General features: G+C 49.0%; 2 protein-coding genes across 4 annotated transcripts; one reads left to right on the top strand and one right to left on the bottom strand.

Moving 5' to 3' along the window:
• Nucleotides 1-4846: 4846 nt before the first annotated feature.
• On the top strand, nt 4847-14482 carry Slc16a3 (solute carrier family 16 member 3). Of its 2 annotated transcripts, XM_021213366.2 has the most exons (6): nt 4847-4930; nt 9811-9903; nt 10875-11118; nt 11495-11638; nt 12063-12830; nt 13578-14482. In XM_021213366.2, the coding sequence occupies exons 3-6, from the start codon at nt 10896-10898 to the stop codon at nt 13853-13855; spliced, it is 1413 nt and encodes a 470-aa protein (XP_021069025.1). In that variant the 5' UTR covers nt 4847-4930; nt 9811-9903; nt 10875-10895; the 3' UTR covers nt 13856-14482. The 2 variants fall into 2 exon arrangements, with proteins under 2 accessions (XP_021069025.1, XP_021069026.1); XM_021213367.2 differs by lacking the exon at nt 9811-9903.
• Nucleotides 14483-17474: 2992 nt separating this feature from the next.
• On the bottom strand, nt 17475-43468 carry Csnk1d (casein kinase 1 delta). 2 transcript variants are annotated; one of them, XM_021213372.2, is made up of 10 exons: nt 43070-43468; nt 35268-35378; nt 29634-29782; nt 28698-28926; nt 28128-28298; nt 27308-27456; nt 24840-25011; nt 23658-23797; nt 20665-20727; nt 17475-19612 (listed from the first exon to the last, which is right to left on the bottom strand). In XM_021213372.2, exons 1-9 carry the CDS (start codon nt 43143-43145, stop codon nt 20695-20697), a joined length of 1230 nt encoding a protein of 409 aa, XP_021069031.1. In that variant the 5' UTR covers nt 43146-43468; the 3' UTR covers nt 17475-19612; nt 20665-20694. The 2 variants fall into 2 exon arrangements, with proteins under 2 accessions (XP_021069031.1, XP_021069030.1); XM_021213371.2 differs by lacking the exon at nt 20665-20727.
• Nucleotides 43469-70883: the final 27415 nt, after the last annotated feature.

Genomic DNA, 70883 nt, shown 5'->3' on the forward strand with positions numbered 1-70883 from the left:
TTCTAATGCTAGAAACGAGTCGCAAGAAAATGTCCACACAATCCAAAGAATTTCAGCAAGGCAAAAAAGTTTCGCTTTTGCACAAGGATACAGAGCAACATAAATCTAGCAATCCGGCATCCCTAGGTGTTCCCGCTAGGTTTTATTCCTAATGCAAAAAAGGGGTTCTTGCCCCTCACTCTGATTGGTCAGAGCTCAGCCTCACATTCTCTAAGGGATTATGGCATACCTGATCAGCAAGGAGCTACACCTAAGGACAGGATGCCACCCCTGAGCACATACATTTATCCTGGAAAGGGGCTGAGTTGGGGAGGGATTCTTGTCAGATGATGTCTTTACTAATTTCTTTTTCGGGAGCTAGGGAGATGGCTCAGTGATTAAGTGCACTGACTGCTCTTCCAGAGGACCCAGGTTCAATTCCCAGCAACCACATGGCAGCTCACAACTGTCTGTAACTCTGGTTGTAGAGGATCTGATGCCCTCACACAGACACACATGTAAGTAAAACACCAGTGCACATAAAATAAAAGTAAACAAATTAATTTTTTTTCAGATTATCATTTTATATCTATAAGTCTTTTGCCTGCGTGTATTATATGCTCATGGGCACGTCTGGTGGTGCCCTTGGGGGTCAGATGACAGCACTGGATCCCCTGGGATTGGATGAAATTACAGATGGTGTGAGCTACCATATGGGTGCTGGAAATCTAACCTGGGTCCTCTGCAAAAGCAACAACTGCTCTTAACCACTGAGCCATCTCTTCAGATTCTGTCTTGACTAAGTTCTTTATAGATGAAATTTTCATGGTCTCATTTAACCCTTTGATAGTGAAGACAGTACATTTCATCTTCTACATTTCCCACATTCATGCTCGTGCAGAAAGCATTTTCCTAGTGAGCCATCCCAATTTTACCTTCAAGACGGGGGGCTTCATATATGTGCATATATGTGTGTGCATGTGTGTGTGTGTGTGTGTTTGTGTGTGTGTGTTTAGCCCAGACTGCCTCGTACTCCACACTCAACACCTGGGTTCTCGGATTGCTGTGTGTGCTACCACACCCCTTTGTATACAAGCAATCCTAACAGGAAGACAAAGCCCCACCCTGCTAAGTCTGCATCTTGCTCTCTACTGGATGATTTTCTCAGTTGTGGGGCATGTCCTGCTCATACAGACACTTGACTGCCTCAAATGGTCTACACCCAGCTGCTTCCTCTGGTCCTGGTATTCCTTCTCCCTTCTTGCTGTCGAGATCTTCCGTGGACAGCTATGCTAAAGCTGACCCTCCAGGCCCTGTGGACACTTGGGGTCATGGGGCCATCTGAGATCCTGTTGTGGCTTGTATGCTTTAACGTGGTGACTCAGTGTGGCCTTGTTCAGAGACAGGACTTTTGGGAGGTTTGTGGATCATTAGAAATGGACTCTAGGAATGGATTGATTCATAACTTAATGGCACTTCATGGCATGTTGGGAGGTGTTAGCAACCTTATGAGTGAGCCAGGGAAGGCTGTAACCCACTATTCCTGCAAGCGCCTGGAGAAAAAGTGCTCTTGGTGTGGAGTAAAGATTTCAAGTGTTCCTAGATCCTCTGGACAGAGCTCACCCAGGCAGCCGGAGTAAGAGACAGGCAGCTGCAGATCTCAGGAGGGGAGCTGTGCTTGGGACGGAATGTTTGTCCCAGTGACTTGGCTTTCTTTACCTGACCCAGCTTGTCTTGGCCCCAGTCCATCATGGGGTAGCAACTGGTGCTGGGTGTTTCATGCAGGCTTGTCCAGGCATAGTGACGATCTGTAATCAGGTTGATCGTGAAGAAACCCCATGGGCCGCCAATGTGGCATCCGTTTGGCTCTACAGAATCTGAAACATTCCTTGTTCCTGACCGGAGAGGAGGTTTGACCTTCCACCCACCTTGGGGTAGCTGACAGGGAACCTTCAGATAACTCTGTCCTTATTTCTAAGATCATTTTGGAGACAGAGGAGGAGCCAGGAGGCCGTCTGGGAGACTGGATGGTTGCTTAAGACTGGTGATAGATCCTTAACATCCCATGGTTCCTAGGGTCAGGGATCTTGGGAAAGCCCATGTCCCCCAGGGTTCCCGCACTGAGTTGCCTCAGAGCACATTCCAGGGCCTAACGGGACTTGAAGCTGTAGACTGGAGTGGAAAGAGGTGAAAAGGGTAGGCGGTCTGGGAGGACAAGGAGTGTAGAGGACAGGGCCAGATCTGACTGGATCTCTGTGCAGTTTCTAGGAAACTGTCACCTCACCAGGGATAGTTACATCTTCCCAAGTACCTTCCCTTGGGACGGGGACATCCTGGGCCGGTACAGGGTCATGGTGGGTAGTCTGGACACTAGATCCAGGTCTGAAGAGAGCTCTCACATCATTGCTAGGTGAGCCACAGAACTGTAGCGGCTGTACTACAGATTTATTCTTCGGTTCTAGGTCCTCAATGCTTCTAACTCAGAAAACGAACTATTGGGTCCTCTAGGGCGACTAGGTCGCCAAGTCTGCAGAAACATGGTTATCGATGGTGCTGCTTCTAACCTTTGGGAGACAGGAGGAGGCACCAAGACCCTGGAAGCATTGGCTTGCCTTCTGTTTCCCTGTTGGGAGCACTGTGTTATTTGGTCTGAAGGCAGGGTGGGGGTGGCCAGCACAGCTGGCTATGCCCCAGCATCTGTGGAAAGGTGTCTGGGTATCTGTGACATACCCAGTGACTGAGGCTGAAGTTTGTCAGCTACCTGTCACAGGTCTCCATCTCTAAAGATCAAAGCCTCCCTCCCCCCTGCCACCCCCCCCCCACAGTGCCACTTGCTGTAGGCCATGAGGTCCTCACAAGTGTGATTTCTGAAGCACCTTTTGAATAACAGTCAGGCCCTAGGCAGGGGTGGAGTCTGAATGACTCTTCCTGGAGGGCAATTGGAGAGTTAACACGTGATAGAGCAGCTGGCCTTACCAGGTTGGGCATCTCTGTAGGTAAGGATTCAGGATGGTGGACTATGGGAGCCATAGCTAAGGCACATGGTGCCCCACCTCCCCACCACCGTTACCACGGTCAAAAGAATGGGCAGCTGTGACCTTCTGGACTCGGAGGTCACCCTTTCCCATTCTGGCTGTGTTGAGATCTTTGTCTAATGTTGAGTTATTATCAAAATTTCCTAGCTTCAGGGGACTTGGGGTCATTTAGGAACCACATTAGAAGTGAGATGGACTGGGCGCTCAGGGGTAAGTGTCCTGGGCCCTGTCCACCAAAGGCCATGCTCCGAGATGCCTCTTTACCTCCTCACCCAAAGTGCCCGGTCATTTCTATTGTGTGGCATGGGGTTGATGCCACACCCCTCGCACCCCTCGGAGGAGTGGAAAGAACTCTCCCAGCTCAGAATGACTCTACTTTCTCCCAACCTTGTTCCTTTCGGGGAAGTCAGCATTTGTGGAGCAGCATGCAAAGCTGCTGTCCTGTCCTCATCTCCCACACTGGGAGATGATGCTGGGATCGATTGCTCTTGTGCTCTGAGTATTCAGATGCCCCAAGAGTTCTGTGCCCCAAGGTTGCAGTCTGGACATGGGCAGCGTATTGACCAATGTGCTGTGAAGAATGCTCCCCAGTACCTTCTGATTGGACAGTAAAAGGCTAGAGCCTGGGTGGAGCTTGAGATGAGTAGGGGTATCTCTGCTAGGGACCAGGAAAAGGAAAAAGGCAGGGGAAGAAAGAGGCCTGCCATGAGGCAGGATGGTGCTGGAGGATGGACCATGAGCACATGGCCAAGAGAAAATCCGCTCTGAGGACACTCATGGGGCAGAGCAAACACAGCAAGACACAGCAAGACTCAGTTGGCAAGACTCAGCGCCTATAACTTGGATGTTATAACAATCTCAGAATCTGCCTGGTTTAAGCATACAGCTTGTTATTAAAAACACCAGTCTGGCGGTGGTGGCGCACGCCTTTAATCCTAGCGCTTGGGAGGCAGAGACAGGCGGATTTCTGAGTTCGAGGCCAGCCTGGTCTACAGAGTGAGTTTCAGGTCAGCCTGTCTTGATAAAAAACAAAAACAAACAAACCCACCAGGTTTCTGTGTCTTTTTTGTGTGTGTGGGGGAGCTATACAGGCTAGAGTGGAGCAGAAATCCCCCATAAAAATCACTTCTATAGGAGTTGAGGGGTGACAGAGCAGGGCTTTGTCAGTGCCTGTATTTGGCTTTGTTGCAGGGCCCCGACCACAGGGGAAAACGGAAGTTCAGAGAGGTTGACAGCCTTGCCCAAGATCCCCGGTCAGTCCAAGGTGCCTGGGTCTTGCTTCCCAACCAGGGGAGACAGTTGCCACAGCCACGCAATAGCCCAGGCTGAGGCACGAACAAGGTATGGTAGTTTGGATGGGGCGAAAGTCCGAAGTAGGCAGGCGGCAGGAGCTCTGTGTGCATGAGGTGTGGTGGGGGTGTGTGCCACCTGGCAGAAGGCGCAGGCCAGCAGGCCAGGGTCTGGAGGGCAAAAGGAGATAGCAAGTCTTGGAGATAGCAAGGACATTGCCACTCTCTTGCGGGAATCTAGAAGGAGCCCCCAGCCTTGGGAGGTGATAAATGGAGGGCAGAATGGGAAGCAGAGGTGAGTAGTCACGGCCCAAGGGCGCGGAAGAGAACAGTGAGAAGGTCTGCGTTGGGTGGGGCCCGGGCCTCGGGCGCCCTTAGAGCGAGTTCCAGCCTGGTCTCCCTGTTAAGTGGAGAATGGCAGTGTCCGCGCCGTCGGGGCACAGCGGCCAGGGCGCCCCCTCCGGCAGCGGCGCGGGGTCCGGGTGGGGAGGGCAGGGGCGGCGCCAGGCAGCGGTGACGTGCGCGGGGGACGTGCCGCGCGACGGATGAGAGCACTTAAAGTCGCCCCCGGCGCGGCGCCGGGCAGCCAAGGCGGACAGAGGCAGACACAGCGGCTGGTGGTAACAGGTAGGCGCGGCGGGATGCTTGGCGCGCGGAGCGAGACAGGGACCCCCCCCCCCCTCCAGTCGCCCAGGGTTTTGGGCCTTCGATCATCAGGTGCCGGATTCAGACCTGGAGCTACCGGCTCCTGATCCTCTCCCCTCCTGACTCTCCAGCCCCATTCTCTCTTGACTTGGAGAACCTTCTCACCATTGCGGCTCCACCAAAGGGCTCTTAACACCCAGTTGCGCGTTTGCATCCTGCTTCTCTGCCCTCGTAGAAGCCATCTATCCATCCGGTAGCCCTCGGGGGCTGGGCTTCGTCCAAGAGGCAGCTGCCCCGGGCGACCAAACGTCCAGAGTATAAATAGCTCGGCCCAAGAGGGTTGGAGCGTGGCCGGACGGCCGGGGAGCCTGGGCTATATTTGGTGGGAATGCTACAGCGTTCCTGGAACCCCGAATCTCCAGCGGGCGTCAGCAGGCCGCCCAGTGAGAGAGAGAGGGACACGTGCGCTTCGGAATGCCCTCGGGTCTCGTTCTTTCATCTCTTTACATCCACTTTTACTACCATCTTAAACTCATTAACCTTTACCTAGCCAACACTATTAGCCCAAACTAGGCACATGAAAGTGGGGTTTCCCTGAAGAACGGGGTCTTTTTGCTCTGTTCTCATCCGGTAGGAAAACCAGACACACGGTCTGTTTTCTTACCTGAAAAGTGGGTTGACTAGGCGCCTGCCTGGATGCTGGTCCAGTCAACAGACAGGCTCAAGAGCAAGGAAAGCGGTTAACTCTGGACAGCTGATAGTGTTTGGCATCTGGGTGACAAGCAAGGAGGGGGCAGCAGGGTCCAGGCCAACAGGAACCCTTTCTGTGGCGATCTGAGTCAGGGCAACAGGTTGATCTGAGCGTAAACGGCAAGGCTCTCCCCACAACACAGGCTCATTAGCTTTCCCAAAGCTGGGGATGGACTGTGTCGGGAGCAGGTTATCCCCGAGGGCTCCTGGCATCATTGTACAGGCCCAAAGTTGGCTAGTGTCCCGTGGGTGTTGGGTCTGTCCGTGTTGAGGAATGAGGACAGTGCTGTAAGTGTGTGCACTCAACTCAGGATGAGCAGTGACTAGTGCACAGCTAGGATGGTGTGCAAAGGATGGGTCTACCCCTCAAGGGGCACTGATGACACTACCGAGGTACATGTGGCCCCTTCTTGGCAAGGACTTTGAATAACCAGTGGTTTGGTTCCAAGATGGACTTGGCCACATCACCAGTGACCTTGGGCAGGACTTGCTCCCCGTAAAAAACGATCTCACTGCTTGGACGCCTAAATTTCGAGGGGCAGCGAGAAAGCACAGTAGGTCTTAGAACCATCAAGAAACAATGTGGAAGGGGCCAGGGCGTGGGACCCTACAGTATGCCGGTGTTCTGGGAATTTAGGACTCTAGTCTTGCAGTGAACTGGTCAGGAAGGGGAGGGCTGGTGAGGGCCAGAAGCAGACGGCACCTTGGGGCCCCATGCGGGACTTTCTGGATGGTGATGCTAAGCAATTGGAGACCTCTGGACCAGGCCTTGGTCCAGCTGGCACTGAGCACTTGCTCAGGGGCAGATTAGCAATGGAGACCGCCCTAGCGGCAAGAGCAGACTTCTGGCGGTTGTTCCCATCAGTGGAATGGGCCATGAGGGGGTAGATGGATAATGAATTAGCTGAGAGACCCGCAGCTCATCTTAGCATCCCAGAGGCTCAGTCTCGCGCCCTCGCTCGCTTTCGTGAAGGGCAGAATGAACTGGCTCGCCTTGCAAGAGAATCTGCGGGTGAGTCTTAGGGCATGTGGAGCAGTGAGCTGCAAGTACGGTAGAAGCAGAGGAGGACCGCCTACTCCAGGCAATACGGCAGCGGCTCCTCCCTTGGCGCGGTCACGTCCCCCACGTCCCGAGTCCGCTTGGGCGGAGCTTCCTTCCCTAACCCGACTCACTGAACCCCGCCCAGGTCGGCTGGACCACTACCTCCAGTCGGTTGCCGCCTTCTGATCCAAGCCCCACCCCCACCCATACTTAGGCCATCTCCAAACCTGTATCTCCTCTATGCCAGACAGTGATGGGAGTTGGAGGGCGCTTATGACTTCCGAGACTCCTGGCTTTAGGGAGGAGGGCTGCATGGAATCGAGGGCTCCGTAAGATGCTCTTGTGGAGGAGTGGCCCGTGCAATCCTCAGCAGGGCCTTGGTGGAACCTTGCATAGAAGGGTCTCCCACATTAAGCCGGAGCAGGTCCCTAGGGCTGCCCCATTTTTGTGACAGCCAAGGTTCCTCACAAGAGGGGGGATCGCAGGGCTGAGGTGGTGTGGTGTTTGGCTCTGGGCAACAGTGTCTATTTTGGCAAACAAGGACAGTATTTCTATCCCACTGATCCCTGCAAAGTTGATGTGAGCTGACAGGACAAAGCACAGGGGAGCCAGGCACGCACTGGAGGATGGGCAGGCCAGTAGAGACCGGATGGAGAGCCAGGCAAGGCTGTGGCCCATCCTCTGCTGCCCACGGAGGCCTCTCCAGGAAAACCCCCTAGGGACTTTTCCATGGTATACCTTTGCACACTGGTGGGCTCAGAGAGGAGAGGCCCATTGCTACACCTTATTTATTTATTTATTTATTTGGTACAATGGTAGGGGGAGGGAGGGAGGGAACTTGGAAGGGGGCCTTTTAGTAACCGCCTGCCCCCGCCACCCTGAGATACTGGGTGCTGGTCTCAGCTGGCTTACTTGTTCTTTGGGGATCTGCAGCGAAACACAAGGGCTGTAGTTGCCTTAGTTCCTGCCGCCTACTTTGACCACAAAGGCAGGGCCAAGGCTGGTTCCCTCCTCTGGTGACAGGCACTTAATGGGCACCTCGTCTGCCTCCCTTGAACTGGGAGTCAAGGTCTGAAGACCCCAGCTGGTGAAAGGGATGAAGTCCAGGCCCTCAGATGCAAAAGGCTGTTCCAAAGGACTTCCATGTACCCCTGTCATAAGACACAGCCCTTGGGAGCACCCCGGAGCCTCTCCTGACCCAGCCCCCGTCCCCAGATCAGTTTTCTGTGACCTGGAGGCTGAGTTATTTCTGGGCTGCTTCACATGCTTCCCTGGGAGGGTAAATGTCACTGAAAGGCCAGATAGCTAGGGTGTGCCCATGTGATACGCTGCTGGGGGTGGGGCCCTGGTGGAGACAGACAGGGAATCCCTAGGGCCTGCATTCTGGCCCGTCCATGTTCCGTTACCCCGTGGACCTCATCTCTGAGGCAGGCTGGGTATCCTAGCCTTTTAATTCTATTGGGATGTGTTCAGGCCTGGGTCGTAAACAGCAGGCCCAATAGCAGGCTTAGACTCCACCCCGGTTAGGAAATTGTCATCTCCTTGGTCTCTGGTGACAGGCTGGGGTGGGCACTGGTGAGGTGCCATTACGGTAGTTAGCGCCTGGACTGGGTAAGGACAACGTGGGTGCGGGGCCTTGGCGAGGAGCTTCTGTCTTCGTGCCGTCACCTCCTGGCACTGAAGGTGGCCCCTCTTGTGTAAGCCTTCCATGGCAGCTATGGGACAGAAAAGTCCCAGGACGGGTACTCTTCTGGCCCTGACTGCCCTCTAGGACCCTAGTTCAGTGGGCACCTCATCTATAGCAAGTAATTATGTCCCCGTTTGTCCCCTATGGCTCAGAGCTCCAGCGAAGGCCAACCTTTATAATAAACAAGCAAAGGTAGATGAACTTCAAAAGACTGGAATGCCTGTTGGTACCGTGACAAGTGCTAGGTATGTCTGATAAGAGCCAGGAGCTCGGGGCTGGGAGCCCGGGCTCCTGTGGGGACCTCAGGCGTCCAGGAGCTCGGGGCTGGGAGCCCAGGCTCCTGTGGGGACCTCAGGCGTCCAGAGTTAGGCTGGTTCTGGGCATGCTCTTCTTTTTGTTTCACATGGAAACTGGATTTTATTTTTTTAATCTTTATTTTGTGAATATGCGGGGGAGGGCGGGGGCCCAGGAACGTATGTGCCTGTATGTGTACGCCATTGCTTGAGGTCGGAGGACAGCCTGCAGGGGTCCGTTCTCTTCTTCCATCATGTAGGTCATGGGGATTGAACCCAGGTTGTCAGTCTCAGTTGAAGGTGTCTTTACCCAGTGATCCATCTGGCCCACCCTGCATTTATTTTAAAGAGTGCAACAGAATTAATCCCAGCAGTTAGGAGAGTTCAAGGCCATCTAGGGCTACAAAATGAATACTGTCTACACACATGCACAGGTGGCAGACAGAGAGACAGACAGGCAGACAAAAAAGGCAAACTTCTGTTAAGGCCACAATCTGAACCCCCACTGAGTTGGCCATGCTTCCCCCCACCCCATCCTCTCCATGACCTAAATTCTGGGCCTAGGGTGATCCTCATGTTTTCCGTCTTTTGATTTCATCTCTAAATGGTATATATCTAAAATATAACCACTCCAGTTTTTAAAGACTCCCTTTTAAATAATCTTAAGGGCCTTTCAAACTCAGGGCTAATGGATAAGAGGGCTCTGGGGCTCACTTGGGGCTCCCACTGAGCATGTCCTGTCAGTGAGTCTTGGGGGTGGGGCTCAGGTTGGGCCAGGGCCAGGTGGTCAGATGTAGGGTGCAGCCTTTGAAGGCTGGTGTGCATTCCTAGCAGAGCTGTGTGTTCTCTCTGAGCCCCAGGGACACCTGGACAGAGAGTCACACTGGACTTCCTAGGACATCTGTGACCCAATCACAGGACTGCTTGCAGGAGAAAGCCAGCAAAGCTGTGGGGTCGGGGGCAGGGCTGGAGCCCAGAGGTCCATGCTCAGCCCTCCAGGTTGAGCTACCGCGGTGGGCAGGTCACCTGGCCAGGAGTTTCCATCCCAGTGCAAGCTGCCCTTCTACACATCATGGCTTTCTCTCCCCAGAGTACTGTTTGGCAGCACACCATTTGTGGAGAGACAAGTAGGCTGGACTGAATACTCAGGTCCGAGGCCGCCCTCGTTCCAGCTCAGCTCTTGGTGAGATGGGGGATGAAGCTAACGTGGGATTAGGAGACCACTGACTGGGGTGCCACTGGCCAGACAGAAGCTTGGTCCTAGCTCTCAGATATGCTTTGTCTCACATCAGTAAGGCCCTGAAATTCATGAAAAGGGAAGTTAACGCTGGGTGGGTGTGGGCTTTGGGTCAGCCCCCCCCACCTCCCACCCCCACCCCCGTTCCCGTAGATTAGGATGTGAGTTGCTTGCTGCCATGACTGGCTGTTCTCCCCTAATCTTAGACCTTCCCAGAATACATCAGGATCTTCAGCTACTCCGCAAAGCCAATGTCACACACTGTTGTTCCAGGCAGAGTTAGAGCTACCAATCTCTCTACCCAGGGGTACTGGGAAGCAAGCCCCCCTCAGATACCACACAGCCTGCTTCATCATGCTCTAGAGGCACGTCCTCCTGGTCAGCCAGTGCAATCCTCAGAGTAGCTTCTCAGGGGGAGGAGAGCAGGGCAGGGCTGACCCAATTTAGACTCAGAGGTGGGCAGAGTGCTGGATACCCACCCGAGACATTCTAGGGGAGGATTCAAGAGTGTGCCCCGAAAGGGACAGGAAGTCCAGGTTATTGCCAAGATTGCCGAGTGAGAGTTCAGAAGATGCCAGCGAGGCTGACTTCTTGGGCTTGCTCTTCCCAGGCAGTAACGTAGAACGCTGCTTGAGCCCAAAGTCACTGTACTTTATAGCCACCTGTGTGGGGATTGGCAACTGAATGAGGAGGGGTCTAGACAGCTTCCCAAGATACCAGTTAAGGGTAGCCAGGAGTGGGAGCCCTGAGCCAGCAGGAGCAGGCTGCCCCTGGCTGAGCTGCTGTTGGAGCAGCCAGGTGCCAATGCTGGCACTCTCCAGGTGCCCTGCCTGTTTCTGACCCCACCCTCCTCTGCTGGGCTGTGGCTGAGATGGTCACCCTGGCAACCCAAGTCACCGCCATTTCTTTCCTTTCAGGTGAAAGCAGCCCTCCTGGCTATGGGAGGGGCTGTGGTGGACGAGGGTCCCACCGGCATCAAGGCCCCCGATGGGGGCTGGGGCTGGGCCGTCCTCTTTGGCTGTTTTATCATCACGGGTTTCTCCTACGCCTTCCCCAAGGCGGTCAGCGTCTTTTTCAAGGAGCTCATGCATGAGTTTGGGATTGGCTACAGCGACACAGCTTGGATCTCCTCCATCCTGCTGGCCATGCTGTATGGCACAGGTGAGGTGGGGGGCCACAGGGAGCATGGTTGGGGGGGAGTGGGTTAAATCGCAGGGCGGGGAGGTGATCTTGCCAGAGAACTATTGGCTCTGTCTCAGTGGGTGGGTTATGCGGATACTCCCAGTGGTCAGGTTCCACAAGCAGTTCCTTCAAAGGTGGTTGATGCCTGCTGCCCTGCTTGGGCATCGTGAGGAGCTGAGCCATGTCTAGTGTCCATGAGTCGTCTGCACTAAGGACCTGACCCCCCCACACCCCCCGCCCTGCCCCGTGCTCAGCACCCCTGTTAGGCTGAGGGCGGGTCATATTCTGGTGGGCAGGGAGAGGGCAGAGCTAAGCTGGAGGCCTGGGCCTGCCCTCAGCTACCTTCCCCTCACAGGCCCGCTCTGCAGTGTGTGTGTGAACCGCTTTGGCTGCCGGCCCGTCATGCTTGTGGGCGGCCTCTTTGCGTCCCTGGGAATGGTGGCTGCGTCCTTCTGCAGAAGCATTATCCAGATCTACCTCACCACAGGGGTCATCACTGGTGAGTCTGGTGGGACCTGCAGACCTCAGGGTGTCAGGAAAGATGAGTGGGCTATGGCAGTTGTACTCATCAATCAGTTCCAAACTTTGGGGGAAAGTTGAGGACTCTTGGACCCCTGGGCTGTAGCCTTCCTTCCCATCCACAATAGTCCATGAGAGCAGTGGGGACAGCCCTGCTGGGGATGAGTGGCCGGTGTCTGAGGGCCTGGACGTTGAGACCCATTAGATGCTCTTCATCATCTGGAGCCCATGTCCAGGGGAGTTGGGGCATGGACAAAGGTCTGGGGAGACACAGGGGCCTAAGCTGCCTTGCTTGGGAATCTGAGTCCTGAGGTCTCACACTGCCTTCCCTGTAGGCTTGGATCTTAGGGTCTCACGCTGCCCTCTTTGGAGGTCTGGGGATCTTATACTGTCCTCTCTTACAGGCTTGGGTCTGGCTCTCAACTTCCAGCCCTCCCTCATCATGCTCAATCGATACTTCAACAAGCGTCGCCCTATTGCCAATGGGTTGGCAGCGGCAGGCAGCCCAGTGTTCCTTTGTGCACTGTCTCCGCTGGGGCAGCTGCTGCAGGACCACTATGGCTGGCGGGGTGGCTTCCTCATCCTGGGGGGCCTGCTGCTCAACTGCTGCGTGTGTGCTGCGCTCATGAGGCCGCTGGTGGCACCGCAGGCAGGCGGAGGGACTGAGCCCCGCGGACCCCAGCGGCCGTCTCAGCGCCTGCTAGACCTGAGTGTCTTCCGAGACCGCGGCTTCCTCATCTATGCTGTGGCTGCCTCAATCATGGTGCTGGGACTCTTTGTGCCTCCAGTCTTTGTGGTGAGCTATGCCAAGGATATGGGTGTGCCCGACACAAAGGCCGCCTTCCTTCTCACCATCCTGGGCTTCATCGACATCTTTGCCAGGCCCACTGCTGGTTTCATAACAGGCCTCAAGAAGGTGCGGCCCTACTCTGTCTACCTCTTCAGCTTTGCCATGTTCTTCAACGGCTTCACTGACCTGACAGGCTCCACAGCCAGTGACTATGGTGGCCTGGTGGTCTTTTGCATCTTCTTTGGCATCTCATATGGCATGGTGGGAGCACTACAGTTTGAGGTGCTCATGGCTATCGTGGGTACTCAGAAGTTCTCCAGTGCCATTGGTCTCGTGCTGCTGTTGGAGGCCGTGGCTGTGCTCATCGGACCCCCATCAGGAGGTGAGTGCTGTTGGCAGGGGAGACTCAGGGCGAGGCCTGGCCTCCCTGAGGAGCTGGTCACCCCCTTCCTCTTGTACCTGGCGTTAGGAGACTGGGGCCAGCAGATGTCCCAGCAGCTAAGTACTGGCTCAGAGTCAGGACAGGCATAAGCTTGACACCTCTACACACGGGGCCTGGTGGCAGGCTCACGAGTCTGCACACCACATGGGCAGCTTTCAAGGGAATGGGGCAGTCAGTGTCTGCTACTTTGGTCCTTTTACTTTTTAAAGACCAGCTGAAAAAAAAAAAAAAAAGACAAACCACTCCGTTGAAGGTTAGGCTGTAGAGGGCAGCCTGGCCATCCTGGACTTGGAACTCTATCTGACCTTACACCCTCTGGTTCCTTCTTTTTCCCAGAGTGGTCTTGGGGTCCTCAGTTACTAGATACAAAGGACCTTGGCTAAGCCCTAAGCCATGTCTCTTTCTAGGGGTCCCAGTCTGTGACAAACCCTGTGTGTACAAACCCTCAAGGCCACTTCTATCCATCCTTTTTGATTCAGCCTTTGCTCCCATGGGGAGGAGAAAGAAGAGGAGACTGGAGAGGGCCGGGCGGGTGCCACTAGGGATAGAGATCAAGACGGACAGGGTGACTGGACAGGATGACTGCACATCTGAGGCACTTCCTCAATGCCAGGAGATGGAGCCCTGACCCAGGGTGGAGGCGGGGCACTACCCCGGAGCATCTAGTGACCTGGGTCTTCTTTGCAGGCAAGCTGCTGGATGCAACCAAAGTTTACAAGTATGTGTTCATCCTGGCGGGGGCCGAGGTGCTCACCTCCTCCCTTGTGCTGCTGCTGGGCAACTTCTTCTGCATCGGGAAGAGGAAGAGGCCTGAGGTGACAGAGCCTGAGGAGGTGGCCTCAGAGGAGAAGCTCCACAAGCCCCCTGTGGACGTGGGGGTGGACTCGAGGGAGGTGGAGCACTTCCTGAAGGCAGAGCCTGAGAAAAATGGGGAGGTGGTTCATACCCCGGAAACCAGCGTGTGAGCGGCCTGGCCAGGCGGGCAGGGAGCAGGGAAGAGGCCCAGAGACTGGCAACGCTCATATTTATTTCACAAACAGGACCAGCTGAGGCGGGCGGGGCCATCGGCTCAGCTCTTGGCTGCCTGGTCAGCGGGTCAGTGTTTTTCGGGGAGAGGTGGTGGGGTGGGAACCTTGTCATTCCAAAGTGGATCTGCGGTGAAGCCAAGGAAGGCCCACAGTTATCAGCCGCCTAAAGCAGGGACCCAGCCTGCTGAGCCCAAGCAGCCTGTGGCTCTCCCGCCCCCTCCCCACCCCTCCACTGTGGCCAAGGACCTAGAAACCCACACTTAGGAGACAACACGACTTTTAATCAGAGGGCAGGGCTAGGACAGGCTGGCAGGTGGACACTGCCTGCAGGATCCTCCCTGATCCCGCCATCCTACCCCCAACTCCAGCCCTAGTCTCCTTCATTGCCAATTGTCCATCTCTGTCTAGGGGACAAAGAAGTCCTTCTACCTGAGAAGGCAGAGCTAGACCTGCCTGTGGGAGGAGCATCAAAGGGCCTGTCTCTAGGAGCTGTGTGGTTCTGGGCAGTGGTCTGTTCACCCTGAGTCCCACCCTTTGTTAAATAACAAACTGCTGATTCTTAAACAGTGGTTCTGGCCCTCATTAGCTCTTCCAGTTCTGCCTGCTGTAACATTCTCTGCTGCCCTAGGGTTTGTTAAATAGCCACAGCATTCATACAGCAGGAAGAAAGGGGGAGAGGGGAATAGCAAGGGAGGGAGCCCCATGTTAGAGAGGGGTGCCTGGGTGTCATTTGGAGGCCATGGGGAACCCCCAAGGGTGAGCTGAGATACAGCATAGGCTGTTCATTGTGTGTGGGCTTCCAACATAAGTTTCCTGCCTTCTGTTTATTCGCCCCTCTGGAGAGCTGGTAAATTTCTCTATGTGGTCAGCACCTGCTGACCTCTGTCCAGCCCATGCTCAGCACTCGGGGCTTGCCCTGGGCACCTCACACCCACCTGCCCTGTGGCCAGTGGCGGCCTGTGTGGCTGGAAGCCCGGTCAGAGGCCGCTGGGGCCGCCTCAGTAGGTGGTACGTCGTGGGCGCTGGGGACGGCAGCGGGCACCTTGGCGGGCCGCGTGCAGCCGGAGAGACGCCATGTCCCTGCTCCTCTGCAAGGAAAAGGAGGCGAGTGCTCATATCTGGGCCCAGCCTCCCATGCCCCATGTTGGGTCTGGCCTTGCTCACTCTGGGATGCCTCTCCCATCTGGTCTGTTCTCTGTACTAGGAGGTCAGTTGGTGGGCACTGCTGGTAGCAGCAGTGGTCACATGCATCCTCAGAGTCTAGTTTGCCTTCCTTACCAGAGCTAGTGGCAATGGCAAGGACATAAGGCTTCAGGATAGGCCAAGCCCCAGAGGCAAAGAAGCAAAGTGGTGGTAAGTGGGTAGCATTCTTGTGTAGACACACTGGGGCCTCTCCACATCCCTGCTCTGCCTACTCTCAGCACCGCCCCCAGCCTTCCCCTCCCCCGCCAGGCTTCAGGCTTCCTAGTTCTAGACCTGGCTGTGGAGAGTGGATCTTGGAGGGGCAGGCTCCCAGAGCTATCTGTACTGATCAGGCTCAGCCTGGATGAGAGCAGTAGGCTGTGCTGCCCCTCCCACCTGTGTCATCCCATGCTTGCACCCAGAGCATGTGATGAGAACATGAAGCAGCCAGGAAATGGCAAAAATGGGTCAGGTTTTCTGCACATGGGCAATCACTGAGATGATGATGGGATCACTTTCTAGTAAAGTTCTTCATAGGGGAGAAACAGTGGAGATGCTGGGTATGCTGGGTGGCCCCAAGGCTCCCCTCAGGCCCGCGTGTGATGGGGCCCCAGGGTAGCAGGCCCTATAATGAACAGCTAGTTCCATCCGGTTCCATTCCTGGACTGGGATATTTTCCAATTGGATAAAAGGATATTTCCTGTCCTCAAAGTATGGTGGCTGGGGTTCCTAGGGTGGCAACCAATCCAGGCAGATGATGCAAGAAGCCAGGAAAACTTAAGGCCTGTGACTGCTCCTACAGCAGCTGAGGACATAAAGAACATACTAGGAACTCTATAAGGGCTGAATTGACTACCAAGGGAAGGTTGTATTTAGGATCCTATGAAGACCCAAGTCTGAACGAGAATGGAGAGGCCTGTCCATCTAGACCCACCTTTAACTGGGCCTGCAAAGGTCCAGGGGAAGAGATTAAGATAACCCATGATCCTCAAACCAGTCTGAGGCAAATGAGCTAGTTCACAGGCTACTGCTGCCTCACCTGCTGGTCTCTCCCCAATCCCCATATCCTATTCTTGGCAGAGAACATGGAGGTGAAGATGTGGCTGATTCAGCAGCCTAGTGTACTCAGATCCTACACCATCTGAAGTTAGGGGTGGGACTCCCGGAAGAATGTTGCTCAGATGTGCAGGGGACTGATTGTAGGGCCAGAGTTTTCAGCGTAGACAATGGCCTCTTGGATGTGCAGTCCATGAAGCTCTAGCTCCAAGACTGGTCCTTCCACCTTTAGCCTAAGTACCTTTATAGGAGGGAAGTATAGGGTCCCCTGTACTTTGTCTGGCTAAAACGGCAGGGAGCGCTAGGCTGGGGAAGGAGCCCAAGTAGACATAGCCTGTACCCATATTTCATCTCCTGGCTCAGTGGTTCTCAATCTTACTAGTGCTGCGACTCCCAACCATAAAATTATCCTGTTGCTACTAAATAATCAATTTTGCTCTTATGAATCATGATGTAAATATCTTTGGAGATTTGTACAAGTGATGTGACCCACAGGCTAAAAAACACTATCTTAGCTAATGAGTGGGACAACAGATTCCCTTCTGGAATACACCAAGCCAGCTAGAAGCCAACTTGGAATGTTTAAGGTACAGAGGTAGAAAAGACTGAAGAGTAACTTTTAAGAGAGGAGAGCAAGTTGAGGGTGGTGGGGGTTAAGAGCAGCAGGATAGGGGGAATTACTCTACCATGTGAGTAGACACAGGCTGTGGGGCACAGATTAAGAATTCCCAAGAGGACAACAGGTTTCCAAACAGGAACAGACCTAGTTCTAGCATCCTGACACAACTTTCCATGTCTCCCCAATCTGGTGCTGCTGTGGAAGTCAGGTCTACACAGATGCCAGTAGATGTGTGGATGTAGAATCCTTCATGGATTCTCCCAGTGCATGACAGGATAAGGGCAGTTGGACACACCCGCTTCAGAGCTTCCCTTCCAGGCAAGGTGAAAATCTAAGGCACTAACACAGAGGCCTGCCTAGGTGGGCTTAGGAGGGCTCACAGAACTGTCACAACATCACTAAGGGAACTCATACACATATCTACCTACCCATGACACCAGAGTCCAAGCAGAAATCATCTTTCTGGCACCTACTCCACTAGCTTCTCAATACCCACAAAAGGACAAGCAGGGATGTCATCCTTAAGTTGACTCTGTTGGGTTTGTAAAACTAACACACAGAAGGTTGATGCAAAAGGATTGCTCAGAGTTCTAGGCCAGTCTAAGCATAGAAACTCAACCTTGGAACCCCAACCCACACCGTTAGCTTTCATAGAGCTTACACATGCTGCTGAAAGAAACCACACAAAGGGGAGGGAAGAAAGGTAGAAGTCATTATGAATTTATTATTTACACAATTGTTAAAGTACACAAATACAGTGGTAGTACAAACGCACAGCTCAGAGACTGGTCACCAAGACACAGGTTGATACACACATTCTAACTACGCTTCCTGCGAGTGACGATGGGATTACATATCGGGCAAGAACCGTCAGAACCACACCCTGGAGGACTTCCAATGGTCCTAGTCTCGGCACAACCCAGCAGGGCCAGGCTGAACCTGGATTAGTCTCAAGGCCACCCCATACCCCTCCAGCACCACAGGTATCTACAAGAACACTTGCCAGGCAGGCCTGCCACTGGAGAGGGGAGGACCAACTCTGATAAAGGATTTGCAACAAAAATCTCAAACGCGCCCGACCCTCCCAACCTCCCTCTGCACTCCTAGACACACAGGCCCACCAAGTCAAGTCTCTGCACCCTAAAATGCTTGCAGAGTAACCAGCTCGGGATTCAGAGAGAAGCACCCACAGGCTCAGATGGCTGGCAGGCACAGTTAACAGCCACATTCTGGGATGCTATATAACACATCAGCAGTGTGTCCCCCCAACCCTGGGCCAGTGCTCAGAGCCAGGGAACTCTGGGAAGAGGGGAGAAGCCATGGTGGCACCATTAGAGGCCAAACCTCCAAGGGAGCGAAGTAACCAGCATAACTCTCCATAGGCTGACAGGGAAAATCAGAGATGGACCCACACATGTACTGCACCCCATTTCTCAAATGGGGAGCTCAGGTCCTGCTGTCTCTTCATATCCGGTGCACATGGTTGGGAAGAGCATGGTGACATCCTAACCGCCAGCGGCAGAGCAGCCCAGCCCGCAGTGTGTCCAGCTGAAGATCATGCAGCGTGTGGCACCACACCTTTCTGGAGGTGAAGGTTTGAGAGTCAGGTAGGCAGTCACCTGCTTCTTGGCACTTCAGGGTTGATTCCCTTTGGCCACTGGTCCCTCTGGGTAAACCACGGCGTGTTTCTAGGACAGCCTGCTCCCTGGCTCTGAGCAGAGAAACCATGACAAACCCAAGTGGCATCTGCATGGGACAATTCAGTCTATTCTGCAACTTCCCAAGTTCAAAGGCAAAGAGGAAACCAATCCTACCAAACAGCAATCCTCTCCCTAGAAACCACAAACACAAGCTCAGCTGTGACTCTTGGAGCTCTCCAGCAGCCCAGAGGGCTCCCGGGTCTCAGCATGTGGGTTCTTCAGTTCTGACTTCCTTCTTGCCTCCTTGGGAAGACTGCTGTGCCGCGCTGTGCGCGGTGCTTTGCCGAGCCCTCACGCCATGGCAGTTGTGCCTGCTCTGATGACTGCAGGCCTATCAGCTTACAGTGGGAAAGAGTAAGCAAGATGCCCAAATTAGGCTGATGGGAGCCCACAAAACACACACGCGCTCGCACACACACGCACACACACACATACACAACTGATGAAAAGTTCCTTTCCAAAGTGAACAGCACAACATGAGAAAACAAAACAGAACGCCACACGCATCCTCGACACTCACGTGTGCCCCTCTCTTGCCTGCCTCCATTTACACAGAAGCTCCAAGCCAGCGTGTCTTAGGACTCTTTAAGGTCAACATCTTTTTTTTGTTTAAGACCGCAAAAACAGACAAGAAAGAAACAATAAAAAGACAGATTTCTTTACACAGATTTAAGCCAGTAATTTTTAGCAAAATGATACAAAACTGTCTTAACCAAGTAGAAGACTGGTAGCTGCGGTGGGATCATCAGGGAGCGCAGGTCCGCCACCACTGGTGGGAGCTGAGAGGCTCTTCACAGGGAGTTGGGTTCTCTGCAATGGTCTCCCAGCCTCTGCTCTTCGTCCCAGCCCCATGATAACTGAGCTCACACGGGGCCACGGTGGCAGCCCCTGGCGATGGCAGCTCTTGGAGCCTGTCCATTTAGTTTGTGTTTTGATTCCCCATGTGCATCGCTGGGTGAGTGGCCTGGAGAGCTCCCGGCGTTAACATTTCGGGTTTAGACCGGGGGGCGTGTCACTAGTAAAGCCATTGGTAACAGAGTAGATCAGCCATGCATTGTCTGCCCTTCACAGCAAAAAGGAGAGTTCTCATCGGTGCACGACAGACTGAAGACCACTGGAAGCCACCCGACCGGGAATCTGTCGGAGCCAAAGCACAGTACAAGGTCAGCATAAGGCCAGAGGAATAGGCCAGCCAGGCATTTGGGTGCACACAACACAACAGAGCCTGGGAGGGAAGGGACACACTGCCACCTGGCTTCAATCTATACACCTTCACCCCTGGCTGCACAGAAAGGCCTCTGTAGCCAGAACAGGAAGATGGGAAAGAAGGGGCATGCAAGCAAGGAAACCGCAGAGCTGTGCTCCTGTAGATCCGGGTGGAGCAGCAACACTTGCTCCCAGCCTCCCTTCCTAGAAAGAACAGGCACACACCTTAGGGAAGACGGAAAAATTCTTATCAACACTTCCAAGAGTGCACATATGTGTTAAACAAAGCAGATCTCCCAGCAGCACAACCCCCACCAAAGCTCAAGCCCCTGACGGAAGGAAGGAACCACCAAATACCATGTGGCCAACAAGAAAGGAGCTCAGCGTGGACACCCAGCCATGCACTGACGGCAGGGTAGCAGGCGGCTGTGACTGGATTAATACAGACAACAGCTGCATGGACAAGATGGCTGGGCAGGTACCAAGTTTGGAAAGAAACACAAAATGAGGACAGAGATAAATGAAAGAGGAAGAGGGATGACTGAAAAAGCCAGGATGAGCACAGACCACCGGGAGTCTGCATGTAGCAAGAGCTCAAGAAAGCCCAACACCAAGCATGGACCACTCAGCTGAGTACAACAGACACATGTGCTGCCAGCACATCGGCCCAGAGCCAGGACTGGGGGCAGTTCCGGCATACTGAATACAATCACAGGAGGTCAGAGAACAAAGGCACAGCAGAATGGTTCTCTAAGGTCACTCAGCCCAGAGATTCTAAGGATGCCACTGATCCCCCAGACTGCGTAGCTCACCATAGCTACTCCAAACCCACACAAAGAAAAACAAGCAGAAGAAGCCTCACTCTATCTCCAGCATTTGGCATGCAAGCCCAGCCCACCAGCGAGCCCAGATGATGGGTGGGGAGCTGTTCCCACCTTGCCTGGCACCTGCTACTTGCAGAGCCCCACCACGAGCACACTCACCCAGTGCTGCCTTCCGATGGAGACGAGCAGCTACTTGCCGTGGTGTTCGAAAGGAATGCTATTCTGAGGTGGGGGAAAAGACAGCTGTTGGTAAGTGTCCTGCTGCCACACCAGCACACGAGATCCTGGTCCCCTGGCTGCTTGTATTGAGCCTGAGTCCTGGTGTGTCCCTTGCCTTGACCAGGTCAAGACACAGACAGACACTCTGGGGACTCCAGGTAGTGGAAAGTCTCTCCACACAGTGCACAACTCATCTGCCTCTCATGACTCTTGATAAAAGTGATCATTGCTGTTTCCTAACTTCATGCTTTAGAAAAGCTGAAATTCAGTGGACGGCGAGGCTGAGGAAGCTCTACAGATCAGTCTGACAGCACTATGCAGCAGTGGAAGGGAGAGTGCCTCCCAGGATACACCCATAGACACACTCCCTCCTAACAGAATACCAGGTGGATCTTAGGACCTTATTTTGGGGCAGGTGTGGACGAAGGGAGGTATCAAAAGCAGTAACTGGCACATTTTGAACTGTGCTAGACAGGAAAAACAAACAATAGAGAGCCACTGATCAGATGCCCTGAAAAGCCTATATTCTTTTGGTTAATGAGAGCAAATTTACAGATATCAGGAGAAATGGGAACATGGTCTCCCCAGAAGACTCGTCTAATGCTGCGCCCTTCAGGTTAGGGAAGATGCTGAAGCAGCAGCCTGAGTGAGGGTGGGGTTCTACAGGGAAGAAGAGGTGACTCCAGTGACCTGTACCATGCTGCCTCCTCCTCCTCACCATCAGAGGTGGACAAGGGCAGCAGATGCTTAAGACCGGCTTGAACTGAGTGTACGGACTTGTGGGTGTCATATTACACCTCACAGGATGCACCAACTATTAGAAAACCCGTAGCTGTAGGGAAAGGAGGCCGAGTGAAAGGAATGCGCTGCTGTAACAAGAGCTTATGCATGGCACTCTCTAGTTCATAGTGCTAAGGAGACGCCACCACTCCTACCTGAACTCCAGCTCTCTAGGGAGGAGTTAATACTGGCCTGTCATGCCTGAAGGAACCCCAACTAGCCTTTAAGTTCTAAAACACCAGAGCAGATGCTTGGCTGAGAGCCTAGAAAAGAGTGTAGAGAGGGATGAATTATTTGGAGAAGAAAACACACCATATACAGTACAAGCACATTGATGCTGGTGGTACTATGTAATGAAAGGGACCCTCTTAGTGACAGCAAAACAACCCCAAAGGAGCAGCTATGAAGACAAATAAGCACTCTGCAGACAACCACACCCGACAGCCTGCAGGAAATCCTCACTATAGCAAGACTATATACTATAGCAGGAAACCCTCACTATAGCAAGAGAGATGAGGGAACTCCAGGAAGGGAGCCTCCCAACCAAGGCTCAAGCCTGTTAATAGTTCTCCATGCAGAAACATGGAAGCCCAAGTTAGTCATGTGGAAGGAAGTGCTATTCTCTGTAAGACACTGTAAGGCCAAGGCAGCCATAGCCTCGGCAGGAAGAAGCTGGGCTGTATGCACCCTGTGTCTTCTTGATATCCATAGAACCTCCCGATTCTTCCAGTTTCCTCCTGGATCCAAAACTACCAAATTCTTCATTTTCATATTGAACTAAAAACAAAACAAAATCAAAAAAGCCCGCCCCAGCTGTCACTTCCCTAGTCTCTATCCAGCTGCTGGCATGAAATATGTTTAAACCCAGCCAGGGTCTACCACACCAGTGACAAGCTGTAGATAAACAGGCAGAACTGAACCATTTCCTAATGTAAACACAATGATTTGCCTGAAAAACAAAAAACAGAAAAACACCCCAAATAAAGAAAAACAAACTGTTAAGTCTTTCACAAGGGAGCTGAGCTTAAGAGGGTACACACCATGGAACTCAATCTCCTGATGTCAAAACTCAAGGCCTAGAACTTAATCATCCCTCATTAAACTTCCTACATCTGTTGTCTTTTCAGGAGAAATTTATACAAAATCAGTAATTCCTGGTAAATAAGAAATGCACAGAAACACATTTCAGCAGTCACGACTTTCATCAGACCAGTCTCAAGTATGGCAGAGTCCAGAAGCTCCAGGGATCTTGCACTGACTCAATACATGCTTAGTCTTTCTCCACTCAAATACTGTACTAGGTCCCACAGTGAGCTACAGAGGTGTTGCCATACAAGTGTGCTTCAAAATAAGCTCCAAAAGGGCAGTGGTACTTCCAAGAGCTTCCTCAAATTTATCCTTGACCCTACCCCTCATAAGTGGGAGACGCTACTTCAAAAAAGGAAGTGTAATGTAGATCTGTTGAATGCAAAATCAGCAAAGCACAGAGAGAAGGCGGGCGCAGATGTGGATGAGTGAGTATCTGTGAGGAAGAGGCTGGGAACTAGTTCAAACTACCCTACCTTCCCTGAGTACCTCCTTCCTTAGAGACAGACAGGCCAACAGAAGAGGACACCTTACAGCCTTGCACCTCTAAGGATCCATCACTCACGGGAAACCTTCTTATGCAGCCAGTGCCTTTCCTGGTGTTCTGCTAACGAGAGCCTGGCTAGCAAACACAAGTCGAGTTATAAAAGCCTGGTCAGTGTGCCAACAACAGACATCTCCCCAACAAAAGGTACAAATGAGCAGGCATATTTTGTCTTCACTGGTGGAGAAGGCGGCGGGGCAGGGATAGGGATGTCCTTTGAAATCGAGAAGAGAAAAAGCTTCACAGAGTTCACAGCCCACTACAGTCCTAGCCAGGAACAAACCCTTTAGAGACCCAGCAAATCACAGGCTCCAATGGGTTAAATATCCACAAAAATAAGAACAAATGTAGGAGGGAAGAAAGGAAATAGTCTTCACAAATGTCGTCCCACTCCTGACTATGAACCTGAAAAGGTCAGTCCTTAAAGAAAGGTAGGGAGAGCCAGTGTCAGCACACAGTGACAAGGACATGCACCCCACACGGGTCTAGTGCAGCTAGGCCTCAGTGAGCTCTACATGCATACCTGTGAGGTGGACATGCGAGAGGTATCTTGTCGGCCCGTGAGATCAGATGAGGAGACGTTGACTGGGGCCCCACGGTGCAGCCGCATACTCACTTTCCGTTCTCGTTCCATGCCAGAGACGGGCCTCGGAGAGGTGTTGGCTGGAGAGGAAGAGAAACCACAATTATTAAATACCCTTGGCTCTTTTAACACCTCACTAAACGGAGTGCTCAATGGCCACAGGCACTTGCTCTTAGAGAGGACCCAGTTCGGATTCCAGTATCACATGGTGGCTCACAACTATCTCTAACTTCAGCTCCAGGAGATCTGATGCCTTCTTTTGACCTTCATGGGCACTGGGTACACAGGCAGCACATATACACATGAGAAAAACACCTATAATCCATCTAATTATCTAAAAACAAACAAACAAAAAACAGACCAACTCCTGAGCCTGTAGGCACAGCAGAGACTAATGGCCCTAGCCAAGTACACATCCTGAACCTATATTAACTGGCTCAGGGCTACACATAACCAACTTAAGTTCAAGTGCTCAGCAACTCCAAGAAACCTGATGGTACTGAATGCATTCTAAGGCCCTATGTTTATCAATATACATGTCAGTCCTGAGTATTAAAAAGTTTATGAGAAAAATCTATGAACACTAAACTTTACAAAAATTTACGTGTGTGGATGTTTCCCTACACATCTCTGTGTACCATGTGCCCAATAATTCAGAAGATAGTGTCAGTCCCCCTAGAGATCCAGTGTAAAAACTGACATGTGGGTGTTAGGAAATAAATCCAAGTCCTCTAGAAGAACAGCTAGAGCTCTTAACAACTGAGTGATCTCTCCAGTCCCATGAGCAACAACTTTCAGGTAAATTAACTTTAAAACAAGTCTTGTAAAAGGGACATTTCTTTCTTTTCTTTGAGACAATATCTCACCATGTAGACCAGGCTGGCCTTAAGTTCATAGAGAACCAACCACCCTGCCCTTCTTCCCAAAATTTGGGGTTACCATGCCATGTCTAAAGGTAGTATCGTGAGCTGTGCCCCTGTCCGACCTACTCTTCAGAATGAAGCACACAAGCCTTAACCTGACTAATCCAGGATTCTTTTGAGGCCACATACTGGGATGGTTAGCAATTCATCAACACAGCAAACAGAGGCCCTGGTTTGGTGAAGTAAGAGGTATACTTACCCGTGTGTGAGGTAGGGGTAAGGGGCGTTGGGGGAGCCACTTCCTGGGTTCCCCGCAGACGGCCGGAAGCTGTAGAAGGGAGGCCACGAGTGGCTGGATTCCGGGAGTGTCTTAATCGTTCTTCTCGATCCCGGCGTTCCCGTTCAGCATCATCTGCAGCCCGGCTGGCACCCTGATGAGGAAAGATTAGAATAAACAGGAGGAAAGTGGCCTTGGTGGGTTTTTTGGTTTGTTTGTTTGTTTGTTTTTTAAGGTGGGTGCTAGAGAGATGGCTCAGCAGTTAAAAGCACTGATTGCTCTTCCAGAGGTCTGAAGTTCAATTCCCGGTAACCACATGGTGGTGTACAACCGTCTGTAATGGAACTCAATGCTGGTGAAGGAGAAGACTGCCCTTTGAAATCAACCATAGCAAGCAGTGACACCAGAAATTTCATGCTCTCACAGACACGATGCCTGTACAACACCCAGGAAGGCCGTAGTCCCTCTGCACTCTCCACCATACTGGAACTCACAGGTACAACCCTCCACCTTAATCCCTCCCTATCAGTGTTGGCATGTGGGTGCATTAGAGAAAGGAAAGTAGACTGCCTAAGACCTGGAGGAGAGCAAGGCAGAGTTCAGACACCACGGCTATTCCAGCCTTTCTACATACAGGCCAACGGCAAAGACAGGAGTCAGGTTTCTGCTGGACCAGAAATCAGTCAGTGTATCATTCTTACTGCTGTGACACAGCAGGCATCTGCAAGCACTTCCCTGTGCTGCCTGTTTTATTAGACTTAGCTGTCTCTTGAACCCCCAGCATGGCAGAAGTTCTAGGGATCTTGTGAGCCTGCTCACCCCCTAAGGTCATCTTCCAGCCCTTGTTGATCTATATCCACACACGTAGTTCTAGTTTACAATGCCCCTGCCCCCTAGAGTTGAGACACAGCGCAGCTAACAAGGCTCTTGGTATGCACTCAGAAGATGCAGTTCTTGCTGGTACTTTGACTAGATATATCACCTACAAAGATACCAATTTCTACTTTAAATAACAAAAAAATTCGTGATTGAAACAGGGTCTTGTTTTGCAGCCCAAGACTGGTTCAAGCTAACAACCAGCCTCCCAAGTGCTAGAATTAACTAGAAAGGTGTACAATTGTGCTTGACTCAAAGAAAAGTCTTTATTTTATTTTCCTCTATTTTATTGAGTCTCACTTTGTAGCCCTGACTGGCTTGGAACTCACTATATAGAGCACGCTGGTATCAAACTCAGAAATCCGCCTGCCTCTGCCTCCCGAGTGCTGGGATTAAAGGCGTGCGCCACCACGCCTGGCTCAGTCCGGCAATTTTTAATGGAAACAGACATGCAAGTTTCACAAAACCTTCAAAGTTAGCAGCAGCACTGCTTGGATGATTATAGGGTTGGTCACCTTCAGATAGAACGCCAGGCACTTTACCAAGAAGTTACTGAGGCCTATGAGGTATACACTAGATCTGGAATGGGGGTAGGGGTGCTGGAGGAGAAGGAGGGGCAGGGCTTAAGACTACCACCAGCTTCCTGCCAGCCCAGACCATCATGCCATGCCACCACAGGTAGCTGAATCCACAAGTTCTTATAGTAACTGGAATAATCTAAGGTGGACATGGGGACAGCGGTACTTGTAGCACCTGTAAAGCCAAAGTTCAGTGATTGAGAACCCTTGCTGCCCTTGCAGAGGTCTGAGTTTGCTTCCCAATACCAACAGAGGCTCACACTAGCTTCTAACTCCAGTTTCTGGGGATCCGACCTACTCTTCTGACCTTGACAGCACAGGCATACACATGGTGTACATATATACATGCAGACACACAAACTTACACACACACACACACAGGTTAACCTTAAAAAAATAAATTCTCTTAGAAGTAGCTTTACTCCCTAAAAATTAAAGAAAGGAGGAAAATACAGGAAGGTCAGCAGGCAAGCCTTTCAACTAAGGAAGACGTAAACCAGAAGGAGCTGACTCTGAGCAGACCTTCACCACAGCTTCCTGGGCTTCTTATTATGCACATCCATAAATGCCAGAGATTGTTTTAATTTAGTGTGTTTTGGTTGCATTAAGTAAATGCACTACCGGCATGCAGTAACCACAGAAGCCAGAAGAGGGTATGAAGAGGAATTGGATCCCCTAGTTGTCCTGAGAAATGAACCCAGGTTCTTTGCAAAAGCAGCAAGTGGCTTTAACTATTGTGCCATTTCTCCAGCCCCAAATGCTATAGAAGTTTTTGCCTTACTCAGCATCTTCCTTCTCAGTACTCTGAACCCACAGGCAAAGTGGTATGTAGGCCAAGGTTCTACCAAGTGTGTTTGGCTTTCACAGTTCTACTGTGCCTTGCAAATCTGAGTGTCGCAGAAAGCACAGCTTTACATACAGACCCAACCCAGCCACCAGCGCCAGTGTCCTGAGGATCAGGCCGTTGTCATTTCGTGCTCTAGCAATTCCACTTACAAATTTGAGCATGTTCCAGTCGAACACATAGTCGTAGGAGAAGCCTTGGCGATGGAACAGATTTCTGAAGAGCTGTCTCAGGTAGGAGTAGTCAGGTTTGTCATCAAAACGTAAGGAACGGCAGAAATTCAGGTATGTGGCAAATTCAGCTAAAGAAACAAGAAACTGAAAGCTAGCCTAGAGCTACCAACTGTGGCCAAGTTCATCCAGTTCACCTCCCACATGCCATATACTAAAGACACTAAAGACAAAATCTGAAGACCAGTCATATTTAAGAACTCAGGCCTTTGGGAGACTGCTTGAAAAATAAATTCAGCATTTAAGTAGAGGTACAGCTCAATGGTAGAATCTTGCAAAGCTTACACAGAACGTGTGAGGCCTTGGATTCCATATCCAGCACCCTCCACATCCCCTAAAAAGTCAAGACTACAGAGCAAAATTTAGTTATTTTGGGCATTCTCATCCTAGGAGCAATCCCTGGTAAAATGGCTCTGGGAGGTGGAAGGGGTAAAGACTGTCAGTTTTAGATGTACTTAGGCCTCCCAGCCACGGGGGTCATTTCTCGAGGCCCAGTCCTGCCTTGTTCCAGTCTCTCCTGGCCAAAAGTGCTTAGGGATTGGGAGTGGGATGATGTGGTGGTGGTGGCAAGTCCCAACTGCCATCTTCATATGTAAGTGCCCACTTCATCTAACTCTTCTCAGAAGGTGAGCGAATCTGACAGCACAGCCAGAGGCTTTCCATACAAGTGTATAGTTAACCCTGGAACAGATGGCTGCTGAATGCCCCAGCAAATTCTGCAGCAAGGATGTGAGGGACTCACAAGGATAGCCCTTGCACAGCACTTCAATGGGAGTGGACATCTTCTTCTCACTGATCCTCTCATACTTCTGCCTCTTGGTGGCGGCCTTCAGCCCCTGCCAGGGGAGAGAGCCCAGGTTGAAGTACATCAGCACGTACCCCAGAGACTCCAAGTCATCCCTTCGAGATTGTTCTGGAAAAAAAAAAAGGGAACTATGTCAGGGATGGCATGTGTGTGTCTCTCTGTGCGTGTAAAATCAACACCTGGCAAACAAAAAATTAGAAATAAACTTCAAAAATAACAGAAAAATATATTTGCAGAATTATGTCACCAGCTTACATGTGTTAAAGAAACCTTCCTAACACTTCAGGGGAGCAACATCAACATCTTGAAGAACTGCTGGAGAAGCCAGCTTCTGCCTATCCCACTGCACCAGACAATATAGAGACGCCAGCAGTTGCTCAATTCTGCTTGTCCACTACCAAGATTGGCTGACAGTCTCCACATCTGGACTTTGCCTAAACTAAGGGATGGACATGCTAAAGGTACACGAAGTCAAGTGATCCGTCTCGTCTCTATGTCAGAGCTCACCAATGCCAAGGTGTGTGTTGATGGAGGCATAGCGTGCCGTCCCTGTGAGGTTCTTGTTCTCTCGATAGGGGATATGCTGGTGGGTGCGTGCATCCCGATACTTCTTGGCCAGCCCAAAGTCAATGATGTAGACCAGGTTGCCTTTCTTTCCCAGCCCCATGAGGAAGTTATCTGGCTTCACATCTCGGTGGATAAAATTCTTCGAATGAATGTACTCAATACGACTTATCTAAAGAGAAACAAAGGTAAGACTGAATCCCATAGTGGATCATGCTGGAAAAGGGGGCTGACTGGCAGTGAGGCTCACATTACACATTCTCTGCGTGCTGAAGAGCACAGTGACTTCAGTTAAGGTGGTCTTCTCTTAAGGCATCTTCAGCTCTCTGTCCCCCACAGGCCCAGACACTTTTTTCTCTTTAGTTCCCAGAGGAATAGGTAAGACAGCAGGCTGACGGGACAACCCACTGCTAGGAAATGGTTCACATTAGATGGACTCTGTATGAGTCATAAACAAGAACTTCCATGGAAAGCATCCAAGAGTTGTTACCAGTCAAGTGTGGGCTCCCTGAGAGAACTGAGAAGTCCATTCAATATGAATGCACCCTGGGGTGCTAAGTCAATCATCTTGAGGCCAAGGTTACAAACTCCCCTTTCTATGCACAAATGGGTGTAATAATGGAGAAATGGCAACCTAGTAATTGATCTAGTTTTTTTGAGATGGGGTTTCAGTATGTAGCCCTTATGGGCCTAGAACTTGCTGTGGAGACTAGGTTGGTCATAAACTTATACACATCTGTCTGCCTCTGCCTCCTGAGTGCTGGGATTAAAAGTCACCATTGCCAATGTAACCCAGTGATTTACTCTAGCAAGCCAGCAGCACATGCCAAGTGCTTGCTTGCTACACTGCTTGAGCACTTCAGGAAAAGGGGTGCTTACCATTTGGTCAGCAAGCAACAGAACAGTTTTGAGACTAAACTTCCTTGAACAGAAGTTGAACAGGTCTTCCAGGCTGGGTCCTAGTAGCTCCATCACCATGACATTGTAGTCCCCCTCGGCCCCACACCATCTGATGGTAGGGATGCCCACTGGAAGAGAAACCAAACACAGCACTTCAGCCCACGCTACTGCATCATCGCACCTCTATTCAACACGACACAGGTGTTTAGTAGAATCTGTGGTGTTCAAGGGGCTCAAATGATATTTGCCCTCAAGTATGCCCACTTGTCATTAAGTAGGATACAGTAACATGACATAGAGCAAACTGACAAAAGTCAAACAAGCAGTGTCAGCAAGCAAAATAGTTAATTTCATAACATCAACATCCATAGGGAATAAATATGTGAGATAAGACAGGTCCAGAGAAGCCAGCTAGAAGCCACAGTTGCACCAGTGCAGTGAGGCTGGAACCTAATCCTGAGGAACAGGAGACGACAAAAAAAAAAAAAAAAAAAACAAAAACCAAAAAACCCAGTTCTCTCCAATTCAGTGTCACTGGGTATGTGTATCAACCACTCTCTCCAAGGACAGGTTACATGTCCAGAAAATTGGCCAACAACAAAAGACTACAACTTTTTTCCTCTATGTGCTTTTTGTTTTGTTAGGTTTTGTCTTATTTCCCTTATTAAAGTTTTCCCTGTGTTTTTGTTCTTTGAAATAGAAAAATACGAAGTTGGGTTGTTAGGGAGATGGGAAGGATAACAATATAACCAAAATGTATTCATGGGTGGGCGTGTGTCTGTGTGTGTGTGTGTGTCTGTGTGTGTGTGTGCGTGTGTGTGTGTCTCTGTGTGTGTCTGTGTGTGTCTCTGTGTGTGTGTCTGTGTGTGTGTGTCTGTGTGTGTGCGTGTGTGTGTCTGTGTGTGTGTGTCTGTGTATGCGCGTGTGTCTGTGTGTGTGCGTGTGTGTGTCTGTGCGTGTGTGTGTGCGCGCGCGTGTGTGTCTGTGTGTGTGTCTGTGTGTGTGCGCGTGTGCGCAGAGCTGGAGGGAGGGCTCGGCAGCTAGGAGCCCGTGGTTGCTCCTGCAGAAGACACAGATTTGATTACTAGCGTCCACACAGTGGCTCATAATTATTAACGTTTAATTCTAGTTCCAGGGGATTCAACATTCTCTTCTGACTTCCGAAGGCAGCACTCACGTGATGCATGCATGCATACATACATACATGAAGGCAAACACATACATAAAGTTGTAAAAAAAAAGGTTGGAAATAGTAGTATACACGTTTAATCTCAGTTGTCAGGAGACAAAGGGAAGCTGACAAAGTTCATGACCAGCCTGGTCTATATAGTGAATTCTAATATAGCCAGGGACACAGAAAGACCCTGACTCAAAAAGAAGTGGGGGAAGAGAAGTAATTTCACTTAACATTAAAACTATGAGAGAACTAACATTGAGGCCTTTAACTTTCTGCACCAAGCACTTGCTTATCTGAGAATTTATTCCTAAACACCCCATGTTCTTCCTATTTTGTTACTATAAATGTCTTGTTATTATTGTTGTTGTTTGAGGCAAGGTTTCCATGTTAACAGCCCTGGCTGTCCTGAACTCGTTCTGTAGATCAGGCCAGCATCGCACTCACATAGAGTTGCCTCTGCCTCCCAGGTGCTGGGAATTAAAGGTGCGTGCCACTACCATCTGGCTATAAAGGGTATTTAAAAAAAAACATTTTGTGATAATATTTAAGGTATATGGTACCATAAATAATATTTTTAAATTATATTTTGCAACTAGTTTTGTTGAATTAAACTGATCATATTTTAAATCTTTACTTAATCTGTATGTGTATGTGTGTACATGTTTGTGCCACATTGCATACATAAAGGTCAGAAGACATCTTTTTAGGAATTTGTTTGAGACAGTCTCTCTTGGTTTCTGCTGCTGGCCTGTGCATTCCAGGAGATCTATCTGGCCCGAGAGCTTCTGGGTGATTTTCCCGTTTCCACCTTCCAGCCCTACTGACAGTATTTTGATCTTAGGCTAAATAAACTTTTAATTTTTTTTCTACGTTTACTCTAGGAGATTCTATTATACGCAAACAAGTTCCAGGACTATGACTGCATTACATAACATCAAACTGCTCTTTAGGAGGGGTGTGTCATGGCTGGTGGTATATGTGATAGATGGCACCACCTTCCTTTTCAATGGGGAACAATAGTTTTGTTATTCCATGGCATTGATGACTGGATAAAATACTGTCATTTGCAAAGGATTCCTAAGCCCACAGATTCCCTGGCTGGAAAAGATGCAGTCTCATCTGTGGTTTACTTTACCTTCAGCAAACTACCAGAAACTAACTACTAATGAAGCCTAGGAAGAAGGTATAAAACCTATGAGAAGGCTCCTGCTAATGCAGAATGAAGACCCCTCCCACAACAGGTTCACTGATACCCTGAAGCCAGGAATCTCATACTAGCAAGATTCAGAATCCAAAGTAGACCTATGCCTGGAAAGCGCTGCCAGTGGTTTAGAGAGAAAACCCTGACTATGGTCTATGCTGGGACTTGGGAATGACTGAGTTGCCCCCACTGCCATTCACAGTTGTAAACATGGGTACTCTACCTTTGTGGAGTCTAAGATGCCAAAATAAGTGACTGGGCCAGACTCTAGAAGACACAAATACCAGGCAAGAGCTTTCCATTATGATTTGACAAGTATTTCAATGGCAATGTGGGTACTCAGAATTAATTCAAAAGAAAACTCATTACATTTTCAGCAATTTTTAAGATTAAGCCTGTCAAATATTTACAAGTAATATTATTTCTCTTGTGGGAGGACAACAAAGAACATCAGCATGGCTGGGGCTCTAGGTCATTGGCAGTGCTGACTTAGCACAAGCAATGGTGGAGCTTCATCCTAGCACTCCACAACACACAACACCCTAAATCATGGCACACAGAACATGTAAGCAAGGGCCATGGGAGATCAACTAGGGGGACTAGGCAGGCACATGTCTTCACAAGGGAGCACTGGACTTCCTCAAGGGAGCGAGGGGTCACAGGCATCTCTTACTCCAATATCTTAGACTATTTGCTACATGTTCTCCAACGATATCCAATAGTTTATGACCAATTATGTGCAGTGTCCTGTATACAACATTACCCCCAACACTCAGGAAGCAGAGTAGGAAGACTGAATTTGAAATCTTGATAAAAAGCAAAAGACAAAAATAAACACTGCCAGGCATGGTGGTTTATCAGAGAACTGGGGAGGCAGGGAAGGGAAGAACACCAGTCTGGCCCACAAAGTGAGTTCTGGTCCATCCAGGGCAAAAAAGAGAAAGAACAATCAAACAAAACCAAGAGAAAACTTTTTTGCTTACTTCCCCACCCAGATCCTATCACAAAGATCCATTTTCGCTAACACAAAGTTAGCATTTACCAGAAGCATATGTGAGCTCATTAACGTTTTTTACTGAAGGAGGGTGTGGTCTAATGTACTTTGGGATATATTACGAATGGAACAAGCAGTTAAAAAAGCTACCAGGTCTTATCTGGCAGCACCAGGTGTTGATAAAAAAACTCAGTGACTACTCAAGATGTCCACTAACACTGAATTCTAGTTTATTTCTAGTATCTCACTTTTAATCTCTTTTCCTGACTGGATTTTGGTCTGGTTAAGTGCCTGGGTCACAATCCTGAGGCTAAGTGTCCAGCTTCCAGTCTGTATCCTATAGAAAGCCCACCATCCTGCCTTCCATAGCACCCACTGCACAGCGACTGCACAGAACCGCAAGCTGGCTTTTCGACCAGCACGGCAGCTCTCAATCAGGCACGGAGACACCGCGGTCTCCCAGATAAAACCTCATGCTTCAGCCAGTCATGCTTTCCTTCTTGTTTTCTTTTTTGCACAGCCAGAGCCAAGGTAAACAAGATCAAGACAACCAAAGAGGCACTTGTTCCTTTCAGAAGGCAGCAGAGTGACCCATACCACCTACACACAGAGAACACGACACTTCTCAGAGAGCAATACCTTGTGGTTTCTGAGCAAAGTGTACCCCATTCTGTATCTGTCAACCTCCATTTAGTCTCAAGCAACAAACACTGCTGTAACTGCATCCTTTCCCTGGACAGAGTTTCCTAAAACAGAGACCTGCAGGACTATAGGCAGCAAGAGTAAAACCTGACCAAAGCCAGAACAATGCTCAAGGCCAACAAAGGGCACCACCCACTTCTGAATCTTGTGTGGATTCCAGAAGTCTAGAGAAGGGATGTGGGCAAATGATTAAGGGCCCACACAGTGAGTAATGCTACCCTGCAGTAGGTCCCTGGCACTATCCAAAACTTTATTCACCAATCATAACCTGGGAGGGCAACTGACACATAGGACACTCTAGTGCAGGAAGAACAGTAACCACAGCAAACGGCAGGGATGCTGGAGCCACACGCCTGTCTGAGCCCACTATGCTCCTTTCTGACCACTGTCAGGCTGCATCACCCTTAGGCACTCTAGGCTAGCACATTCAGAGAGTTTATTATACCCCTCAATGCATCAAGCTTATTGTTCTACTCCACTTGTTACAAAAGCCAATGCCCTCACGAAGACTGTCCTACTGAGGGTGGTGCCAAAAGGCAGGCGCACAGGACCGGGACTCTGCTGACCTCTTTTTGAGATAATAAAGATAAAAATAAAACCCAACAAAATGGAATAGGATAAAACAACAAAAGGACAAAAGAGCACATGAAATATACAGATGCAGAGACACACAGAGAAATCCCAGTAACACAACACCAGAAACCATAAAACATAAGCAAAAGATCTGACAGAAAAAGCAAAAGAAAAAAAAAGAACAAAAATGTCCAAACAATCATTACAAGACAAGGAACCTCCAAAAATGCCATTGAGTTGATTCTGTCTTGGTCATCTACTGCTGGGCATGACATCTTTCCTTAAGAGTGGCTTGTTTTGTATGCCTGGTGATACTCTGTTGGAGATAGCTTCTGGTTTAGGGATGGTCACTTCTGTCTACTTTCTCTCTTGGGTCTGGGAACCCATCTGGTGTAGGCCCACAGACAGTCTCTTTGAGTTCATATGTGCACCAGCCCTATGTTTGGACGGTATGTGTGTATGTCACCAGGAAGTGTTCATCTACCTATGGCCTCATTTGGTTCTAATACCCAGGATAGGATACAATGGACATTAAGGTGGACACACAAGAGCGTACATCTACTGCCTTAGACATTTTGTTAGAGAAAGTTGGTTTCCAAGAGAGGTAGAATTAAACTGCTTTTGCTGAGGGAGGGCAACAAATCATCAAACCAAGTTTCCCTTTACCTGCTGAGGCCAATAAAGGGTCTGTCTCGCAGTAAAGTTTTACAGAACCGAGAACAGTGACTTAGCTGGGAGTCAGAGAAGTTATGTTCAAAACTCTTATCTAAGAGAAAAACTGAAACTTCAGAATTTTATGGGACTACCCTCAAGTTCTAAGGAAAGCATGTGACCCAGAAGAGACCAACTAGCAGGGAGCACTGTGCTGTGACAAGAAGCACCATGTTTACTTTGGGGTGTGTGTGTGAGGTCTTTTGCATCTGTAAGCTAGGCTATGGTGGACATTTAACTGAAGATGAACCTTACCTCCTCCCTGCATCATTTTGTAGATCTTGCTCTCAATGTGGAGCTGAGGATGTTTGGTTTTGACACATTCAAGCTTGATGGCAACTTCTTCTCCCGCAGCAATGTCCGTACCTTACAAACAAAATTACATATATTATTTTGTGTCTACCACATAACTCAAAGCTTTTAGGTTATTTGATATCCATTACATCTTTGTGAGGCAAGAATAGTGCTAGGGATGGAATGCAACACCCTTGCACATGGCCAAACCATGTAAGAAAACATCTTTGGCATTCTACCTCCCATTTTTACCCGTATCCACTGTACCCTCCAGCCAGTCAATATAGCTGCAGGCCCCACTCCTTCTACCCACTCAGGGCTAACTAAGGCAGAGCAATGGGATGCTTGAGTGACGGTTTGATAGACCTTTTGGAACGTGCCCGAGTCTCCCAAGAGGACGACAGCTGAGTGTTTCCCTATTCTCCCTCCTCCCAATCTCAGGCCAGACAAGCCTGACGTCTACCCACACACCTCAACAGTTTCTCATGAGTGGTTCTCATGTGGACACAATCACCTCCAAACAAACTACCACAGGCTTATTAACACAGACCCTCAACTAAACCAAGGGATAACTCCCCACTCCTTTTTGTAGATCAGACTGGCCTTGAACTCAGACTGGCCTACCTCTGTCTCTCAAAAACGCTAGGATTAAAGGCAGGTACCACCCTCAGCCCCTTGGGGTCACAGAGTTTTTGTTAAGTTTGTGATGATGCTATGATAACTAGGTATGTGGAATTTGGAGGCAAAGACAGTTTTATCTGTAAGCATCCCATTCACACTTTACTCTAAAAGCTCCCACATATATGTTCCTCAGTCTACCTGGTCCAGGATGCTTCAGATTTTCCCTGCCTCCGCATGGTACATCCAGGACCTAATGTTCCACACAGCCCTCCTCCTCGACAGGTTGTTTCTAAGTGGAAAGCAGTTCTATACTTCAAGGACTGTAGAAATTTGAAAAAGATTTGTACTTTTTTTTTTTTTTTTTAAATAGATCCTGATACAACCACACATGACCAGGTTCTGTGCTGAGTAGAGAAGCTGTGGATTGAGCAGCCTGGCTAGCTCTCCATGACTCAATCTCTTTGTTAACTGAGATGAGAGGGGTATGCAAGAGTTTCACAGGGAGCTGAGGAAACAACAGTGAATGAGTCACTTAGGTGGACGGTGGAGCAAGGCCCATAAGCATAGGGACAACCTAAAGCCAACAAATTGTGTCTGCTGCCACCCAAGAACCATAGACAAGTCATTTTGGTCTGTCAGATGGCTGGCTGCTCTGACCACATCTGGGCCAAAAGCTAATCTCCAATGCTGCAGATCTGTAAGAATAACAGGACTGCCACTGACCTATTTAGGTGGAAGAACTTCACTTACTACTCCACAAGAAATCTTTGGGACACTATAGTAAGAAGCAATATATCTTATTCTTCTTGCCTACAGCAGGGCAACTTATCCACTCACACAAGAAATGACTTTATCTAGGATGAACCTGCAGATGAAAAATGACCTCTGACTACTTTTAAGGACCTGGACTCTGAGCTGAACTTGCCAGCCAGGAGCTATGGTGACTCACTTCACCAGTTATGTCAGCGACTCTCTGGGACACCATACCACCCTTGCCAACTGGCAGGTCCACAGGGACAAGACAGGTTGGGGCCAACCAGCCTAGTGAATGAGGACCTTCGGGAAGGTGGAAATGCCTCTAGCTTTACTCTTCTATGGCTCCTATAGCTCATTCCACAAAATCACTCCTGCAGTACTCTCAGCCTTGGGGACAAATGACAATGACAACTCTACAACATAATGTGAATTACACCACCTTTTGACACCATTTCTCCCTCCCTCCCTACCCCCCCCCACCTTTTTTTTTTTCCTCTCTAAGAAAGGGCTGGGGCTGGCGAGATGGCTCAGTGGTTAAGAGCGCTGACTGCTCTTCCAAAGGTCCAGAGTTCAAATCCCAGCAACCACATGGTAGTTCACAACCAATCCGTAAAGAAACCTGATGCCCTCTTCTGGAGTGTCTGAAGACAGCTTCATATAATAAATAAATATCTCCAAAATAAAAAATAAGAAAAAAAAAAGTTTCTGTGTAGCTCTGGCTGTCCTTGAACTCAGAGATTTGCCTGCCTCTTTAGGGATTAAAGGTGCGAGCCACTATCAATCGCCCTTCTTAATAACATTTTTTTTATTCAGTCAATGACATAAACTAATGAATTACATCTCTTCATGAAACCAAGGCCATACACTCACACACTCTCGCTCTCCCCCCCCCCTTCTCCCTCCCTCTCCCCCCCCCCCCCCCCCCCCCCCCCCCACAGCCTGCAGGACCTATTAAGAGGGTTGTACTGAATTTGATAGGGGAAACAGATGGACACAGTACATACACAGTTGAGAGGACAGCACAAGGCCTACTCCAGGGACTGTGTCACCTGTGTAGAAAGACTAAGCAGCTCCAAGTTCTATCTGTCTTACAGGTGTCAATGCAGACTCACTGGTTTGTAGTCCTGTATTTCTGTCCTATCAGCCCAGTGGGCCACATCTCCTGGGCCCCATTGACATGCTAATCTAGTCCAGAGCTTATACTGCTCCTGAGCCAAACACAGAAGGACCTAGGAACTCTGGTAGTGACTTACACTACTGAAATTTATACTACCAGGTTCTCTACCATATATAAGTCTGATAAATGCTACCAGAAGGGACATTAGTACCTAAAAGATGTCACTGTAATCAGGGGTTCAGATGCAGAACAGATAAAAACATTTACTTGGAAGCCCTAAGGTTGAGCAGTCCAAAAGGTTACATGAACCTAACCCTGTCTAGGGCAGGAAAGGAACACTGAATGACAAGCCCAAATGCTGGTCACTCTAATCAGGATCTAGCTTTTCTGGACTAGAGATGACCCAGTAGTTAAACTCCAGTAGTTAAAAGAGTACTGGCTGCTCTTCCAGAGGACCTGGACTTATTTCCCAGTATCCACAAAGCAGTCAATACCTGTCTTACAACTCTAAACAGGAGACTAGACATCCTCTTCAGGCTTCCTCAGACACTGTAAGCATGTGGTACACAGACATGTAAGCAGGCAAAACATATTTAAAAAAAAAGCCAACAACAACAAAACAGCTGGGCAGTGGTGGCATACGTCTTCACTGGGGAGGCAGAGGCAGGTGGATCTCTTAGAGGCCAGCTTAGATGACAGAGAAAGTTCCAAGATAGTCAGGACTATGTTTTGAAAAACTGAAAGAAAATAAAGGCGATTTATTCAATGTAGTCACATTGGGCAGAACACCACAAAGGAATATAGTGACTCCCCTGTCCCCATCACTCAGTACTGACTTGAAGCTCAAAGCTGCCCTAGGGTTTTGACTATATAGGACATCTACAAACATGGTGGGCATATGAGGCCCAGGGTGGACCCTCTTTCAACTTCAAACACAGGGCAAGAAGCAGGCAGAAATCAAGTTGTAGGTCACCATTACTGTCTCAGTTCTAGATCTGTCCTGTAGGGTAGTCACATAAGCCGTCAGAACTATGTGAATTCTTTCTGTACATTCAGTTCCTTTTTGGGTGATACCAGATGTCAGTCTTGACTTTTCTCCAACAACAGGTAAATTTAATTCTTTGATGTCTGGCACAGTAGGTAACACTAACCCAGCACAAGGACCAGAGTTTCGATTCCTAATACCTATTTAAATGCCAGGTAAGTGTGGCACCCCACTTGTCACCCCCAAATGCAGGAAGCACAGACTGGATTTCTGGTTTCAAGTGAGAGAGCTTGCCTCAGTACATAGAGAGGGACTGAGAAGCCACAGATGTCAGCTTCTGACTTCCACATGTATGTACACCCTATGTACACATGTACCCATATGTAAACACACATGCATGTAGGCAGAACACATGCATACACAATTTTTCTTACAAGACATCTTTCCTGTTGAAGGCCATCGTGAGATCGGAAGTACTACTCACATTAACCACCAGTGTTCAGAAGCCATTCAAGGTTATGAGGAGAAAAACCAGATGAAAATGCTACTAACTTTTAACTCCCAAGGGATGCTTAGGCATATCATGAAATCTGACTGCACTGTCAGCTGAGGTGCAGAGAAACTGGGATAATGGGTAAGGAACAAATTTATATAGTGGAAAAGAAACTCCCATTTTACCTATGACATCCTCAGACTTTACTGCTTGCTTCCAGAGGAGCAATATGGATGAAAGCAGTTGCCCAAACCAGTAGGTAGCTAATGCTTGTCTTGCCTCTCTTGCACTTTATAGGCTGGGCCTACACTGTTTCAGTGAACAGACATTCACTTACTTCTTAACACGGGACAACTTGGACCCCAGCTTAGCCCACGCTGCAAACTCTTCCTTAAGTTACCCATACCTCCTTTGGGCTGGGAACAAACTTGACTTAAGAGTATAATCTCTGTCTTAAAATGTTATCTAGTAGGGACTGGAGAGCTGGCTTAGCAGTTAAGAGCACTCACTAGCTGCACATTAAGTCTCTAACTGCAGTTCTAGGGGATTCTACGCCCTCTTTTGGCCTCCAAGGGCACTGCATACATGCAGCCCGCAGACAAAAACCATTTATATAAAATTAAAAGACAAAAGTTATCAATGGCACAGTACCAGCAAAAGGGCTTTCTATTGGCTCCCAGCTCATCAGAAACATCAGTTCCAAAACAACACACGCTGGGGTGAGGTTAGGACAGAGAGGCTGCTCAAGTCAGCAAATGCTTCTGTCCAGGGGTCATCTACAGATACGTGGGCAGTGGCACATTCTACACCTGGCTGTCTTAAACAAAGACTGAGATTGGGTTTTTCTAAAACCTGGGCAATCAAGAAACAGACGCAAGATGCCAGTGCCCTCTCAAGAGGTAGTTTTAGAGAAGACATGAACAACAACTTGGCAGGCCACTACAGACTTTCCTCCTGCCTGGTGGCACAGCAGGCCACCAGGGAAGGCACAAGCATAGGTTTAATTACTTATGACCATAGTTTTACATACTTCTATGTAAAAATGTCTCAGGATGAAATATACCCCCCCCCCAATCCCAGGCTTAAAACAGGGAGAACCCCACTGGAAGAATAAAGTACTTTATGTGGAGTACCTAAGTGGGAGAGTTAGGAATGTGTTTCAACTGCACTAGCACCAGAACGCATGTCACACAGACTTCAAGATGAGGCTCCAACTCCACTCATGCTCACACGGCTCCTGACCTATGGTATGTTCGGGTGAACCAATCCGCCCAATGTCTTCAGGTCCTGTCTCCAAACCTCCCTGCAGACCTGCTTTCCTAGCCTATCTTATTCTGAATCACTCATCTCACGTTCAGTTCCCCAAAGGGGTAGCTTGAAAGGACAGTAATGAGGGCTGAGAGCCAAGCAGAGAAAGACTGGCAGTGCTTAATCCCCCAACAAAAGGCACACTGTAGGCCTAGCATGTTGGCACACAGCACTCAGAAGGCAGATCTCTGAGTTCGAGGCCAGCCAGGGCTACATAGTGAGACCATGTCTTAAACAAAACAACAACAACAAAACCCACACCATGACAGACAGATAAGTCAGTGACTCCAACCCTAGGATCCAGTGTCCATCTTGGAGCACAACAGAGGAGTCACCAAATCAAACCTTTCTGGAATAGGTTAGTGATCAAATGCTGTGCCCAGCCCGTGTCTAAGCCAGCCCCCACCCACACACTTGTGGAAGACCCTGGGCAGGATATGCATCTGCTGGTTCAAAACAGTCATTCAGCCTTTGTCTTGTTCCTTACATCCTGCCCATGCTCTGGATGGAGGTGGGGCTTTTTCTTTCTCTTTTTTAAGGCTGTAGGAACCAGGTGGGGCAGAAGAGATGTGACTAAGTTGCAACCCCAGACATAGCTTGCACTCTCCTGGAGAAAGGTTTCCATCTCTGAACGACATGTGACCACCAGAGCACAACTGGTTGTTATAAACAATCTTCAGAAAGTACAAAACCTTTTGGCAAAATCTCAGGGAACAAAAAATTTCAAAATACCTATTTTCTGATGCCCATGAAAGGATGGCTAATGGATTGGTTTTCAGTATAGCTCCTATATCCCGAGGTTAAACTTCTGCCAAAATCTATTGTTCTATAAATACGCCAAACAGCTCCAATTTACCCAGCACTTTGACTCCCAAGCATTGCCGAGAAGGCACCTGGCTCTCTACTTGGTTATAAATATTAAATAGCAAGCCCTAAGTACCTCTAAAGCATTTTACTCATCAGACCACTCTGGCAAGAAGTTCGGATTCAAAGGCATTCATGTGGCACATAGCAGGCTTACCCTGTATGCTAACCAGGCACCATAAATACTTCTCAACTACCTAAATGGAGCAGCTGTTCACCCCACGCCGCCAGCTATCAAGGTCCTGAGAGGAGTCAGAGTTTAAGTTCCTAAACTTGGGAAGGCTGGAAGGCCAGGCCTAAAGCGCAGCTTCTACCTGACTCTCCACTAGAGGTACAAAAGCCAAACAAATGCAGGGACGGGCTACTGCTCAACAGAGTATGGTTACCTCTAACAGGAAGTTCACCACCAGAAAGCTCCAAGTTCTCAAGGGGCTTTGGAATAACATAATTCTACTAAGAAATGCAGGGGGAAGTTTTTATTTAAAAATCCCCAACTATCAGGTTTAAGCAACCGTTTAATTACAAGTATATACATGCATATCCTTTCACCGTTGAGTCTGACATAAGTTTAACCCCGAATCTAGGATCCTCATGACTACCTCCAGAGTTCTGAGAGCCGACACGAGAACTTCCTTCTACACCACTTCTTTCCCCTCTATTCTGCCAACATTTCGACACTGAATGTATCTGCATTCATCAAAACTTCATTCCTGTAGATTTCCGGGTGTCCAGTAGTCAACTTAGATGCTCAACTTACCCTCAAGACCCCAACCAAACCAAGGCCTTTCAGGCCAGGCATAGGGAACATTTTCAGTCCTGTTTTGTAGTAGGGTGGCAGCCTGGAGGCTATGGGTGATCCAGTCAGCGGGTCAGCTAAGTGGAGATGCCATTGTGGAAAACAGCAGGCCCGGACTGCTCCAAGAACCCTTAGAAATCAGTCGGTCATCTCCCCCCTTTCTGACCGGGACACTCCCCACCTCCACACTACATCTGGATTGCTTTGACATTTCTCCCACACACATGAAAACATCCAGGACGCCACTGCAGGGATGAGGAACAGTACCAGACCCTTGGAGGAGCAGAGCATGGCCTTTGTTTACTGCGGTGACCTTAGGTGGGGGAGGATGCTGACGCCCGGCCCAGGCCCTGCCCCCTCCGGGCCCCACCCCCAGCCTGCTGCCCTCCCCTGCCCCGCTCTCCCCTCCCCCTCCCCGCTGTCCCCCGGCCCAGGCCCCCAGTCCTTTTCCCACGCCCTCTTGACACCCCACCACCTCTCCCCGAGGCCCGCCGCCCCCCGCCTCTAGGCCTCCTTCTTCCTCCCCCGGGTCCCCGACCATCCCCAGACACGCTCCGAGCTCTGTCCCCACGGTCCTGCAGTCCCCAAGCCCGGCCTGTCCCTCCAGCCCTTCCCCGCACCCCACCCCGACCCGCCGCGCCGCGCCCAGCCCCCCAGCCGCGCTCGTACAGCGGCCGTTGGTGTCTGGCTGAGGCCGGTGACCGGGCCCTCGGCCTGCGGGGATGCCGAGCGTCCACTCCGGCCCTACGCAGGCCTCGGCCTGCCGGGGACCCCGCCCGCCGACCCGCAAGGCCCCCGGGCGCTCGATGGCGCCGGGCCTCACCGAGATAGATGTCTCCGAAGGAGCCGCTGCCGATCTTGCGGCCCAGTCGGTACCTGTTCCCGACCCTCAGCTCCATGGCAGCGGTGCGGCTCGCTACTGCCCGCCCGGCCGCTTCCTGGGTCTGCGCTCCGGGAGGCGGCGCCGCTGCTGCCGCTACTGCGGGTCCCGTCCGACTCCGCCCCCCTCACGGCCCCGCTTTCACCATCGCTTTCCGGTCGCCCCGTCGCTCTCAGCGCCTCAATACGGGGCGGATGGGACAGTCCGAGCGCCGCCGCCGCTGCTCCGGCCCCTGCCGGCCCCGCTCGCCTTCTCCCCGCCGCGGATGGACTCGGATCTTCCGGGCCTAAATCCCCCTTCAGCTGCCTAAAGGAGCCGCCGCCATCGCGCTGTGACGTCACTTCCCCTAGCAACCCAAGTGGGCGGGGCCACCGTGCTAGGGGGCGGGGCTTGGTTACTTGATGGGTTGCGCAGTCGCAACCAGGTCCGTTTCTCTGTCCCAGTGTCCACCGTTCCCGCAGGATGACTCCAGCTGGACTGTTTGGTCTTCCCATTTGTCTCCAATAGAAGTCCGAGGAAGCTAAGCCATGTGTGGTAAGGAATGCCTGTAGTTCCGGCCCTTGGGAGTTCGAGACCAGCCTGGGCTACAGCGACCCTGCCCCCAAACAGGCAAAGAGAAGCGGAATAGCAGTTCCTCTTGTAGACCCCGGGAGAGGCCCTTTGCAGATAGGGGAAAGGGGCTAGAGAGGGCGGTCCAGGCCTGGCTCTCTGAGGTCACAGGTAGACATTTAGCTTTTGTAGGAATCACCAGTCTTGGGCTTTGAATGGTGCAAAAGGTGCCTGCTGCTGCCTGCCAGCTTCTTGCACACCAAGAGTGGAAGAAAAGAGGTCTTCCTGGGACCCACTGTGGGCAGGAAGGTCAGTGTTGAGTTCACTGAGGGTGTAGAGGGTATGTCCCATACTCTGGTCACTCTCCAGGGCCGTCTGCCTGGAAGACAAGTCAACATTTTTTTTCTGGTTTGTATTGGATCTGAATGTTCTTTCTGGCAAACACAAACATGAATTCTGAAGTTCAGGCTGACGGCCAGCTTCCAAGACTTGGCTGTCCGTTCTGATCACTGGGGAAGAGCTCTGGAGGAGCTACCACACAGGCAATACACCCTAACCAGGAGGGGACAACCTTCCAAATAGATGCTTTTCTAGGCCCACTCCCACCCAGGCAGAAACACAAGAGCCACAGATCAATGAAATGCTTATATTTGGTCAGCTAGCACCCCTAGCACTCTGCACAGGGTATCAAGCTACATGACACCTCAGCAACTCCTGCCTTGTGGGCGAGAGAAGCAGTTCAGCAATTGCCCTGCAGAAGCACGTGGAGCTGACATGTCTCCAGGCTCCACCACCCTTCCTTTTGGTGGTCCTGCAGTGCCTGCCTGCACACAGTTGGCAGTCAGGTTGGGGAGCATTACACAGCATAGCAGGAGACAGAAGACACCAGAAGGCAAACTGAAACCAGTGGTCACTGAGTGGCAGGTATGGGAACTGCTTTTTAGTCCAGGAGTCAGCCAGACGCAGCCAAACTAGTAAGAATAATCTTACTGACAGAATCCAAGTATAATTTTTTTTTTCTGTTGATGAACAACACCTAACTTCATCTGAGAAGCCCCTATATCAAACTGAAAACAGCAGACCTGGTATCTGGCCTAACCTCTGTCTTAACCAACCTCAGGCCTGATCTTTGCCTAGTGGTCTTCCCTCTGGGGGCACCTGCTCTGTCTGGAATAGGGAGCCGAGGGTGTGAGCTGCTGCATGCCTAGGGCTCTGCACGCCCTTCCTATTACTTGTATACAGGACAGCCAGCTGATAAAGTGACCAAAGTTCTTGCTGCGTTTTACTTACTCGCTGGTCAGAAGGAGGCAGTGCATGGAAGAGGCCCTAGGCAGGATCGATGCTCTGGTTTTTGAAGGTCATTTGCAAGTGTCCTGTGCCGGGGTTCTTGGCTTCTCATCAACAGTCCCTTGCTGCAGGACGTGTGTGCCAAAGCCATCGCATCGCCATCCCCTGGGCATGCTGGGCAGGGACCGCACTGACTGAGATCATGGTGGCTCTTCACCACAGGCACCTCTGAAGCTTAGGTTCTTTCTATACTTACACAATCCACCCTCTCACAACGCTGCTAGTAATTTGAACACTCTTGAGAGGGGGCCAAGTATCAGGCCTGTAGACCCTTCTCCTGCAGTAACAATGCCCACGCAGAGGCCTACACAGGTGCTTAGCAAACATGCTGTGTTCTGCTGGAAATAGCCTTGTTAGCTTTCTGGTTCATGGTGACCCTAGGCGATACCCACGCTAGGTACTCAGTAACATCAGCTTTACAAATGACTCCTGTGATCAGATGTCCAGCACAGTGTGGGGCATGAGGCCAGGCCAACCAAAGCAAGACAACAAGGTATAGATATTCTGCCTTGAGGGCCTGGGGTAGCTTCTGTGGGGTCCTGGCTATCCCCCACTTGTCCTCCCTTCCCAACAAGGGTGCTGATTGAGGCTCTCCCTCAAAACTCATACCTGAACTCCCTGTGTATGTGGTAGACTGGACACCCCTGCCCAACTAACGTCTATTCTAACCACAAACCCCAACAGAAGCCTAGTTGTCTCAGGAAGGTTTGAGTAGCCCTCATTGGAGCTGGGGTGCTAGGCAACTTTCCAGGTGCCCCCAACAATTTGGAGTATAGATTTCATCGTGGCCTTGCTGGGCACAGCCATATCTCTGCCCACTGAGCTTCACTGTGAGGGTCTTATGTGTCTGCAGATTCCCCCAACCCCAATGCTTGTAGTAGGTGTGAGCTTCCAGATTCATACAAGACCACTTGACTTCAGCCCAGATCTCCCCAGCCTCCCAGGCACGGGGCGAGGTTCCCTTTCACAATCGCAAGTTGGGAAGCTGTGTCTGGTGAGTGGAGATCCAGCCTGCCTTTCTCCCTGAGCCATCAGGAAAAGAGGAGACTGGGAACAGAATAAGCGCATCCTGCCCTCTTGGAATTGTGACAGATGTCTCCTCTTGAGCGGCCTGTCTGAGTGAGTTTACCCTTCACTTAGCTGGAGTTCACCTTCCTTGCAGCCTGCTCATTTAACTTCTGCAAGTTGTCCTCACATGTATCCTCGGAAGTGCACCACCAAGCCTCCAACGGTTGTTTCGTTTTGTTTTGTTTTAACCACGTTTTATTTAAATTCCTTCTAGGTTTATTCATTTTACTATGTGTGTGAATGCTTTGACCACATTATGTCTGTGTACCATGTGGGTGGTGGAGAGAAAACCCAACTCCTCCGAAGAGCAACATGGGCCCTTAGCCATCGAACCATCGAGTCTCCAAACTCCCAGGTCTCACCTCTTTATACTCCCTACAAAGAAGCCCAAAGTAGCACACACCTCAGGAGTGAACAGAGAGAGAAGGCTTAGACCCTAGGGGCTCAGAATTGACATTTCCTGTGTGGCCATGTGAACTGCAAGTGACAATGGAAAGAGTAGGCACTTGTATTCTCCACCCAGTCTCGTGGTACCAGTCCTTGTCAGGCAAGTGGTAGACACAGGCTCCATCTCCAGCATCAAGAAGGGTGCTGGATATGTGTGCCTGGGTCCAGAGACCTGACTCGGGTTGGATACAGAATGAGAGGTGTGGAGATTCCCTCACAGCTCTCATGGTGACCCCACTTTTCCTGGCTACTTGACTCCATTCTTCTCAGTGGACCGCTCTAACTTCTAGAAGTTTCTGTTCATAACAGCTTTCCTGGCCTCCCAATAGAGAATCCATTCAGTTTAGTAAGAGATAATAACTGGCAATTAGCCGGTTCTTTTTTTCGAATCAGATCAAAGGTTATAGATCACTGACTATCCCCAAACTGTCACTTTGAAGACAGGCAGGAACTGGGTCATTCACATAAATTGTGGCTGCCTCTGGCTTCTCCTGAGGTAGCCCCTGGGGCTCTTGGGGTCACTGATTTGTTTGTATTTGGGGAGAAGGCCATCGGGTCAGCTCATACCAGCTGGCTTCCTGATGAGTATCACAGGTCAAGGATCCCTCTTGCAGCTCTCTATCCCTGCAGAACCACAGGAATGCCGATGCACTTTGTCCAAGGTGGCACAATCCTGTCATCGCTGCTGGGGAGGGTGAAGATGGATAAACCAACCCACAAGTGAATAGAAACTGACAAATTATCAAAAGATGCAGGGGCCTCATGACAGCATCGTGCAACACATGTCCTGGCTGCAGTTTGCAACTTCTGGCAGTGTGTAGGGTGGGTGATTATATTAGTCAGCATTCTTTGAAGGGACAGAACTAATAGAAAACACACACACAGCCGGACGTGGTGGTGCACACCTTTAATCCCAGCACTCAGGAGGCAGATGTAGGCAGATTTCTGAGTTCGAGGCCAGCCTTGTCTACAGAGTGAGTTCCAGGACAGCCAGGACTACACAGAGAAAACCTGTCTCCAAAAAACAAAAAGAAAAAAAGAAAAAGAAGCGCGCGCGCACGTGTGCGCGCACACACACACACACACACACACACACACACACTATTTATTAGAATGGCTTATAGTAGTTCAGCAATGTCTATCTGTCAATGGAAGGTCCAGTAGTTGTTCAGTCCATGAGGCTGGATGTCCCTGCTGGTCTTCAGTATGCACTGGAATCCCAAAAGAGTAAACACCAATGCCAGTGAAGGAATGGGCTTGCCAGACAGAATGAGAACAAGCTGGCAAAGAGCAAAGGCTTCCTTCTTCCATGTCCTTTATAGAGGCTGTCAGCAGAAAGTGTGGCTCAGATCAAAGGTATCTTCCAGCCTCAAAAGATCTGAATAAAAAGTGAGTCTTCCCACTTGAAGTGATTTAATTAAGAATCTCTCACAGGTGTGCACAGCCACGTGGGTTTTAGTTCATTCCAGCTGTAGTGGAGTTGACAACCAAGAACAGCCACCACATTGACCACTGGTTGACCCTTAGGTCTGCTGGAGAACTGTCCCTGTGGAGGACCCCCAGTGGAACATGAGGGTCACTGCACAAGAGGCCAGGCTAGCTCGCAGCCAAATGCTGAAGGTCATCCCAGGAAGTTCTGGGCTTACTGCACTCAGGCAAGACACAGATACCCATAAGAGCTGTGGAAAGCAGCACTTTGGGTTCTCAGAAGTTCTGTGCCACTTATGATAACTAGTGGCAGAGATGGGAATCTTTAGAGGCTGAGTCTCAATGTTGTTCTAATAAAGTTCTAATAGTCTAATAGTTCTAAAGCTCTAACACTGCTCTAATAAAGCCCAGATCCAGAGGTGTGTGTGTGTGTGTGTGTGTGTGTGTGTCTCCATATTGCAGCAGCTCTGACCCACGATGGCCTCTCTAGAGTTAGCAGTGTAGCTTTGGGTTCCTCTTAGCCCACCACTTGTCCCCCCACATTCTCTCTTATCCTGATCCTTAGGCCTTCCTGTCAGGTACAAAGTCCTGCCCCTCAGTAAACCCCTCTCGTAGCCCTGGCAGTTGGCCAGAGCTCCTAGCACCATTGCAGCTGCCACAGCAGACCGACAGTGGAGGGGCGGGGAGACCTGCCTGGTCTGAAGGGAACCTCAGTAGGCTCCAGATCCTCCTTCCCTACTCAGTCCCTGTTACTGATTCAAGGCTAGGAGAGTCATGCCTGCCTGTCCCTGGCCTGAGGTCTTGCACTTTTCTCATGGGCAGGGAAGCAGATGAGAGGCCCACCCCGGTACCCCACTGTGTCTGGCACCAGTGTCTGACACTGACTTGTGAGCTCCAACACCTCCCCCCTTATCCCTGCATCTCAAGCCCGTGGGGCACTCACTGGGCAGTGATTCACCAGCCCAGTGTCTCTTGGTTTCCCAAGGTGAGCACCCAGTTAGTTAGCTGGCAGCCATGGGAACATTCTCAGCACCTCCTCCACGAGGCCTACCCACCCCAACAGGCTTGGTTCCCAGTGGAGTCACCCATGAAAGGATGGGTGCTGGCAGCCTCTGATGTCGGCACACGCCCTCCAGGCAAGACATCACACCCAGCTCAGCTGGCAGAGCTCGGGCTCTGTCCAACCTTGAGCGTACTCACCGGAGGCTGCCAAAGAAAGGGCATTGTAGTGCTAAGGGAATTTGGGGTGAAATCAGGGTAAGATTTTGATCCTCTCTAAGGAGGTTTAAAAGACCTGACTGGGAGGACAAAGCGGACATGTGAGGTTGGAGAGGTGGCCATACACAGGTGTCAGTGAAGGCACAACTACCATGATTATTAGAAATAATTGCTGGGGCTAGACAAGTTGGCACAAACCTGTAATCTCAGCATTCAGAAGGTGTGGGCATGAGGACCAGGCAATCAAGGTCACAGTGAATTCTTTGAGAAAAGAGTAGAGTACATTGGACCCTGTCTCAAAAACAAACAAAAAAATGTTGGGGACATGGTTTAATTAGTAATTGCTTGCTGAATTTTAATCCTAGAACCCAGGTTTAGAACAAAACAACAAAAAAAATAGGCATGTCAGGTGTAGTGGCACAAGCCTTTTTCCCAGCATTCAGTAAGCAGAGACTGGCCTGGTCTATGTAGAGAGTTCTAGGCCAGCCAGGAATACTTAGTGATCCTGTCAAAAACATGCCAACAAGCAACAGTTATGGTAGTTATGGTAGCCTGCACTGACTCTTCTAAGACGATGTGAACATGTGAATCTCTGGGGCTCAACGATCAGTCAGTCCATGAGGTGACTGTCTTCTGAATGAAGTGGCTGCCATCTTGAGTTCAGCTGTACCTCATTGCAAAAGGACAGGTCCCATCTGGGATTGGTGGCTGTTTACATCCTCTCATAGTGTGTTAGGTTAATGAGACCCCCACTTGAGTAGTGGCTTCCTAACACCTATTGTATGCATACAACTCTGCCTTAATTGCACTCAGCCTAGGGGAGGGGCAAGAGCCATGGTTCTCAACCCTCCTAATACTGCAAACCTTTCCTCATGTTGGGGTGATCCCCCCAACCATAAAATTGTTTTGTTGCTATTTTCTAACTGTAATTTTGCTACTGTTATGAACCGTATATAAATATCTGTTTGCTGATGGTCTCAGGTGAACCCTGAGCAAGGGTCATTTGACACACACCCCCTTCCAAAGGGGTTGCAACACTCAAGTTGAGAACCACTAGACTATGGGGACTAGAGAAAGAGACTCCATCTATGGAGATGTGAGAAAGCCCTCATCTCTGCTGAGTAAAAGTTTTCCGGGTGTGGCTTGTAGAGAATAGCATGCCTATAAGTAACCCTTACCAATGCTCAGTAAGGAAGTCCAATAAACTTGCCAGCTTTCCAGAGTGAGTGGATTAGTTCTGTTGCTATGAAGAGATGCCACGACCAAGGCAACTCTTATAAAAGACATTTAATTGGGGCTGGCTTACAGGTTCAGAGGTTAAGTCTATTATCAAGGCAGGAAGCATGACAGTGTTCAGGCAAAGATGGTACTGGAGACGAAGCTGAAAGTTCTAGATCTTATTCCAAAGGCAAACGGAAGCCAGGAGGAGGGTTTCAAAGCCAACCCCCACAGTGACACTTCCTTCAATAAGGTCACACCTACTCCAACAAAGCCACACCTCTTAATCGTGCCACTCCCTGGGCCAGGCATATTCAAACTACCTCATCTTACTCCCTGACCCCCATAGGCGTCTGTGGGGGCCATACCTAGCTATAGAATAATGCAAGATATATTTGGACTTCAAATGTGCCCCTAGACTATATATAACAGTCTCAACAATGTTAAAAGTTGAAAGTCAGCCGGGCATTGGTGGCGCACGCCTTTAATACCAGCACTCGGGAGGCAGAGGCAGGCAGATTTCTGAGTTCGAGGCCAGCCTGGTCTACAGAGTGAGGTGCAGGACAGCCAGGGCTACACAGAGAAACCCTGTCTCGGGGAGAAAAAAAAAAGTTGAAAGTCTCTTCTAAGATTCATCCAATTACTTAACTGTCAAAAAGCAATTCACTTACTTTCAATATCACAGGATATACATTGCCATTCCAAAAATATAGTGAGGAAATACTGGACAAAAGCAAGACTAAAACCGACTGGGCAAGCTCCAAACTCCACGTCTCCATGTCCGATGTCAAAGCGCTCTTCAGATCTCCAGCTCCTTTCATCCTTGAGTGCTATTGGCAGATCTGGAAGTCATCAGCAACAAACTTCATTCTCCTGGGCTGCTTCCCCTCCCTCTTAGTAGCTTTTCTCGGCAGGTATCCCATGACTCTGAAATCTCTTAACATCTTTGGGTTTCCAACTTTACAGCATCTTGTTCCAGTGTCTGGAATCCACACATGATCTTCTAGGCTCTCCAAAGGGCTTGGGTCACTTCTCCATCTCTACTCTGTAGCACCCTAGGCTTTGGTTGACTCCGCTCTACTGCTGCTGTTCATGGTGGTCATCCTATGGTGCCTGCATCTCCAATACACTGGGCTCTTCTTACTGCAACTAGGCTTCACCAATAGCCTCTCATAGGCTCTCGTCATGGTGCCAAGCCTCAGATTCTTTACGTGACCCCTTCAGTCCTGGGCCATCAACTGCAACAGTGGCCGTCCATGGCTTCTCAAAGTGCCAAGTCTCAGCTGTTCTCTATGACCCCTTCATACATTCAAAGAAAATACTACCTGGGTGATTCTTACACATTACCAAGTCCAGCTGCAGCACGAGGTACAACCTTGGCTATCTTTGGAACACAGCTTCTTTGTGCTCTGAGAAAACACTTCCCAAAAGATTTCACCTCAGTGATTCTGGTCTCTTCTTAGTCACTGCTAATTTTTAGCTCCAGCTAACCAGCATCAATTGTCCCGGTAGTCCCTTCTATTCTTGACTCTAAAGCCAGAGCCACATGGCTGAACTCAGATCTGCATGACTGTCTCTTGGGATTAAAGGTATGTACTACCTGGACCTAAGCTTTTCATTCCTCAGTATCTGGATCAAAAGCCTATGTCTTCCATTTCTGGATTGTAGTTCATTCCAGATTAGAAGTCCAAATGAAAACAATAACTGAGTAGTAATAATGCCTAACATGATGTAACTTTTCCTTGTTCCTTCTATGGCAAATGCATAAACAATAAGCTCATCTGGGTGGGCTCTTGCCCCAAACACACTACTCCCTTGATCTGTTTATCTCCTCTAACAGAGGATTTTGCTCCACTGTGCTTCCTGGTGCTCTTTTATTACTTCAGCCATACATTTTGTAGTTTTCCTTTTTGAGGGTGAGGTGGGGTGGGGTTTGAGACAGGGTTTCTCTGTGTAGCCCTGGCTGTCCTGGACCTCACTCTGTAGACCAGGCTGGCCTCGAACTCAGAAATCTGCCTGCCTCTGCCTCCTAAGTGCTTGGATTAAAGATGTACACCACCACTGCACAGCCTGTATTTTTCCTTTGTAAGCTTGCCATGCCTGATCAAAACGTTCTTCATGAGACTCAACAACAGGCTGGACTTTCCTGAGACTTCCTTTGTCAATGCCAATTAATCAAAATCTCTTTACCTTACCCTCATGTTGACTCTTCAGACGAGGGCAAAAAGCAGCCAAATTCTTCACCAAAATATTACAAGAACAGTCTCTAGGCCACATACTAAAATTCTTCCCCTCTGAAACATCCTGATCAGCAACCAGGTCTACAGTAGTTAAAATCACCCTCCACACCACCATCTTCCGCATTCCGTCTAGGATGGTCCATTAAGCTCCACCTAAAGTATTCCATTGTTTCCCAAATTCAAAGTCTCAAAACCCACCTTCCTCTAAACAAAACCTCGGTGAGGCCTATCCCAGCAATACCCCAGTTCCTGGTACCAACTTCTGTCTTAGGGTTTCCATTGCTGTGAAGAGACACCATGACCAAAGCAAGTTTTATAAAGGATAATATTTAATTGGGGCTAACTTACAGATTTAGAGGTTCAGCCCATTATCATAAAGGCAGTGTCCAGGCAGAGATGGTGCTGGAGAAGGAACTGAAAGTTCTACATCTTGTTCCAAAGACAAACAGACGAAGACTCACGTACAGACAGCGAGGATTAGGATCTCAAAGCCCTCCTCCACCGTGACACACTTCCTCCAACAAGGCCACACCTCCTAGTAATGCCACTTCCTGGGCTAAACAGATACAGACTACCACAGTGCCTGGCTTTGGGTTAGATATTGCTTAGGTATCCCCTGGGAAGGAAATTTAGCAACATCAGCCTAGCCTACTCAGTGAGTTCAGGGCAGTGGGAGCTGGAGAAGGCGTCAGCTGGAGAAATCGCTTATCTGTTACTAGCACTTGCTGCTCTTGCCAAGGGCCCAGGTTTCATTCCCAGTATCCACATGGTGTCTCACAACCATCTATAACTCACTCCAGTTCTAGGAGGTCTGACACCCTCTTGCCTCTTGGTTTCCTTGGGCACCAGACACACAGAGTGCACGTTGCAGGTAAAATACTCATAAAACAAACAAACAAACAAATCTCAAAAAAAAAAAAAAAAAAAAAACCAAGGTAAATGATACCGGAGGAATGATACCCAGGGTTGACCTCTGACCTCCACACACAGGTGCATACATATGTATGTATGCATACCACCCCACAGGTGCACCTACATACACACACACACACACACACACACACACACAAGTGCACTCACATATGTACAAGAGAAGGACTAATTGCTAGGGAAGGGGTGGGTACTAGAGAGAGTGGACACGAGACCAGCTCTTCTCCAGGTATGCATTAGTTCCAAGGCAATAACCAGGCAGTTGAGAGGAAACGGAAGAAACCAGGAAAAAAGAAGTCAGTAGGAAGGGCAGAGCAAGAGTCTACGAAACCAAAAGCCAATCCTGGAAGAACGCCAGCAGGCAGGCTCCCCACAGGAATGAGGCCAGGAAAACACGTTAGTGAACCACACACGGCAGAGTTTACACCAATGCCATGATAAAGAAGAAAGTCTAAATGAAGAAAATATTCCTCAAAACGAAAGTAAGCCTCAAAACAAAACAAGCAGAAAAGACTGAACAGTGAGTGGCTTTGGGAGCCTCCCTTTCTACAGCTCAAAGTGGGCTGTTCCACCCAGCCTCCTGGGACCTCGCCTTGAACAAGATGTTCTGGAGGTGAGAAAGAGGTGACAGCTCATTTTACAAGGTCAGGACTTCGCAAAGCCAGACCAGAGAGGACAAACAAAGGATAGGCAAGTGCCTGTTTCGCTAGGCGCTTAAGTGCAGATTAAAAAAGGGGGAGGGGGGTAAGGGTTCTGCCACCATGGCTCCGGTAAATTAGGCCTGACAATCCGAGTTCAAACCCTGGGCCCCACATGCTGAAAGAAGAGAGTGTACTGTAAATTGTGCTCTGACCTCCACATGCATGCTATGGCACAGGCACTCCCCCCAAATTAAATAAATGAAACAAATAAAATACAGTGTCCAGAGCCGGATCTAATTGTAGATATTGGACTTCATGGTCTGTCTAGGTTTCTCTGGATAAGTATCAGGGAACAGACAATTTCTGTCATTAACTCGACGGGCACATCGTTTGATAGATTGGGTAGACTTGTGTTTCCTTTGTTTATGATTAAAGAGCTCAGTGCACAGAAACGAGAGCATTCCCATGTCGACTGCAGTCACTGTGTATAATATAAACTAATGCATAATCATAGATACAGTGTTGTATAGTGAAGTGTGTGTAACGGGAAAACATCAGTAAACAAGACCAGGACTAGACCAAGAGTCCCAAGGAAGGCCCTGCTTTACACAGCCTTCGAGACAAAACAGCCCTGCAGTCAACCTTCTCGATGCCCAACAGAACTGAAGACGTGTGTTCAGCTGGAAAGATGGCTCAGCCAGTGAGAGTGCTTGCCCTGTACGCCTGGCAACCTGAGCTCCGTCTCTAGACCCCACATAAAGGTGGCTGGAGAACCAGCTCCCTGGTGTTGTTCTCGGACCTTACACATGGGCCCTGGGAGCATTAATCCACATATGTTGTCACTGAATACACGTAATAATAAATAAAGTTTATTTTAAAAACCAACAAAACAGGCAGGCTTTGAGTTGGCAACGTCCATGCCTCATTATCCAAAACACTAGGATCCTAAGTGTGGCTTTCAAGTTTGTTTGCTCCCCACTGAAACATTAATATGAAGATTTGTAGCATCTTTTTAAAAATGATTCAATTTTTTTCTTTATTTCTTGCGTTTGAAGTACCCTTCGGTGACATCCTTGGCCTGAGGAAAAATTTCCCCCATAATCCTTAACCACTACACATCTACAATCAACCACTTTGTATGGTCTCTCCTCAAGATGGGTCTTACAGAGAGAGGCCTGCCCACTCCCTCTAGTTTAATGTCATCAACCTTAATTAGGTTGCTTTGGTGCTCAACTCAGAGGGCCTCCACAGACTTGCTGTACAAAGGCTCACCATAATTGGATACCAGCGCACAGAGGTAGGCTTGGCTCCCATCTAATTCCACAGTCTAGGCCATCATAGATGGAGGTAGGGGGCCCCACCTTCTGTAAAGCAGGATAAGAGGCTGTTACACCTCCAGCAGCAACGCTTCCTCGGTCATGGCTGTGCTGTGGTTTATGAGTGAAGCTGAGCCCTGCATGCACACAAACCTCTGCCTCTGTGCACTATGGAGGGAGCAGAGGGAAAAGACTTGTAGCATCTCTCATAATAATTATCCCCCAGTTAAAGAACAAGGGCTCTTTATCTATCCGTCCAGTTCTTAGCTATCCGTCCAGTAGGCGGATAGATAAGTATGTTAGCTTTTCTTCTTCTTCTAATTGCTGTGACAGAATATCCAAGGAGATATAACTAAGGGATGGTTCATTTTGGCTCACAGTCTCAAGGGTCCCTTAGCAACCTGTCGTTGGGCCTGAGGTCAGGCACACCATCACGAGGGTGGGGGCTTGGTAGAACAAAGTTGCTTACCTCATGGTGGACCAAAGTAGATAAACAGAGGAGAGGGAGTAGACCCTGAGGCTCTTTCCAGGATGAAGTACTTCCTCCCGCAAGGCCCCATCTTCCCCTCTGTACCACTTCAATAATGTCATCATAATATGGCTCCCATCAAGGGTTAATTCTCAATGAAGTCAGAGCTCTCTGGATCCAGTCACAGTTCCAAAGTCCTCCGCTGGCAGCCACACGCCCCAGTACATGCCCGTGGTGAAAGAGGAGTCATATTCAAACGATATCAATAAATAAACCATTACACACATTTAATCACAGAAAGAGGGGATGTAGAAACGCAGGTGAGTCACATGCTCAGTCTTCGTGGAAGAAGCTAGCCAAAGACGGCGTGGTGCTGTGCAGATGGGGAAATGGAGGAGTTCACAGGGGTGGGGTGGGGTGGGGAAAAGGATGATAGGCAAAGCACAGGATTTTCAAGACAGTGGAACTCCTGTGTAATTGTAGACGCCCGAAACCCTACCTTCATGTATGCAAATTTAGTCATTTAGCAGGTGGGGAGTCCCAAGATAGAATTCAGATGAGAGGAGGGAATAAGACTATATCATGAATACAGCAGACAGTGTGGCTAAAGGAGGCTTAGGACTGACCTAAGTAATTTTGAAAGTGAGCAAATTCTGAAAGGCCAAAGGCAGAAGGAACTGCACATAGACACTTGCCCACATTTGGTAAAGTTGATTGGCAAAGGCTCCTGAGGCTTCTGACCAAGCACCTGAAATCAAGAATGAGGTGGATGGTTTCTCACTGTGGAGCAATGCAGGTGGTAGTAAATTAGGACCGGAGACACCAATTGATCTCCTACCTAAAGCAAAGGCTCATGGATGCATGCTTTCCACATATTTATATGCAGAGGGTAGCACACATATGTCTCTACCTTTGGTCAGTTAAGAAACAATTGCACTTCAGTGAACGAAAATACCACAGATACATCATTCTTTAGTAAAGAACCCACGAGCCTTGGAGAGATGGAGGACAATGGACTTGTCCCAGCAGACATCCATGTTCCTGGAGTATCCTAGTGCTATTGCTCCGGACCAAACTATGTTCCTCTTGAATCACATGCAGACGCCCCAATGTGATTGTGTTTGGAGCCAAATTATTTAATGAGGTAATTACAGTTAAATGAGATCATCAGGGTGAGGTTCTGGTCTCATGGATGGTTCCCATATAAGAGGAAGGGACTCCTGGAGCACACAAAGCCAGCCAAGTGAGGACACTGGGAGAAGGGGACATCTGTAGACTGAAGAGAGAAGCCTCAGGTGAAACCAGCCCTGCCGGATCCTGACCGCAGGTATCCAGCAGAAGTGAAAGGATTATCTGTTCGTGAAGCCACTTTGTGGTGGTTGGTTATGGCAACTCAAGCAGATTAGTACACCCAGGAAGGGAAAAAACATCAATGAAGCAGCAAATCCTCAATGATGCGATCAGACCAGACACACAAGGAGGTGTTCCTAATGGCTAAGCTGGAACGAGCTAAATTCTAAACAGTAAAACGGGTAACATATGCTGCTGTAAACGAGTCCACGTGGGTTCACACACGTAAATAAAAAACAGACTGAGCGTGTAATGGGGAAAGAAATGAATGTCCCAAGTAGAACATTCCATATAGCTTAAGTAGACTTTCCGCCTCACTCTTCTGTTCTCGTTAGCCTTGTCTACTTGACACAGCTTAGTTACCTGGGAGGAAATTTCAACTGAGGAATTGCTTAGCTCACATTAACCTGTGAGGATTGACTTGATATTGGCCTGTAGGCCTGTCTGTGAAGGACTGACTTGATTTATATTGCAGGCAGACGTCATTCATTGTGGGAAGTACTCCTTGGGCAAGTAGTCCTGGGCTGTAAAGAAATCCACCTAAGACCAGCCTGTGAGTGACTGAGCCAGCAATGTTCCTTTGTGGCTCCTGCCCTGACTTCCCTAGGTGTAACCTGTAACTGTAACCTGGAAACCAAATAAGCCTTTTCCTCCCCAAATTGCTCTTAGTCAGAGTATTAGGTCCCAGCAGTGGACAGGACAGTAGCACATTCCCCATCCAGATATTGTGACCTCCTCCTACAGGGAGCCCAGGGTGAAGAGGGGGGAAAAGGATGACTTAACCAGAGAGTGGTCAATGGTGAGACATGTTGATAACAAGAACCCTTGACAGGACATGACAAGAAGGACACCACATTAGTCACCCTTCTCCCGCTGTAAGGGCACATCACAACCAAAACAACTTAGAGAAGAAAGGTTTATTTGGGTTTAGGTACCAGAGGGACAGGAGTTCATCACCATAGGGGTGTGGAGGCATAGCAGGAGGCAGGCATGGTGGCTGAAGCAGCAAGCAGAGAGAGAGAGAAAAAGCAGCAACTGGGAACAGTGGGAGGCTTTGTCTCAAAGCCCTTCCTCCAGCAAGGCCACAGCTCCTAACCAGCCACAGTGCTACCAACTGGGGATCAAGTATTCAATCGCCAAAGACTATGGGGACAGTTTTTATTTATACCACCACAGGCACTTTATCTGGTTGCCTTCTGTCCTCAAACCACAGGCCCCAGTCATGTCATCATAGGAAAAAAAAATAGCAACTGTCTGCAGTGTACCTGCCCAGTGCTCCTAACAGCCCTGAAGACAGAGAAAAGGAGTTTCTAACCAGGCCTGCAGGCCTGTCTTCTCAGTGTCTGGGAGGCTGAAGCAGAAGGACAGCTGCAGGTCTTTGACCAACCTGGCTACATTGTGAGCTCTTGGCCTGCTTGGTATTTATAGGAAGAAAAAAAAAAAAAAACAAAAACCTGAGAAACTCTCAGCCGGGAGACGCCCAAGGGGTTAGAATATAAATGACCTGTGGGATCCTGATCAGAAGGGGCACCTTGAGTGACTGAAGAAATAGGAAGAGACTGGGGGGATGACGTTTTTATTTAGAGACAACTTCATGTAGCCCGGGCTGACCTCCAACTTGCTGTGCAGCCAAGGATGACTTTAAAGTTTTGATTCTCCTGCCCCCACTTCTGAAGTGCTAGGATACAAGGTGCCTCCATTCCTGGGTTTTATACAGCCTGGGGAATCGAAAGCAGTGTTTTGAACATGCTTGGAACGTGATCCAACAACTGAGCTGCAGTACCAGCCCCTGAAGTATGAGTTTCACGAACCAATCCTGGACTCGAAATGGTAAACAGCTGTGCCGTGCTGTGAAAACAGCATCACAAAACCCATTGCTCTGCACAGTTAATGTACATGAACAAACAGAATAAACCCTGAGGCACCACCTTTCTTAGAAAGTTACCTGTGGGAAATGTGGGCCTTGTGGGAATTCTGTGCTTTTCTATGACAAATACTGATATGGAAAGAATTTCAAATTATTTTAGGTTTCAGAGTGCTCCCACATTATGGACTTTTCTGGCTTTCCCCCCTACCTTGCTAATAATTGTATTTTGTATTATATTGTTTGAGGTGAGGGTCTGTTATGCTGCCCAAGCTGGTCTCAACATCCTGGATTCGAATGTACTTCCTGCCTCAGACTCAGAATTCTGGGACTATAGGGTTACCAACTGTAGTGGCTATTCCTGGTTGTCAACTTGACTATATTTGAAATGAACTACAATCCAGAATTGGAAGGCTCACCAGGGAACCTGATCTGGACTGGGAGATAGAAGTTTCTGATCTGGATCTTGGTATGGAGATCTTGAGATACAGTGGTGATTGAATCCAGAAGATTAAGACAGGGAGATCTCCGAGTCCAAGGTCATCTGGGATTAAAGGTGTGGTGGCACACACCTTTAATCTGGGCTACACCTTCTGCTGGGGACCATATAAGGACATTGGAAGAAGGGAGTCTGGCTCTTGCTCTTTCGCCTTCTTGCTGTGTGGGACTCAGCAACTGCTAGATCCACAGCTACTACTGAACCATTGTTGGGATTTGGACTGCAGACTGTAAGTCATCAATAAATTCCTTTACTATATAGAGCATATCCGTAAGTTCTGTGACTCTAGAGAACCCTGACTAATATACCAACCTATGTCTGGCTCTGATGGTTTCAGCAAGAATTCATATTTCTTTTTATCACGTGATAAATTCACAGCCAACCAAAACACACCAGGAAAGACCTACCTGAAGGTCAGAGGATGAGGGCAAGGGGTGTGTGTGTATGTGTGTGTGTGTGTGTGTGTGTGTGTGTGTGTGTAAATACAGGAAGCTATAGAGTCCTGGTGCTCAGGAACCAGGTTATATTACAAGACTTGGGGATTGCCTGAAGTAGGTCTGTCACAAAAAAGAAGGTGGCTGCGCTACCAGAAGGCTAGTAGGCCACTGCAGCGCCATGATGTCTCAAAATGAAGTAAAAAAATAAAATAACTTTTTTTTTTTTTTTTTGGTTTTTCGAGACAGGGTTTCTGTGTAGCCCTGGCTGTCCTGGAACTCACTGTGTAGACCAGGCTGGCCTCAAACTCAGAAATCTGCCTGCCTCTGCCTCCCAAGTGCTGGGATTAAAGGCGTGTACCACCACGCCCGGTTTAGAACTCTTTTTATTTTACGTTTTTAGTGTTGGGGAGCAGGGACAAGGAGAGACTGAGAAAGAATCTCTTATAGCCCAGGCTAGCTTTAAGCTCACTAAGTAGCCGAAACGACATTCAGCTCTTGGTTCTTTTTGCCTCCACTTCTAGAATGTTTTAGGTTCAAACGTGTTCCCCCCCCCCATCCCTCACACCAAGATTTACATATAAATATATAGAAAGAACTAGAAGTAGACAAACAAAAAAAAATCAGGCAACAATATGTTCATGAAAAATCTTTAGGTTCTACTGGATCTAAAATCACAGTGACTATCCCTTTAACACTGTATCTGAAGACAGGACTTTTCATGGAGAACTGTCTAGGGCATTCAGAGGTGGCTTACAGCCCAGGGTGGACTCAGGTGCTGCTGCCTGCTTACTTTCTTGGAAACAGCGAGAGGTAAGAATATAAGAGTGGACATCTCATGGACGGATAGGCCTGGGCTCAGATCACCTCCCCAAATGAGGTCCCGGGAGACCTAGCTACAGGTGGCCAGATTTAATAACAGCATAGAATTTCCAGGTGAATGTGTGCTTCGGATAAGCCACACACATGTAACATAGTCTTGGTGGTACAGATGAGCCTTACTGGATTTCTATGACCAGGGAGTGACTGATCATGGTTTAGGGTCTTTTCCGAGGCATAAGAACATGGTTTGGTAGGAGGATTGGCTGCATAGCCGGGAGCCTCATACTAAACGGGTATGTTTTACAGTTGTGCATTGCTGCCTAACAGGTCTAATGTGCCTCAGGCAACCTGTGCTTTCTCTAGCCATACTCAATTGCCTTCTGATCCCTGTGTGTATAAAGGGTCCAGTAGTCCGCTTGATTTGTCTCTGGGCCAAGTTCTCATGTGGCTAGTATCCACTGTCTAGGGCCACGAAGTTTAACTTTCAGTGACTAGCAACTGGAATCATCTGTTGCTTGGGCTGCTTCAAGTCTGGATTCAGGCCCACAGACATGGAGAACTTTTGGGGAGCAGGGGCCATTGCTGATATTAGAGCTGGCATCACCCACAACTTTGGACCAGGCCTCATGTGACAGGGACCTTTGGGCAGATGGAAGTTTCCAAGGGCTCCTAGTGTTTCCTGAGGACACTCGGATACTCTTTTTTTTTTTTTTTTTTTTCAAGACAGGGTTTCTCCGTATAGCCCTGGCTGTCCTGGAACTCACTTTGTAGACCAGGCTGGCCTCGAACTCAGAAATCCGCCTGCCTCTGCCTCCCGAGTGCTCGGACTCTCTTGACAGGCCCCGTGCGGGAGGGTTTGCTGAGAGCTGCTGAAGACCTCAGATCTTTGCCGACTTGCAGACCGACACTGCTACTGAAGAGGAGAGGAAGGGCAGACCTTCAGAGACCATTGTCTGTCAAACAGCTGCCTGCCCAGGTAGTGGAGGACTTGAAACCACCGCCTGCTGTCTATGGTGCATTTAGTGTAGATTGTTACAACATTAGAATGCAGATGCCTATGGCACCATCTGAATATGAGAGCATACGAACCATTATAGAGTATTTGCTTGTATGTTACATACACCTTTAGTCTGGGCACTAAGGAGGCAGAGGCAGGCATAGCTCTGTAATTTGAGACCATTCTGATCTACACATGATTTCAGTCCAGCCATGGCTACAAACTGAGACACTGACTCCAAGAATTTTTTTGGTCTGTAGAAAAGGACTAATTGTAACTGCACATCTGTTGAGTTCTTGAAAATACCCATAACTTTATTACCCAAAATGCTTTGCAGATGCGTAGAACATTCCAGCACCCCAGAACAACCGTGCCATTCGAGTGACCCTATCCTTGGAAGCATCCATTGCTCTGGTTTCTCCCACTAGCTTGATCCTCAGAGATCATGTGAGATCATCAACACAAGCCTGTGGGGTCAATCTTCTTCTACAATGTGTTTGCAATTCTCTTTTGTGTCATGTATGATCTCCCATGTATCCATCCATCAGCAGTCTGTTCTTTTAAAGGCTTCCTTCTTTCTTTTTGTTTTTTTTTTTTTTTGTTTTGTTTTTGTTTTTTTGAGACAATGTTTCTCTGTGTGGCCCTGGCTGTCCTGGAATTCAGTAGACAGGCTGGCCTTGAACTCAGAGATCCACCTGCCTCTGCCTCCTGAGTTCTGGGATTAAAGGCATGCACTACCTCCACCTGGTAGCTTTATTTACTTTTATGTGTATGAGTGTTTTGCTTGCATGTATAGGTGTGCACTAAATGAGTGCCTAGTACCAGAGGAGGCCAAAAGAAGTAGTTGGATCCTCTGGAACTGTTATGGACCATTGTAAGCCTCCACTTTTGAGCACTGGGCCTTCGCTCTGGCCTCAGTAGTTTTGCTGAGTAGCACTGTTTTAAGCACACTTTGATGTGTTCACACCCTTTACTAACTGATACTTAGCTTCAAGAATATAGTTGCTGTGGAGTATTTTTTTTTTTCTTTTGAGATAGCATTTGTTATGTAGCCATGGCTGGCCTGGAGAACCCTATGTAGAGGAGGGGCTGACTTTGAACTCAAGAGATGAGCCTGCCTCTGCCCCAGTGTGCTGAGATCAAAGGCATGTGCCACCATAACTGGCTCTTCATAGGCATACTTTTGGGGGGCTACTTTATTGGGTTCTATTATCTACCACCCTTCCAACCCTTATTCCACCCCAATCCCGTTTAAGCCCCTAACATTAGATAGGAGAGAAAGAAGGTTAGAAGCAAGAGGGGGTGTAGACCTCTTTAGACTACTTCCTGCTGATTGGGAGCATCAAGTTCCTTGGGGCAAGTCCAATCTCTGATGTCAGGATATATCTCCAGCCAGCAATCCAACAATCCAGTAACAACAACTTCAGCATCAGGAACCAGCAGTAGCAGACAAGGAGCAGGGACAGTGCGGGTGGGCGTGATTGGGGGAAAGCAGAGGTAGCAGCAGCCACCACAGGCCCTCCTGGGCTCTGGAATTTATACCCTCTCAAGAGACCCCAGAATGCCAAACATAAACTATCTGCAGCTGGCAAAAATCATGCCCCCTCCTAGAGCATGAGACAATCAAAGTTAACAGCTGTGGACAATCTGAAGCAGCTCCATAGCCTGCACCTGGGATTAAAACAAAACATTCATATAATTGCATTTTTAAAAAAACCCATAGCTCTTAGCTTGCTTTCTTCCCTCCTTAAAAAAAAAAATATTGCCGGGTGTGGTGGCGCACGCCTTTAATCCCAGCACTTGGGAGGCAGAGGCAGGCAGATTTCTGAGTTCGAGGCCAGCCTGGTCTACAGAGTGAGTTCCAAGACAGCCAGGACTACACAGAGAAACCCTGTCTCGAAAAAAAAAAATATTTATTTATATCCCAAACGCTGCCCCCCATCCAGGTTCCCCTCACAGAGTCCCCCCCTTCTCCTCTGAGAGGGTGGTGCCCCCTAGCTATCCCCCTACCCGGGGACATCAAGTCTCTACAGGATTAGGTGCATCCTTTCCCACTGAGGCGAGACGAGGCTGCCCTGCTGGAGAACAGAGACTACAGGCAGGCTACAGCTTTAGGGAGAGCCTTTGCTCGAATCGTTGGGGGGACCAACATGGAGACTGAGCTGCATGTTTGCTATGTATGTCCTGGGGGCCTCTTTGGTTGGTGGCTCAGTCTCTGAGAGCTCCCAAGAGTCCAGGTTAGTTGACTGTTGATTTTCCTGTGGGGTGCCTATCTCCTTCAGAGCCTTCAGTCCTTCCCCCAACTCTTCCATGAGTCCTTAAGCTCTGTCTGATGTTCAGCTGGCTGTGGGTATCTGCCTCTGTTTCAGTCAGCTGCTAGGTAGAGCCTCTCAGAGAACGATTATGCTAGGCTCCTGTCTGCAAGCATAACAGGGTATCATTAATAGTGTCAGGGATTGGCGCTCGACCATGGTATGGGTCTCAAGTTGGGCAGGTTATTGGTTGGCCATTCTTTCAATCTCTGCTCCATCTTTGTCCATGCATTTTTTGTAGACAGGACAAATTTGGGGTTGAAAGTTTTGTGGATGGGTTGGTGTCCTTATCCCTCCACTGGGGGTCCTGTCTGGCCACAGGAGTGGCCTTTCAGGTTCCACATCTCCACTATTAGGCATTTTGCTAAGGTCACCTGCATTGACTCCTGGGAGCTTCCCCCATCCCAGGTCTCTGGGACTTCCTAGAGACTCTCCCCGCCCCCGGCGGCTGCAGATTTCCATTCATTCTCCTGGCCCTCTGGCCCTCTCTCCCATCTCTCTCCACACCTTCTCCAGCCCCCTCCTCATTATCACCTGCACAAGGATGTCATTGTCCAGAACAAGCTGGGCTCTTCCTCGTTAATCATAAACCAAGAAGATGTCCCCATAGACATACCCACAGGTCAATGTGATGGAGGCTCCTTCTTCCCAGGGGATCTAACTTGCATCACATTGGGAGTAACTAGCCAGTACAGCCACTGTAAAATATTTTTAAAGATGATGATGATGATGAGTAGGAGGAGAAAAAGAGTACTTTAGTTTTTCTTTGAGCGGTATGTTCAAACATCTCCCAGCAACAGAACAAACAAATGATTCCACTCAAGTCCAGCTTACTGAACCAACGAGTTTATTGGGTTTATTTATAGGGGTGTGGTAAGGGGTTACAGGAGCATGGGTAACTGCAAAACAAATGCATCTCTGAAAAGCTCTCTGAAGCTGTACCATGCAATTTCCTCATTCCTACGGCCTGCGCACACACACACACACACACACACACATGCAGGCACGAACATACATACACGCACACTGGCATGCACGCACAAACATACATACACACACACGAACATGCATACATGCACACTGGCACATACATACACACATGCACACATACATGAACATTCACGGACATGCATACACTAGCGCACACACACATACATGAACATATATACATGCATGTGTGTGTGTGTGTGTGTGTGTGTGTGTGTGTGTGTGTGGCTATGATGCTTAGCAGACAGTGCTCCACAACTATCACCCAACATGATATGCAGCCAGGGTGGGGAACATAGGAGGGACTGAGTGACTGAACCAATCCCTCCTTCAAGGGAACATCGATAGGCCCCATCTTGTGGGAATCCCTCATGGAATTCATAGCCTCTCTGATTAAGATGGTAATGGTGAGGAGGCAGAGGCAGGCGGATTTCTGAGTTTGAGGCCAGCCTGGACTACAGAGTGAGTTCCAGGACAGCCAAGGCTACACAGAGAAACCCTGTCTCGAAAAAGCAAAAAAAAAACAAAAAAAAAAAAAAAAAAAAAAGGATGGTAATGGTGAGTTTGAGAAATAATTTTAACTGATAAAGTACTTGCTCTGGAAGGATGAGAACCTCAGTTCAGTTCAGATCTCCAGCACCCACGTAACACCTAGTTATGGTCCTGTTCACATGTAATCCCAGCACTGGGAAGACAGAAAAGAGAGGATCCTGGGATTTGCTGGCCACTCAGTGACGCCAAGCTGATGATCTCCAGGTTCTGCAAGAGACTTTACTAAAGAAGAAAATAAGGTGGTGGGTGGGTCGGCAGAACAGCTCAGGGGGTAAGGGTGTTCATTATTAATCCTGGGGACCTGAGTTCCAGCCCCAGGACCCATATGATGGAAGAAGAGATGGCTCCCTCCTGCCCCATAAATAAATGCAATAAAAAAAATTAAAGGAAATAATGTGGAGTGTGAAGGGGTGTTAGAGAGAGATACAAAGGCAAGAAGGTGGAAGTAGGCGCCCTGAGCAGGCAGCTTCCGGTTCCCTGGAAGACAGTAAGAGAAGGTGGGAACAGAGGCAGGTTTCTAAACAGGACCAGTTGGGTAAAGGGGAGTACCCAGGGGCCTATAGAGTACCCAACCTAGAATGAGTTAGGACTTAGGGGGCCCCCTCCCATCCAAAGGGTTTTTCTTCTTGTTACTTTTCCTTTCTTGGCAACTTGCTCTTCTGTCTTCTCTGGAAGTTCAATTCCTTGTCCATGACTGAGAGGAACCCTTCATGACCACCAGCGCCTCCCCACCCCTGTCATATACACTCACACACCTGAGAGACAGACATACAGACAGAGACAGAGAGGGGGTAGTGATTAATGGCCCTGAGGCTTAGAGGACAGTGTTCTTCAGCTAACATAAGCAGCTTCTCAGAGAACATGTCTGTGAAATGGATTATGACACGGGAAAAGGCCTTTTCAAACACTCAGTACTATATTTCAAGCCTTTGATTAAAACAGAAAAATAAATCTAGTTAGTATGATGAAATCTCCTAGATTTCTGTATCGCAAATAGAAATGCTGTAGGGATCCGCTTGGCACGATTACAGCCATTTTGGGCACAATTGCAGTCTTGTGCTGCAGCCATCCCTGGCACACACCCCAGAGCCTATCAGACAAATGAAGTCTTTTAGACTGTCCAATGTGGTGTGCCAGCCATCGATGCTGGGCTGTTTCTTAACCAACAGGGACATGTTAACAGTGAGAAAGACCAGGTACATCCAGGGGACTGCGGCTCACTGCTACCTAACTGAGCTTAACTTGCTTCTGTTTGGGGTACAGGGAGTGTACCTGCCTGTGAATTCTTGCTAAAGTGTGCCAATGCAACCCTTGACTCTGCATCTCCTTATGTCTCACAGCATCCACAGCATCTTCCATCTTTGGTAGAACCCCAGCCCACAGGAAGCTAAGGCCTGAGGATCAGGAGTTCAAGGCCAGCCAGGTACATATCAAGTGAAAGGCCAGCCTGGGTTACTGGGTCAAACTCAACAAAGGTGGGTGTGATGACACACAGCTCTATCCTGGTGCTTGTGAGTTGCAGGCAGGAGGCTCACAAGTTCAAAGTTATGCTTGGCTATATAGTGAAAATCAAAGCCAGCCTGGGCTACAGACAAATAAAAACAGACCACAGAACAAAAGATAGCATTTGGCCCTGATAACTCTGTGTCCACTTTTCACCCAGGTGGTTTAAGGCAGGGAGGGCATCTAATGCTTGAGAAGAAAGGCTGTTTTGTGTATGTTTACTGGAACCTTATTTCAGGTGGGCCACTTAAAATGTTTCACCTGAGTGGGTGAGCGGGTACAATGCAATAAAAAGGAACTTGGAGTCCCCAGGATACTGGAAGCCCGAGTTCCATACCTGCAACCCAGAACAAGTGAAATGTTCTGCAAAAATCTTATGATCTGGTTTCCGTGTGAATATGAAACTAACACGAGTGAGATTTTTCTCTAACCCATACTTGAATTTCTGATTTCCCTCTTCTTAGCCAACATTGTCCTATCTTCCCCACACTCTCTGTACCCTCTCAGACTCCTTATTCTTCCTCCGTGTCATCTTGTGGCAAATCTGCAGTGGGGATGGGTGTCTCACGATTTTAATCCTTACAGGTCTCTTTCCGAGTACAGACACAAAGAGAAGCTCGGGTCACTCTTAAGTGGAAGGAAACACGCCCTAGCGTGACTAGTGCAGATGGGATCTAAGTGGTTCAACCCACATAGGACTTTTGTCATTCGGTTCCTGGGGAGTATTACTGCAGCATCGCTTTCGCTTGTTCCCAGCTGAGTTCATCATGACGTAATAGCACGAATCCGAGGAAGTGCGCGCGCGTCTCCTGGAAGCGTGAGTGACAGTCTGGCATCTTGCAGTCTTCCCACTGCTCTGCCTGGACATTTTGCCTAGAATATCCCAGAATCTTGCTTTTGCCGCCTCTAGTGGCGAAGCAGATGGGTCACGGATCTGAATGCAGGAGGCAGCGCCAAGGTTCTCACCACCAGGAAGAACCGCCTCCAGATGGTCCCGGGACCAAAGTGAGCAATCGCTTGTCATCGCCTGAGGGAAGACGTCAGCAGGCAATGCTTGCCAACAGCACCTGGACCGTCTCTGCTAGCTGACAAGACCTAACCAACCTTCTTTTATCGGTTCATGACGTCTGTGCTTCCAAACTTACTAGATACAAATGCGAAGGCGTTTTTTCTAAGTTTAAATTCGCACTCAAATCCCTATTAAAAGTTTCCCCTATGCTTCTGTTCTTCCTTTCGTAAAACATTCAGATTCTGTCTTAGAATAAAAAAACAAAACACAAACCCAACACTACACAAACGGGGCACGGTTTTGCATTTGCTGGCACACTGAATGAAAACAGCTCTCAGAAACCAGGATAGAGCTGGGATAGACACCTCTAGGGCCCTTCAGCTTCCTCCACAGGGCATCTGGCCAGACGCCCTAACTGTTAGTGAGTGAGCGGGGACTAGGGAGAGGTGTCTGTGGTTTTGGAAACAGCTTAGAAAGTAGCTAAGATCCTGTGGGCCGCAGGAAATTAGTGTTTACTGGGACGAAGCCATCTGCTTAGGGAAGACAATCTTCAGTGTACATGACGCTGCATGCTGCCTTGGTTTTCTTCTGCTCCTGCTTGCTTCATCCTTAGTTCTTCATTTTTGTTTTGTTTTGTGAGCCAGAGGTCTCAGAGAGCACAGGCTGGCCTTAAACTTACTGTGTAGCTGAGGATTTCCCTGCATGTCTTATCTCTCTGCTTCTACTTCCCAAGTGCTGGGATTACAGGCACAAACCTCCACATATAGCTGCTTCGGCTAAACTCTCCTGGTTTCCTCTGACTGTCAGAGGCAGCAGGGGTGTACCCCAGGGCTGCAGAGGGCCCAACTAAGGACCTCCACGTGGATAAAGCCAGATCCGTGACTGCATCCTAGGAAAGACAGTCAGACGAGCCGATGTGAAATAAAGTTAGTGGGTTACTAAGTAAATCTAATATATTTACCAGGATGGACACTAGTGAGAGAGATGCTTAAAAGGTCAGAATGCTGCCTCTCTCAAGGCATGGATGTTAGACGTCTAAAGAGAAGCACTCTTAGGTATCTTTACAATGGCCAACCATATTTTGTGGCTCAGTTTTTTTTAAATTTAATTTAATTAATTTATTTATCTAGACAGGGTCTTGTTACATGGCCCAGTCTGTAGAGACTCAGCTGGTCTCAGACTTATGGTGATCTTGCATCTGCCTCTCAAGGGCTGGGTTTTCAACTGTGTTCCACCACATCCAGTTGAATCTGTAGCTTTTTAGATTGCATTGTTCAAAGGTTATAACTTACAGCTATGTTAAATGATTAAGTAGAATTTAAAATTTAGGAAAACCTGAACTGTTTTTTTTTCTTCCCCTATCATTTTGTAGATGAAACTGCACAGTGATTCTTCTGAGGTTCATTCTTTAGATTTGGGGACGAGAGAGGAGACTTCACACTAGTGAACTCAACGTCAGACATTTTGTCCTGAATACACTTGGTCCATTAAGGGTTTCTCCCACCCTTGTTTGAAATCAGTCTTGGGAAAGCAGATATCTTTCTGTAGGCAATCTTGGGCTTATAAGTTGTGTTTGGTTTTCTGGTTCCTGGATAGGTTCTGGATGAGGGGCTTCCTCCCCATTCCATTGTTAGAACAGAAGCCCATCTCTTTAAGACATTGATCGCTCAAAGAGGGCAGTTCAGCCTGAAGAAATCAAACCATACCTCAGTATCAGCTTTCCTGTATGCCTCATGGCCAGCAGGAAAACAATCCCACAGAGGTGAAGAATGAAATGGGTCAGCACCCTTTAGTGGGTACTGGGTCAAAAACTTCCAGAGTCTGACCAAGCTGTTTGCTTTTCTTATACATTTAGGTGTAATAAAACTTGGGGGGAAAAGTCTCCAAGTGACAGTTATCACAACAAACCTTTGTTGGAATCTCCCTAGCAAAGCACCTGTGACATTTACAATAAGAGCATCCTATTGACTGCTAAGTAGCGCTCAGGGAAAGGGCCAAAGGAGAAAGGATTTGTATTAACCATAAAGATAGATTCTATTGATGGAGAACGCAGAACACATGGGCCTCTTTCAAACGAATGGGTTCTATTCACTGAGAGACAAAGCCCAGGATCAGGGCCTAAACAATGCTCAGGATAGTGTGTGTATGTGTGTGTGTATGTGTGTGTGGGGGGGGGGCGGTGTTCAGGTGAAGGCTGGCTCCATAGCATAGCAAAAAAGAGCACCCAGCTGTTATACAATCCACTCCAGCCTTCTGGGTGAAAAGCCATCATTTCTGTTCCTTGAGGAACATACACCTGAGTGCTTTACAATCCTGGTCCCTCCAGTGCTTTCTCTAAGATGTACCTCCTACACTTGCTCTCTTTCTTTTTAAATATTTATTTAAATATTTATTTTTAAACTTTGTGAATATGTGTGTAGGTATGTTGATGTTGGGGTACAGGTGTTCTCAGAGGCCAGAAGAGGGGACATCAGATACCCTCGAGCCACGGTTAGAGGGAGCTGGGAACCGCCTGATGCAGGAGATCTTAATGGCTGAGGCACCTCTCCATCTCCAC

Source organism: Mus pahari, chromosome 14 (genome assembly GCF_900095145.1).
Source record: "Mus pahari chromosome 14, PAHARI_EIJ_v1.1, whole genome shotgun sequence".
Lineage (NCBI taxonomy): Eukaryota > Metazoa > Chordata > Mammalia > Rodentia > Muridae > Mus > Mus pahari.

Coding starts and splice junctions, on each gene's coding strand:
- Csnk1d (XM_021213371.2), bottom strand. CDS start 43,145: ATGGAGCTGAGGGTCGGGAACAGGTACCGACTGGGCCGCAAGATCGGC. Junction 28,927..29,633: donor TGTTGCTTGCTGACCAAATG/GTAAGCACCCCT, acceptor GTTTCTCTTTAG/ATAAGTCGTATTGAGTACAT. Junction 28,299..28,697: donor CAACACACACCTTGGCATTG/GTGAGCTCTGAC, acceptor TTTTTTTTCCAG/AACAATCTCGAAGGGATGAC.
- Slc16a3 (XM_021213366.2), top strand. CDS start 10,896: ATGGGAGGGGCTGTGGTGGACGAGGGTCCCACCGGCATCAAGGCCCCC. Junction 11,119..11,494: donor GGCCATGCTGTATGGCACAG/GTGAGGTGGGGG, acceptor TTCCCCTCACAG/GCCCGCTCTGCAGTGTGTGT. Junction 11,639..12,062: donor CACCACAGGGGTCATCACTG/GTGAGTCTGGTG, acceptor CCTCTCTTACAG/GCTTGGGTCTGGCTCTCAAC.